Source organism: Anopheles cruzii, chromosome 2 (assembly GCF_943734635.1).
Source record: "Anopheles cruzii chromosome 2, idAnoCruzAS_RS32_06, whole genome shotgun sequence".
Lineage (NCBI taxonomy): Eukaryota > Metazoa > Arthropoda > Insecta > Diptera > Culicidae > Anopheles > Anopheles cruzii.
In genome coordinates this window covers 16,411,229-16,483,317 of record NC_069144.1, presented here as the reverse complement: position 1 = coordinate 16,483,317, position 72,089 = coordinate 16,411,229, and the positions used below count along the sequence as shown (strand labels likewise).

The window sequence follows — 72,089 nt, the reverse complement described above, 5'->3', positions numbered from 1 at the left end:
GCCCTTTCTTTTACTCTTACGGGAGAAACCGAATCTTGAACTTCCTCCGTGTATCAGAAGGTTTTTGGTGAATAATGGCAGCCCTTTCTGGTGGTGCCATTAGTTCGAGTACTGGCCCTGCTTCTGCACATGATGGATCAGCAGCGTTCGGCTGGTTTGAGGTGCACAAACTGTGGTGCGATAATGCTTACAGCTAAGTTGCTGATCCGGTTTCAGTTCTCCTTCCTGGAAACTGAACCCCTTCCAGACGATGATGAGTGAGTGTGGTAGCCATTTTTCCTCAACACATTGTACCGTTTTCGGTGCGGCCATGTTTATTTTTTGTTTGTTCATTGGACCGATTATGAGGGACCAAAGTCATGTACAGACCGCGTGACTAGTCTGAAAGCTTTACGTTTTCCTAGGTGTTGTGTGGAGTTGGACAAGTAGTTGTTGCAAAAGAGTGAAGCCAAAGTAAACTCTGGGAAACCGATTATAAACAATTGTTACCACTGCAAAGAAGAGAGATCCTCGGTCATCTATCATGTCCATCCGTTGCTTTGCAAAAGCTCGTTGTACTTCAATACGGACGTAACTTGATTTTGTGTTTCTTTGTGCATGTCTTTGGTTGTTAATTTAGCAGCAATTTTTCAGATGTTACTCTAGGATTACGTGGGAAACTTCAAGCTAATTTTAAAATCAAGAGACCGCTGAATTCCATTTCTCCTTTCCACGGTTCGGTAAGTATGAAAATAATTTTAATTTTATCAATATTGTTTAACAGTTACGGAAGATTTCTCTTCACCTAATCTAGTGAATATTTTACGTGTGGAAACTCAAATGACACTCAATCCGCGTAACGGCTTGATGCCGGCAACTCCGCATACGAATCGAACATGAAATCACAACTTCTCTCACCAACTTTGAAACAAACGGTTGCCGACGAAACTTTGACAGCAATGGAAACTATATTTCACGTTCAAACTATCCCGGTCGTAATCCAGTGCACAGGGCAGAAGTTCTCATTATCTTACCGTGGAATAATGCATGATTGTTCCGAACAAAGTTTCCCCGATAAATAGGTGCACTTGCCGGTGCGTGTTTCCCACCTTGGCACATTTATTTTTCTACTTCATTTGCCCGGTTGCCGTTGCTTATTTATCCTGCACCGCATTTATCTAAAGAAACGCTTCGTTCGAAAACTCTTAAACTAACGCGAATAATTTATGGCCGTCTGCTGCCGTCTCACCCTCGGGGAAGCTCGAGGAAGGGGCCCGTATCGATGACAAAAAGTTCATTTTCACCTTTCCCAACTCACCGGGTTATAATTGTAGGAACGATACTGCGGTGCTGCGGCCTAGCACTTTTCACCGCGAAGCGCTGCGTCTTTCGATTTGGCGAAGCGTTGCAATTTTCATTAATCATTTCTATGTCGTCTAGTTTGTACGGAAATGACTGTAAGACTAAGCATCGAAATTGAACCAGAGAAAGGCCCCTAATGGAAGGTGCTACTGAATGGGAAACCAATGGATGTGTTTCGAATTCCGGAAACCGAAGAAAGAGCACATTGATTTATTTAACAGTTCATTCGATGCCAGGTGACCCGATTTCCCATCGTTTGGTATTATACAGAAAATCATTAGGTTTGTAAAGTTTCGTTTTTTAAGATAAATTGATGTTAAATAAATAGCTGCGTGATACATTATGGGTGGCTTTATTCTTGGTCCATATACTCTGTTGTAAAAAATCGTCTTCCGGAAATGGTAACGCACATTAATATAAATGGTTTTTGAAATATCTACTATAAATTTCACCAACTGTATCCAATTTCACTGTATTTTAATTTCCAAGCCACTGACGGGTATATCCCAGAGAATGGTACTGTACCTGCACTGTAACAGATCGCTTTTGAAGAAATACCATACTACCATAAACATAAATTGCCCATTCACCTCTAGCGTTACATATATTTGCATGCTCAACGGACTTATGCGTAAAACTTATTCCATTAGGTCCGCCTATTCGGCCACCATTACCCATTCGAAGCATTGGCACCAGGGCCGTTGCAACTGGCGCATAGGCAATCGAGAAAGGTTGGCAGCAGCTACTCTCCAACCGCCCCGAGGGGGTGTCCTGATAAAACTTCAAATCCTGCGCTCCTGTTACTATGCATGGATGGAATTTCAGCACTCCCGTGTGCTCGGTGTGATCAACCGGAATCGATCGATTGACTGATGGATCGGTTGCCGGGTGCGTGCGCGTGAAAGTCGGTCATCCGGAAGCGGAACTTGTCAGGATATGTGGGAACCGTCTCTTATCCAGCACCTTTCCACCCATGGTAGGTTGTAGGACCTATCCACCTAGGGTAGGGCTCGTCCGGAAACTATTGCTCAGTAATTTTATTGGAACTGCGTTGTGTGGCTAGCGTGCAATATTACATAGAAATGGGAAAAGTTTGACAAACATAGCACTCAAGAAAATAATGGCTTCGATACGTCAGCGAGGTGACATTTTATTCATAGGCCCTATTTTATGGCAACCTTCACGACCTGGCTATCGAAACTGTTCTTCTCCGAAATAATTTAAACACCTGCTTTGGTGTGGCCTGCTTTCTAGCGGCAACGGAGCGGAAGCCGAACAGGCGAGGAAATTGATTACTCATGCTCACGATTGTGGCTGTGGTCCGTCAAGCTTCATGTTGTGCTCCAAGGCTCCTCTCCCCGAAGGCGCCAATTTTGGCATTTGGCAGGCGCAATAGAGATTGACGGGGTGAGCACAAACACCACAAGATTAATTTCCGCTAGCAGCTTTCCGATCGATTCACATGCTGGGCTCGTTTTGCTGGTGTAAGGTATTGCTAATTTTAGATAAGATTAGACAAACAAGCGGCCTGCGTAGTGAGCTTACTGTTTTAGGCGTACGGCGGCATGGTTATTGGTTGCGATTCCGTGATCAATAGGATTGAACACTGCCAGGGGCTTTGTCAAACTACGATAAAATTTCATGTGAGCAGTTGAGGTAAATTAAGGCATTGGAATCACATTGAAATAATTCGAACAAAAATTATAACAACTCATGCTTAGCTATTTCGCGGTTTTTGTTGCTTTGGTAGTCCGAAATTGCGATTGATATTGCCCGATACTCATTCTTAAATGAATGGGATTTGTAATTTTAAAACAACATGCAATGTGTTACTTTCACTTGGTGCAATATCTTGCTATTCAACAGGGCACGATAAATTATTATCGGAGATTAAATTTAAAGGCATTTGTATCGGCTACAGTCGCACATCAATAAACAAATGGGGCCAAATGGCTTAACGTCAATACTTTCCATTACGCGCGAAATGTAATAAAGACGCAAAACATTTGCGTCAATCAATCCCAAAATAATTCCAATTCGATTCGATCCGGCCACTCCTCCGCTTTCCTTTTCATTTTGTTCCACGGTTGATAAATGAACCGACATAGCGGGCACTGGAAACCTGGCGACGAGTTGCGTGTTGATGGGAAAATTAGAACCCATTAATTTGCGCGCCCGCCAACTCCCAGCTCGGTCTCGGGAAGCGCGCCAAACGGAAGAATCAATTTTCGTGTAAACCACTGTAATTCATTTCACTAAGCCACCGCGAAGATTGGTTTAATCTTCGGGACAAGCTTCCGGGAACCTCACCTCCGACGTCGGTCGGGGAGATTAAATTAAATTCATATTCAAAAAATATATTAAAACCCGAACCTCGTACCGAATTCCGGGGCTTGGACCGAATTCCGGAACCGTCTATTCGGAAGTGGGGTCACGGCTTGGGAAATTTTATCACGAACGGAAAACTAATCTTATCACCATTGTCTTTTGCGGGCGATGCAAGGCTTGGGGTGCTGCGCGCTCAACACTTTCGGTTTCTGGGGTTATTAATTTCGCTCGGTAAGCCACAAGTCTTCCGTAAAGGATGCCCTTTTGGGAACCCCGCGCCCGGGAAAGGTAGGTGTTACAATGGCGAATGACCGAACGGGAACCGCGTGAGGGTTATCCTTTTATTTTAAATTAATTTCAGTTCGCGGTTCAATACTTCCGGCACCCACGGAGGGCGTCGGTGCCGAAAAGGTCGCGGCGAAATAATATCTATTTCGAAGCGTAATGTCTGCCGCCGAAACGTGTTCTCGGTTCGAGTTTTCGGTTTAATATACTTCTCCGTGACCGTGGTGTCCTTTTGCGATACTGTGGGCACACACGTTCGCCACGTAAGGTCCTGTGACCGCGAACCAACAACCAACGAGCGAGATTGGACCGAACGAATGACATTGTCTTTTCGGGGACGGGTTGTGGTATTCGACCTTTGGTCCTACGGAGGGACCGTGTGAGATGATCCATGACACAGGTTCGCTCAAAGGATCGAAACGTTGTGCCGTACGCTGTGGCAGAGTCCCAAAGTGTGTTAACGCAATATGGTGTACCACAAAAGACCACAATTGAACGTGTTTTAAAATATCTGAAACTTTTGCAAGAGAAAATGGATTGTAGTTTTATTTAGTTGAAGCGTTGTACAAAACAGTGACGTGAGGCTACGAGAACCGTTACATTTCGGTTGGGTTTTGTGTCAACAAATCGTAGCTAAAATAGTTCAAAACACACTTCAATTTCTGTTTCGCTCAAATTCACATTCCACTGCCGGTGCTCACAACAATGTCGCTTTGGGCGGGTTTTTTTTCCAGGTCACAAGTGGCAAACGAACTCCAGAACTGGAGAAGGGCGGGTCCTAGCACGAATCACGTGCCGTGACGTAAAGTAATTTTTTAAATCACTATTTGTTTTCGATTAACATCGAAAACGGGATTGTACTTTTCTGTTCGCTGCTATTATTTCAGTCCCGGTCGTTCCGTTGCCGAACGGGTTTCGTTTGCATACACTTAACGAGCGCATTTCGGTATTCTACATGCTACCCCATTCGATCGGATATGTCTGCGTTCTGTGACACAGAAGTGCGTGATTGTGCTCGCCAATGGTGTTCTGGTTTGCGATTATTATTAAGCTTTTTACATTAGCCTGCTGCCAATCATTCGATTATAAAAGAGTCTCGGTGCACGAAATGTATTTAGTTACTCAACTATAGGGCGTTCCTTCAGTCTACTGCCAGGTATCGGGTTCTGGGTACAGAATTGCTGTTTTATATTTCGTATCGATCAAACAGTTTTCCCAGTTTTAATTTGAAACCGGAACTCGGTCCGCGGGTCCGCGTTTCCAGCTGCAATAAGATGCAACATGAAGCCTGATGAAGCCAATAAAAATCGCGAAACGTAATAAAACATCAAATTAAACCAATTGTTTACACTGCGCTAGCGCGCGAGAGAGACCTTCAAATGAAACAATTGTCTGCGGAGCCAAAAGGTACTTCCGATCGAAAACGAGTTGTAAATTGTAACCGTTAATACTTCCGACCACAAATCGCGACGTGTTTTTTTTTGTAGTGCACGTCCGTTTGAACTGACTGGTCGGCAGAGGAATAAAATAATAATAAAGTGAAAGCAAAAACCAACCGAAGCAGTGGTGCTGCGGAAAACCACCCGAGAACGTGCCATTTTCAACCGTTCCGGCTGCAACGGGAATGCATGAGAGTGTGCGGGCGCGAGAAGGGTGAAGTCTGGAACCTGAGCCGGGGCCGGGTATCATTCAATCATACACACGCATCCCTTGCGTAACTCCTGGCTTGTTGTATTTTTTCCATCAAAGGACAGTGGAAATGGTCCTTGACCGAATGGTTCGACGGGGAAAAAAAGTTCAATTAAATCGTGGAAGTGGAAAATGGAAACTGGTCACTCGGCAAGCGAGGCGAAGAACAAAAATACTTTTGTTGGGCTCCACAAACCCTGCGGCCACGGTTTGTTACACAAGAGGCATCAATCCTTCGGTGGATCTCCGTACAACGGACTAGTAACGGAGCGTTGATTTTTCGTGGGCTGACCAAAGGGCCAAAGGAAGGATAATGATTTTGCTCGGACACGTTACGAGGGCCCGTGCTAGGCTCAGGGGGGATTGTGCATTTTTGATCCACGCGAACCATCATCGCCGGCGACTTTGGGCCGGGTGGCCGTAACGCAGAACGACCGACCGCGTTGATCGAATCGAACTGGCTGAAATGATGCGGTTTTGAGGTTTTGGAGTTGTGCGGAACGGAAAGACGTTTGCGATGCGGCTGGCAAACGATTCGATTCGTCCGAAAAGCCCACCGTTGCAACGGAAGCATTGGTCCGGTCCGGAGGAAAAAAGGTAGTCGGCAAATATTCGCCCAACCCGACAAAAAAAAGGGTGTAGCAAATTTTCAACACATCGCTTTTCGCAGGAGTACACCGTCAGGCCGGGGTTTGGATTCGGGTGGGACCAAATGATTGTTTTATCCTTTGCCACACGGGAAACGGTTTTGCGTTCCGGGAAATTGCCCGCTACCGATCGATAGAATGCAGCATAGGCCCCCAAGTTATAGTCCCAGGCAACGTGGGAACGGTTTTACTCTTCACGTTGCAACTTTTACATGCCGTGTTTGTTGGAACAAAAAGTAGACACGTTTCAGTTCCTGGAGGTAGGTACGTGCGGACCTTTATAAGGGCTGTGCTATGGGCTTTCTTATTTGAGGTCACTTTTCAACCCGTGCTGTTTCCATAATCATAATTTCGATGCTAAACTGGATAGTAAATAATGATTTCCCTCGCTAATCACGTTGCAGGAACCGGCAGAAGCTTTGTCATCGTCAACTTTTGCACTATCGAAAAGTGATTAAATCGACAAATCCGCAACGCGGCCATCGGAGAATTATTGAAATTTATGTTTCAAACCAACACGAAGCCGGCCGCTGGCCTAACATTGCGTTGCGCATTTATTTTTGCTGCTCGTCGAACTCTCGGCTCGAATAAACAAATTATAAAACAAAGCCCACAATATGGCCGAGCCCGGGGGCGTTGAAAAAATCAACATAAAATAGAAACTCAAGTACCGGGGGCTGGAGCGCGACCGACCCGAGCCCAATGTGACCTATTAGCTTTCGACCACAACCGCCATCGATTGTCAAGCGCATCCTTGTTCATTTTGGTTAGACGATTAAGCCGCGCGACTCGATAACGAGGATCGATTGGTTTCACAATCAGTTTTGTTGTTCCCCGTCCCGTTTCACCCATCGTCTATAGTTAACCACAGTGTTCTCTCTCGCTCTCTGTCTTTCTCTGGTGCGATCAGCAATTTGCTAGTGGTGTGTGGCTTTGCGGGTGTGGTAGGATGCAAAAATAATTGATGGATTATGGGCTACACGTGGTACGAACGGAAGGGATGATGATAAGTTGCAGGTTGTTTTTGCATATCCCTCCACAGATTCAACGGCCATCGGCCGAATCGCCATCACCGGCCAGTTACGACCAACTCTTTATGATGTGTTCATTTAATAGCGTCAGCAGTTTGTGGAATCGATTCGATCGATCAATATTTTTTAACGATACCACTCGTTGCTCGGGCGGGCGGAGTCCATCGGGTAGCGGATTGATGTCGCGTTAGGTTGGCGTCCGTGGAACACGGTTAGCGAAAAAAGATCCCAGGGGAAGGTCTAACCAGGTAACATGCAGCAATGATAGCCCATAGTAAAGTACTCAGCAAATGGATGCTGGTCGGGGATTGACGTTTGGCAATCGACGCGGAAATATTGGTATTGCTGTTTCGTTGTAGGTACCCCATCGAGATTACCGTTTAAGCCTTCCGATTCTAATTTGAATATTTTTTTGATTGCTAAGTGGTATTCATATTTTTATTGACCGTGCTCCAATTTGCATACAGTTTCATCCTATTTTCGTTCAATATAGCAAAATCATTCAGCAAAAGGAAATTTTTTGCCATTTCCAGTACCTACGTTCGGACGAATTTTATTGAATGAACTCAACGCTACACGAAAACGGCCTATATTTGGTGCTCGGTAAATAAATAAATAAAAAAAATACATAAAAAAAATAAATAAATAAAACACATTTTCAAATTGTAAGTTATTTCCTGGGCTGATTAATTTGCGAAGCGGACATTGAATTTAACCACTTAGGTGACATAAACTTAACGACCGGAAAAGATACGGCCCGGAAAGACGGCTTCCGACTCGAAATCGGAACGGAGGCCGTCTTCGTCGGGTTCGAAAGCTTCATCCTGTACCCACTGATAGATTGACCGTCAAACCGCACTCGACATTTAATCTTTTCCTCAAAAGATGCCCGTCCATCGTTGCTGCCGCCACCGGAGTAGAGTAGTAATGCGATTATTTGGAAGTTTATCATGGTAATAATAAAAAAAATGATAAAAACCCATCCTTTATCAAGCGAGACAAACAAGGGCGACAATAAATTGTGACCACTTTTCCACATCATTTATCTCCCATTTTTATGCCGTGCCGTGCGGTGAACACACGCGTGCCGGCTTGCGTCGTTCGGCTCCAACATCCAGCGCAGCGTCGTTTCGGGGTTTCCGACGGATTCCTACGGGCCCCGTTCCCAATTTCCCACACGCTGATCCCGAAGTCAGGATCCCTCGATCGGCGAAGGATGGCTGATGATGGTGGAGATGATGAAGGTTTTCTGAAGGCTGTGCATGAAGAAGAACATGATGAACATGACACCATTTATCATGCGACACCGGTTCTACGCAGGCGACCGTTGCCGACAAACTCGGAGACCGGTGTTCCGATTTTCGGAGGCATCTTCGCCCAAACGCGAGGTGTCATTCAATTACGACGCAAAACCGAAAAATGCCCCACTCTCGGCCCAGTAAAGCAGAAACCCTTTCGCTCGCCGCCGACAGGACGACGGAGTCAGTTGGGCAAGCATATGAGCCGGGGCGCGGAACGCCGAAAAGGGCGACGATGACGATGGGCAAACGGCAGGTCCTTCGGCAAGCGAGCATGCCGGATGGGAGACTGACGGATGCCCATCCTGCACCGGAATTCGATAAGTATGCTCCAATTGTAGGCATCATAAAAAAATGATGAAGAATTTATTATGTTTGGATGACAAACACCAAACGCCTGATTGTTCCTGCGATGGTGTTTTCTGTGGTAGCTTTTCAATTTTCCATCATTGTTTCTGCGGGAGGTTACCCCGTTCGCGGGAAACAGAACTGATCCGTACGAGTGATGAATGGATTTCTTCGACAGTGAGAAGGTCGTTTCTGGGAATTGATTGCCATTAGCCGTGCCCTCGAAGGGTGCTAACAGCCGTGAATGTGCTCGAAGATTGCATGTAATGAATCAACATTGTGGCTCGCTCTTTTGACTTTATTCGTTCAAGATTCAAAACTATCGAATCTGTTTCTGGCAATTGTAGATAAAAAAAGGAAACCTGGTTGTTTGAATGCACGTTTGCAATACAGGTATAACTATCAGAAAACATCCAAAACTTTGATCAGAAGTCCGTAGGTAGGATGAATATCAAACTTCAAAGTTTAACATTTTCTCCGACGTTTTTAATTTAATTAAACTTCTACGTAGTGGTCCTAAGTATCAAACTCTCAAGACCAGCATGCCTTCAGCACCGCTCTCTGCTTGCTTCACTTCTGCGTACCTGTGCCCGAACGGGCTTAAAACTCTAAATGGTTCCACTTTACGTAAGCATAACTATTGCGCTTGCTGCTTCTGCTGAAAAGAAAACCCCAACGAGGACAGCATCCGGTACAGATGACGCCAGCGAGACAGGTGGGCCAGCTCTTTGGCGGCCAAGACTTACACCCAATCGTGCGGCTCCCGGATGAGCCGGTAATTAAGAAAAATAATCCCTCCGACAGTCAACTCCAACTCCGGCCGGAAATTGGGCATTTCCGTGCAGTTTTTGCGCACTTCACCGTGGCTTCTGGGAATGGATTCTGGGCCCGCCGGGTGATGCTGGCAGAAACTTTTCCAAGGACTATCAAGCGGGCACCGACGATTCGCAGCAACGAATTTGCCGGTGGCAGCAACTTTCGCGGGAAAAGTGCCGTTTACTGCAGCCCGTGCAGGCCATTTTTGGGACGAGCGAAAAAGTTTAAAGTTATATTAGTGAGGAAACGAAAAAAAGAATGAAAACCATTCTGGTTCGTGACGTTTCGGTCTCCGTGTGAGCTGAAAGCGCCTCCTTTCGTGTCGGGGCGCCCAATGGCCCGATCACGTACTGTATGGAAAATGAAGCAATAACCGTTTGCGGTACGTTAACTCGTGACGATTTCCGGTTTTGAGGTATGCGCCGTTTTTATTGGACGAATGTGACATCGTTCTGACTAAAAAAAAGAGTATTACTGCCAGACTCATATACATTTTACCGCAGCTCGTTTGCGAATTGGGAATTTTTTTAAATGGTCTTACAGCGCAGTACAAGACAATAAGCGGAAGTTTCTGCTTCTTCTTGCCCGACCCATCCCATCATCTTGCGGATGATGGATGGCTTGGAAGTGGGTATTTAAGAAAGTTTCTCCACCATTTTGTGTAAACGACGGCCAGTGCCGGGGGAAGCACGAATCTGATCGGAGCAAATGATCGCTAAACATAATTAAAATATTCATTACCCACGGTATGCCGTACGGCCACCATCCCGTCGGTGCCGTCCCGGGTCGCCGCAATGTAGTGAAGATTATCGTTGTGTTGGTGAAAAGTCAAGCGCAACAAATTAAAAATACTTGAGCTTGAAATTAATTCCACTTCCTTCGCGTGGCAGCTGTTGCCGCGTTGTGTTCGAGCTCAACTACCCACTCAGGCAGTCCCGTGCTGCCTCGCTGAGGCTCCTTCGGACGACCCAACTCCACCGGGCCGCGTCTGGTATGCGGGCCGGTGGGCGGTCGTCTCCGCGCGCTAATCGGAATTAATTAAAAATAGTCAAAAACCGGAGCTCGACTCTCGCGGGCTCGAGGAATGTTTTTATTTCACCACACACACACAAACGGTTTTGTGACTGCCTTCGGCTAACTTACCGGCCTGGGGTCAGGATTTCTTATTTTGGCAAAAGATTCGCAGCGATTCGGAGTTGGCAGAATCTGAGGACGGCGGTTGGTTGCTTCATTTACGGTGCGGTCGAACTTTTGATTCCGTAGCATAGGAAAGCTGAGTGGCAAAAGCACGCCAACGGAACGCGGAAATGTACCGGGGATTTTATGGCCGGAGATACAGGCTTTTCGGTGCTCTGGTAGCTGGTGACGCAAAGATTTACGAAAACGGTTCGTGACAATATTGGAAATAGGCCTTAAACATTTGTTGCTGGCAGGGAAATTCCAGTCAAATCCATGCCGGGGGAATAAGATTGAACGATGTGACTGAAGTTTAGAAATCTAGGGTCTCTAAACTTATTGAAATTATAATTATGCTTTTTATTATGAAAACGGTTCTAGCGGCCGATACGCCTGAAGGTATGCAATAAGAACGTCCTGCTCGTTCAGAATGCAAAAAATGGTAACGGCGTTTTAAAATAAATGAAATAACGCCTCATTTATGGAACGAGTTGCATTCAGAAGTAAGGTATGTGCTTAGGGTTTTGCAAGAGCTCGGTGATTATCGTTTCAGCATAAATAAAGCAATGCTCCCAGACGCAGATGCACATGGTCGCATGCTGTCGGCACCTATCTTTGCACCTTTAGAAGCATTTGAACGGGTCTATGTTTCACCAGATCACTTACAAACCGTCCTGTGGTTGGGCTGCGGTTCAAAGGGCCATCAGGGTTGTGAGTAACCCACCGAAGCCAACGAAATACGAACCGATAGTTTGTGGATAGCCGTGTTTGCTGCAATAGGCGTCCTGCTAGCATTGAGGAATGTTTTCTCAACACTGAGTATCCTCTTTACGACCGGGGACCGAAGGTTATTCGATCAGTAATGAGTGCAAGTCCCGCTTGGAGCAAAGGTTGTCACGGCGATTTACTTACATACCCACCGCGGAGCCAAGAGATGGTTCTTCTACATCGAGCCGCACATCTTGGCTATTCTACCAAAGAATGCCTTTGTTGGGTGGCTACAAGACCGCCGTACCTTGGCAGAAGCTCGGGGCGCACTGTGGCGTTTTGTATCTTAGTTGTAAACTGAGCTTCTTTCGAGGGTCAGGACTAGGGACCGCTGGTTTAGCACTTTCGGAAAAGCATCCATTTCCACTCGAAGGGGCACGATGTAAACGGCATTGCAAATGTGAATAACAATCGTCATAAATTTCGCATCACAGCACACAGGTCTTTGTCCGTCGGCCCGTTTTTTCCTTTCCCAGGAAGCTCTTCCGGATGTAGTTGGTCCGAGCGCAGGAAGAAAAGCCATGTAAAAGCCATTGCCAGGGGCCCAGTTGCTTATCTCCGGAATGGGCACAGGACGCTGCTGGACGGGATTGGCTGGGACGGTGACTCAGAATGGCACCGGAAATGATGGGGTTGTCATCGTGCGTCGTTGTTTGTTGTGGGACCGTTAAAGTGTGGCCGAGCCCTGGAGCGCACTGAAATGGACTCGGATCTAAGCAATTGATCGAACCCCAGTGGTCAGCTTGCAGGACAATGTTCTCCGACTGCCCTCGGGATGAAATATAATGGGACAGAGGCTCTCAGGTTTGATTTATGGAATATTGAAAGAGCTCAGCTTCCGCCGCAGGCGGCTAATAAAACCATAGCCGGCAGGTGTTCGGCGTTAAGTCTAGAGAGCAAGAACACTTTTCCACATTGGAAATGAATGGTGCGTGCTTGCCAGTGGCTTCTCGGAAAGTGCTGGGTAATTGCTGCTGCGATGGTTATGGAATTGTTCCTAATTGCCAACCGAATGGAGTGAATCAATAATTCATGGAAAAATGAGTGGATGCATTGAAAAACCTATCATAACATTGTGGCTGGATGCGACATCAATGCCGAAACAACACAATTCTTTGGTTCAATCAATTTGCCAAATGTCTTGGATTATTTGAAAAATCTCATTACAAGCAATGTATCTGTATTTCATGAAGCATGAATCTGAACTAACAGGTTCAAGGGATGGACATCATATGACAATTCGGTTGGGGGACAGAGTGATATTTTATGTAAATGTAGAACAAATGAAATCAACGTTTCTTCACCTATTGTTCGGATATCCACATGATCACATGATCACATGATGACGGCGGTATAAATTCTCAATTTGGTCACAAATTTTCGCGTTACTGAGCGTAATCGGATTGAAATTCGTTTCATGGCAGCCATGCCCATCATTCTGCCGTCGGAGATATAGTCTGCTGGGTAACGTACGCTACACAACCCACTGCATCGGTTCGTGACGGTACGAGCGCCACTGTTAATTATATCAAGAATTTCGAAAACGAGAACAGCTCGCTACAACCTTAATGAATTTACCAATCTGTAGACGGTACCGGCGACACGGTGTGTTCCATTGTGTTCCCACGGCGAGCACTGGCCATCCACCACATCAAGCCACGTCAAGTTAATGGCGATATGGACAGGAGATATGAGAAAACGGTGTCGAATGTTCGCCACCGCCGCCGTCGAGTTCCCGGAAGTGTCGGAAAGTTTTCGATTAGTTTTTAATATATTCCTAATGAAGTAATTTAAATTCACACTGTTGTGTGCACCGTAGAGGTGGCTCGACCCACCAGCGACAGCTGCTGCGAATGGTGAAACGCAACCGGGGCGTGCCTTTGATGCCCTCCGTGAAATCCTACCACCCCCCCAAAGAGGCTGGATTGGATAAAGCTGGATTTTATTTTGGACACCGGATCGAGATGCTTCGACACTAGCGACAGTTCTGGGCTAGAATCTGCCCGGTACGCCAGAACTGCGCCAACATGGGCCCCAGATTTGGACAACTCGAATCGAATGTTCCAGTTGTGCAGGTGTCGCAATGAGTGCGCATTGTAGGGCCCGTCCACTAGGGCACTTTGAACTGGAGTGAAAATACATTAGCTCCTATCGGATCGTGTCGTGCCACAGATTTCCAAGAAGCAGTAACAATGAGCTTACGACTATGTCGTTGGCTTATTTTTCCCAACCCCGGGAAAAGTTCCTGGCACGCCGGAATGGCACGCTAGTTGGCGAGTTTATCTCGAATCGTGGAGGGCTCGTTGGGGACACAAAGTTGGAACATTTAAATGTAAACGAATCGAACGTATGAGCATGAGCCCCAGGCCCATCATGAATGAAGTGGAATGGCCAATGCCGTGTAATGTTGCAAGTGCTAAATAGTCTCCATCGTTCTTTGCCAGCGTTGTTTATGCTGCTTGTCGAGGGTCGAGTTTCCTTCGGGGGCAACGAATCGGATGTAATCGAAGTGAAAATGCCCGGGAAGTTCAGAAAGAAATTTATCACACCCACCAGCAGCGCACAGCACATCAGTGGTGGTAATTGGTTGCCAGTGTTTTTTGTCCGGGAAGCCATTACGCTATGTTTAGCCACTGGGCAAAGAACTGGGTGCTACAGTTCTGAGAAATGAAACTATTTTGAGATGGTGGTAACTTGATGCAAAACATAACACTCCGCCGGAGTTTATGGGCTTTGCTCGAAATGTTTAAGAAGCACAATGAGCCAGGTATGCTGCGTTTTGTTGGAGTTATTAATTAAAAACCCCAAAGTGCAACGCGCTAGGCACTCGCCCACTCGCCCAGGGATTGGCCATTACTTTTCACGCTAATAAATTAACTTTCTCGGAAGAAGACGCCTGCATCTGCTGAACGTCTGAAGAGCAGCGCAAAAAAAGGAAACCCGAAAAAGGAACTTTCCTGGGAGCCGAGACCGGAGTGCAACAAAATCATCAAACGCCTTTCCTCTCGCCGGAAACAGCCCCCAAAAAGTCGCCACGAGATGGCGCTCGGAGCGGTACGGGGTGAAATTTAATTATCAAACTCATTTGCATCTCGCGCACGGAGATAAACAATATCTCCCGTTCGTGGCAAACCCAAGGACCCGGGGTGGCGCGTTGCTTGCACTTGGTTTTGAAGCTCGGTCCGTACGAGTAGAGAAACATTCCTCCAGTGTTCCCCTGCCATCACTGACCTAACCTCAAAGGGACACTTTCGAATGGTGTGTGCAATGTGTGTGTTTGTGCCGCGTTTCGGTTGTAGTACGCGGGGCCATAACCGCTCAAAGGCTCATTGGCATAGCCGCTGGGAGCTCGCCACCTCTTATCGCACCGTAAATGCGCCTGCAAGGTAGGCAACCATTATCGCAGCCACCATCTTCGCATCGGTGCCAACTCGTTTCATCTTGCAGAGACGCCGTGATGGTCGTCGTAATTAGTTCAAAAGCCCGGCTAAGGAAAGCGCTGCACCGCGTACCACGCTGCACACGGTTTACAGTGGGGCTCGCGATTGTCGGGCTCGAGTTTTGCGGTAAACTTACGCCGTTGGTTTGTCTCCGGATTGGCAAACAGGAAATGGACTTCCTGCAAGCGAGAGAGAGACAGAGAGAACTGCACACTAAACGTTTTAGTTGAATGTTTACTCGGCACACGAGAGGCCAACCGACCAAGTTGTGGATCCAAAGATCGAAGTTTGTGTGTTGGGATAGCGCGTTAAGCAAGCAGATGGTAGCGGTCCAGGTCCTGCCAGTGTTGAATGTCAATAAACACAAGCAAACCGTGCCGTGAGTGGGGCTGGTCAATGAGGAACCGATATGAAGATGTTATTTCACTTCACGAACCGGCTGCAAAGTGGTTCGGCGCCGTTGGTGCTGTTTATTTTCCATCAGCTTGTTGCGGTTGTAAACCATTCGATTGAAGTATCCAAACGGAACGCAAGTGCTCGTGGTGGTCTTGTGATAGGCACTTAGGAGCAACCGATGAAAGGTGCTTTCGACGTTGATCTAAATCCATTACCCGGCTCTTAGCGATCGGCACCAGTTCTATGATACTTCCGTGCTATCTAAAAGTACAATCCTTGCCGAACCGACTTAGAAGTGCCACTGTGAGACCTTGGAGCTTAGTTTGTCCACTAGGTACTTGCGTTCCCGCGGTACTTGAGGAGGGACTCAATTTCGCTATTCTTGGGTGTAATAAAGGGAAACTTAAAGACTAAATCGCAAACTTAATTGGTGTCTGCTCGTACCTCGTGATTCATGTGAAATAACCAGTTAGTTTTGTTCAAAACACCAAATGGCAGAAAGTATTCCCCAAAGGCTTATTTGCAGTGGGGGCCCTTAACTCTTAATAGGTTTTCTCTTAAAACGGTGCCCCGCTCTACATAAATCAGTTTAATGTTGTTTACCTTCTCATTACGACATAATTATTTCATCCATTAATGAAGGGACACACAACCCTCTCTGTCTCTCTCTCTTGGGGAACTTTGCCTTTTCAGCGAAGTCATTTTGTGCCCTCTGGGGCAAGATGCCGTTCCCCGTGCCGAAATCGCAATCGATTGGCACAGTCGCTTAACGTTCGTGCATTTTTGATACCTTGCACTCTATCCAACGTTGCGTGTCGCGCACAGGAATCGGCTCTCAAATCCTAACCTCAAACTCCGGGTTCGGGGGCGGCGGCTCGTGGAAGGAAGATGGTGGCCCCCTTGCCAGTGAGGGCGGTGAAAAGTTGAGTAATTAAACTGATTATCAAAAGTTTTTATCACATTACCGACTGGGGCCGACGGTCGGATCGCACCGTGGATGTCATCGCCGTTTCGCAATATTCGAACGGTATGTTGCAGACTGTAAAGCCTTGCCAGGCTAACTGAGCCCGCTGACGACGATGTTGATAACGAAATGATGATGAAATGGTGCGCTAGTCAGCGTGGTGGTGAGTAATTTTCCCTCACCGCAAAAACGGCCCATACGGCCCGGGATGGGAGTGAAAAGCATCGCCTAAGCGTCAGGTTATCGGGAAAATGGCGGGTGGAAAATCTTTCATGTTTCAGGGAGGAAAGCCGCACCGAGGCACCGGCAGCGTAGTGTATGCAAAACGCAGTTCATTAAATAAATGGATTAACTTTTCCGATCAGCACACTCACCACGGGGACACACTGACACATCAAGCTGGGCCAGAGGCCGTACCCGGTACAGCGTGGCTGCCGGGCGTTTGATGGCTTGCCGGGGGTTTGAGGATTCGCGAGACCCGCCCAAGACCCGGTGTTGATAGAGCATGATTTTTGACGGTGGTGGTAGTTGTAAAATGCAAATTTAGCACCGACGGTTGTTGTATCGCATTTACGGGCGGGCCCGTACCTTGGGAGGGTGTTGAGTTTTGGCTAAGCAGAAGAAGCTGTCGGCCCAGCGAATCATAATCGCATTTCCATGCAAAATTCCTTCCAATCTTCGGCAGCGGCAGCTGCTCGAGCAAAATACTCACCTCAGCGCTTGGGCCCAGGGAAAGTTGTGGAATTTGCGCGAAGACAATTTTGCTGCGGTGCGCGTTCTTCATTGCTTCAAACATCCTTCACATTCGTTTGTGTTCGCACTCCGGGAACCGAGGCAAACCGGCGCCGCCATAACTTTTAAAACTAAATTAATTTGATTTACTTTCGGCCGGCTCGCGCTTTTCCGAAGAATGTTTAGATTATTGTGGCGTCCGTGTGGCATCCTGTTTAGGGGAAAAAAAATCCAACACACGGAAAATGGAGAAATAAAAAGGAACCCGGAAACACACGCCGGCGAATCGTGGTGTGGAGCCTCGAAAAATCGTTTTGCAAATGTAAAAATGTTAGCAATTTCTTCGTCTTCGCATTTCTTCGCACGCCTGAGTTGAGGTGAGTTTCGGCCGGAGAAGATGATGAGATTTTGATTATGGCGTACACCTGGTTCTGGTGCTCCCTCGGCGAGCAGAGCTCACAGTGGGACGCTGGGATTCAAAGGATACGACCAAAAATGTGGTTTTATTCCGATTTTGTGCCGATTTTATTACGATGTTGTCTACGATTCCGATCTATTATTCCGATCCGATAAAAACATCGTTTCTGTAAAAAATATTGTTTTCTACGAAAGTATAAAAATTAATTTTAGTTTGATGCACTGAACAACTTTAAAAGAAGATGTCTGTTTATCAAGAAACACGATTCACGAAACTTACTCTATCTGTATAAAACTGTATAAATCTGTTACCAGTTCCGAGACTAATTTGACCAAAATACTGTAATTCAGACTCTCTATCGTGAATATGAAACCGCCTGTTGGCGTGGCATGTCCGTTGACGACAGGACGACATTTCTAATTACCGAACGTGACGCCACATAATAAGGCCGGAGTCCGGTCGAGTCCATGATTGTGGGCTCGGCCGCACCAAGAATGGAGCCCGGTCCCGGTGCCGTTTGAAGCGCGGTTTTTAATAATAATAATAATAAAGCAATAAATGTACCGCCACTGGCAGCAACGTGAATTAGATACGGTAAACGATTTTGGAAAGCAATTTTATTTCTCTACAAGCGAAGAAAAGCCTATAAAAGCAGAAAAGCGAGTTTCGGTTTTTTTCACTTTTGAGTACACAATTTACAGTCCACTTCCCCCACACACACACACCGCGAAGCCAGTGAAAACAGTACGCAGGATTCTCACTTTTTTGCTCTCGCCGGCCTGTCGAAAACATGCGAAACTTGTGAAAATGCGACCTTAAAGCCCACTCAGATCTGACCGGACCGAGTTCGGCAGTCCACGGCACAATGACACGTTGCTGCGCTGTAGGCTTCATAATTGAATCATAAGCTCGTAGTTCATTCCCCGCCCGGGTCGGCTTGGTCCGGTATGTGAGAGGTTATGGTTTTTACGATCGTCCCCCCTCGCCCAAGGGAGGGGCCAACTGTACCGGAAGGAAGTCGACTGACCGCGGCTGGTTAGCTACGTGGCGTGAGGCGAAAGCATAAAATATGAGATGAAGCCACCGGACCGTTCCCGTTGATGGCCGGATGGGTCGTAAATTTATTTGACAGTTTCACATCGTCGGTTGCGAGGTTAGTGAGGTGAAATCCGGAAATCAAAATGGCGGCCGCCGGTGGGACGATCCCGTTCCGGTCCGGTGACGGTTCTTATCAATTTTACGATTTCGTGCCACTTTTTCACTCCGATGGCCAGATTATCGGTGGTAATAAGTAGCGTTGAGAGTTATAAATACGTTACTACCTCGATCCGAACAATCCTACCGTTACAAAGGCGTACTACTTGCCCCGTTGCATATAGTGCTCAAATATTAACGGGCACTCGACTTTGACGCAACTCTATTACGCGGCATATAAAAAGGGCTTCCGTCGGATCAGCGGATCAAAATAATTGCCTCGACACTCCTGGGGGAAGCTTCTCTTTCAGCTTTCCCTGTTGTTCGGCGTGCTTGACACAGATTCCTAGAGGATTAAAAAAAGAAAAGAAGAAAGTTATTACTACCTTAGTGCCTCGGAGATAACCGTACACTTCCGTACGGTCTGCCGTCTGTTCATCAACCACTCGAGGGCGCACTGTCTTGGAACCAGCGGAAAATAAAACCCGAATCACCCCTGAACCTCCGGCCAGGCCGGGGCACACAAAGCGTGCACCTTCAGGTGTGCTCCTTGATGACGCCCTGTAATCAAATTGGGCTTCCAAGTGCCGTCTCTCCGGTCGACGATTCCGGACAAATGCATGATTTCGTGCTTCTTCTTGTTTGCTTTCGCCTCGTGAGATTTGACAGAATTTCTATTGCACGCCCGCAACGGTGGCTGCATCCTGAGGGCCTACTGTGATGGACGCAACGGAGCTTCTGGGCCTCACGTACGCTTCGAGAATCCAGGAATTGGCGTTATGGTATCGCTATAACGACCTACGTTGTGGTTATGGACGTTGTGGAATGGTCTTTCTTTTTCATCCTTCGCACACGATGGTAGTGCGTGCGTGCGTGCGTGCGTGTTGCAGGGTACAAATCATCGCCCAAATGGCACACAGCGGCATAGCGGCAACAGGGCGGTTAGAGAAAAGCCAGAAGATGTCCAAAATTGCATCAAACGAAAGCAACGTAAGCGACGACGTATGCTGCTTGTTGATGATGAATTTTGTGCCGTGAAAGCGAGGTTTCCGCTTTGCGCCGGCAAGGTAGGCAACGGCACGCAACTGCCGTCTTCGTGTGTCCGTGTGTCCCGAGCGTCTAGCGGCCCGGAATGTGGCACTAAAATATGATATCTCATCATAGGAAGGCGATGCTGTTGAACACACATACGCATCTCCACACGAGCGACATGAGTGACCATGAGATAGAGAGAGACGGAGAGAAAGAGAGACAGAGAGTGAGAGAGTAAGAGGAAGAGAGAGATAGGGAGATATCTTAAAGGTGTTTTTTGTTTTATTTTTTGTCGAGCCCCATTTTACGATGCCATCTTCCGACCACTGACCTATAGACACTGAAGGTGTGACGCACACTGGGAGCTGAAAATGGTCAAAAGTACGCTTTAAACCAGTTTCGGGCCAGCACAAGTGAATAAATAAATAATATTGTTCAATCCATTAAATGTCGTTCTTAATATTCTTTCTTTGAACGATTTTTCTTCCCGGTGGGATGTTACTGAAAGGTGAGAATCGAGCTTGCTTTATCGCGTTTGTTTTGTTTCACCTTTTTCCTATTGTTTCATTGTTTTCGAATGGGCGAACTCTTTCGCCCTTTCGCTGTTGAAGTTTTTCGCTCCCCATCACGGCCAGTGCCTGCAGAGGCGTGAAATTATGCGAGTGTGTAGAATAGAGATAAATTGGAACGGAAAATCGCAATCATCGCAAGTCATCAACCGTATCCTCGGTGTGCTCGCGTGACTGCTCGTGCTTGGCTTGCGCTGAAAAACTGCCTCCGGTGGAGGCGCCTGGTGGACCGCTTTATGCTGGGTGGCTTTTTCTTGCAGCACTCTGATTCTCATCACACGCTCACCTGAGGCCATCATATTTCATGGGCAGCATTAGCGGGCTGCTTTGCCGTGTGAGCCGGCCACATATCTAGCGGAGGTCCCAAATGAGCCCCCATTTGTAACATTCTCTGCCCATGGAGCATGTTCTTGATGCACGTCGGCAGCATCGGTAAATCGTGGCCGATAATTAATGCAAACCAACTGACCACTGATCGTGAAGAGGTTAGCAGACTTCAGATGGATAGTTTGCTTTGCGAGCCTATAATGATTTCAATTAGCCGCGAGGCCTCGGGCAGATAATCTTAAGCATCAATCTTATCTTATTGGTTTTATCCAGCACATAATGAATCTCGTTTGCTACACAATGGGGCCCTTGCTTAACGAAACACGTGTTCAGCATTAATTATTCGTTAACTCGTAGAGCTTTAGATGGGCTTTATTGAAGCAAATTACTATTACAATGTTAAACACGTACTATACCGATACTAGAACCGACTTTTCCGAACTAAAATTGCTTCCTCGTACCCATTTCACATCTGATTGGACTTATAGAACGTGAAATACAGATCCCTGCAGCCTTGGTGAATCAATGGAAGGCTTTTTAATTGGTCTGATACAGTAAAACAATACCAAAACTAAACTAAATATTACAACAATTTGCATATTTTAGTTTTTTTTTAAATACGTATACTCTAGATTGTGACATCGATATGACTTTTTATTAGTATTCCCATACATCTACAGTATGCAACGTGACATATTTCCAAATCTGTCGTAATGGTCACATATTTTGCCATTTTTTCTGGCATCGTCTAAAGAGGAACCAAACTAAACTCCCATTTCGAGGCAAGGCGAGGCTTCCCAGAGACAAGCGCTGCAGACAAAATTTATTTGACCCATTCCGGGGCCGGATGAACATGATCACACGACAGTTGACGGAGCGCCGGGGAAAAGAAATCGTTCAACTTGCTTTATTGCACGGTCGTAAAAGAGCTGATTATGGTACACCAAATCGAACCTGAGGGGCGCATAAAAAATCACATTCCCTCAAAATCGTCCGGTCTTTTTTACTGGGCTACTGGAGCGGACCCAGCGGACTTGCACGAATCTCGTACGATTGATTGAATGTTGGCCGGATCCGAAAATCGATCACTGCAGAGCCGCCCGATTCAACCAGATTTATTTGGCTGAGCCAGAGCAGCGCCGGATCCGGAGCCTTCCAGAAGAGCAACAAATTTTGGCGCCAGATAACGAAAAAAAGGTTTCGCAACACAGCACAAAAATGAAGCGAAATGGAAACTTATACATTTTGATGCGAGTCAATGGAATGGAAGTGCGCATAGCCCCCTAAAAAAGAAGAAAAGTGAAATACTTTCACTACAAAGCACCGGCAGTGGCATGAAATGGGTCCGACCACGTTTCAACCGCTCTAAAACTCGCAATCCTTGCTGGTTGCTGATCTGGAAGCCGGTCCGAAGGGGGTCCGATCGGCGTGTACAATTGTAACACACTGGCCACAGGATAGCCCACAGCCGTCTCGCTCCGAGCATAACCATCTATCGCAGGGTGGCCAACAAATTCCCATTTCTACATCCTTCCTGTCCGGAAGCAATCGAAATGGTGATGGGGGCAATAAGGACGGCGGGACGATCCCTGGTGGTCTGCCAAGCGGTCCGTCCGGCGTTTGTAGGTAGTAGCTGACAGCCATTCACATATTTCACATTTCCTGCCATCATCATCGTACGGTCCGTACTCCGATCCACGCTTCCCTTTTTTTGTTGAAGGATGCAATTTTGATGCCTGCATTCCGGACTCGCGAAACATAACCGGGGATGGCCCGCTCGTTGGGTGGGTTTCACTACGAAATAGGAAAAATGAATTTATTACAGTATGTAATCTGATTTATCGTCCCGCCTCCGTTCGCTTGGGATGGTTCGTGGGCTTTTTCCACCAGGACACACTCTCCTGGGAAGCCGCCGGGTATGGGGCGCCCAGTTTAGCTTGCGACCACAAAATCGCGTTTGGTCGACAAAGATGTTTCGGCGGTTGTACGTTGATCTCCGTGCGTTGGCCAATGGTTGGTGCTTCGGGCGTCAGGTTCCACATCCTGTACATGATGTACGCGCCCAGCGGGACGAGTCGAGTCCGTTTCCGATGCATCCGGAGGCGATGCGTTTTGTACGCTGCACTGATGGACATTTCCTGGCGCGGCTCGATGTTTGTGTTTGTTCTACTTTGTAACCGCCGAAAGGATCTTCACCGTGAAAAATGACATAAAAACCAAACTCCTTTTAGCAACCTCCACGGGCTTTCAGTGCACTAAAAAGTGATAATTTTTTATCACAACATCCGCTTATCCGTTGGCACCTTTCTCTCAGCATTGGGATAGTTTTTTTTCTGCGCCGTTTTAATGGTCACGATGTGAAACTGCTGATGATGGCAAGTGTATGTGATAAAAGTCACCTGCAGCGATTACGAACCGCATCACGAACCTGCGATCACGATAAAGACGATGCTCCGCCACCGTCGAAGGTGGTGGAGTATCGTTGTGTTGCAGAAGGAATCGTTACGGGAATGCTTTGTTGGTTTAGACCACACTCGCATAGCGTTCCGCTGCGCCAGTGTCGGCTATCGCGAGCGCGGATCTTCGGCGACGCCCAGCGCTGGTGTCCTTTTGTCGGTCGATGAGCAATTCTCGGTTAAATCGAGCAGTTTGCCAGGATCATGACTGGGACGAGCATGTTTCATCGAACAGCGGGGCGTCGATTCTGGCGATGGGAATGAATGAAGTAAACATGGCATAACCATGAATTCAGGACCTTCCACTGCTTGCCCGTGCAGCATCGCGGTACATTAGTGATAAGTTACGGACACGAATGGCCGTTTTTCTGGATGAAGTCGAGCGTATGTTGTGTGTACATTCACACGAAAGCGTTCTAAGGAAAAGCAATAGCCATTTTTTAAAGTGACACCAAACGAACCGCTTTGTGTTTAATTATGTGAAAGTCTTTCGACGTGGACTTGGGACGATTACGACAATGCCGTCCGGTAAGATGTTTTTGCAACTAAATCCGTTTCTTACAGGTTTATTATGTCCGTTTACTGTTCTACTTTTCACAATATTACGATTTGCCTTAGACAATTAGCTTTGTGCACTTTGTTTCTTTAGTACAATATCAAATGATGCCGCCTTCAAGCATCGGTTTAAGTTTTTGTTTTCGTGCTCTTCTCAAAGCCAACAGACTGTCCGTCAGACAGTCCGTTGTTGATCTGGATCAAAGTTCTAGACCACCTGTTATCAGACGGCGCACCCAGCCTAACCGAAGCGCGTCGAGCTTATCTCGGCAGAAAAGTTGTGTCACTGCGGAAGTGTGTTTGCTACTGGAACGAAAATAAACCCCGTTGCTGTTTCTTTTTTGACCCGTTGTTGACACTTCGCATTCCGGGAACTTATCTTTCTCGCCGGTGAGTGTCACCCGTTGTCTCGAAGGTGTTTTTCTCAGCACGAAGGCCGACGGCTTCATCACCTCACATCTCGTGCTTATCAGTCCGGCCCAGGCGTGGTCGCCCAGCGAAATTAGTACACCAGCTCTGCGTGCCTGCAATCAAATGCGCACCGTAGCCACCTAGGCAAATAAATAAGCGAAATTGCACCAGATTGTTTATGTTTTTTATTTACCTTCGCGTGACGGGAGGAATTTGTATGGTAAACAAAATAAAAATGGAAGTAGGACAGAACCCTAGCCAGATATGAGGTCAATAAAAATTCCCGCGATGGAATGCAAAATCCCCGAAGCAAAATCCCCAAAGCAAAATCCCCCCCCTTAAAAGTGTCGTATTTCGCTTATCATTCTTCGGGTGGCCCAATCAGCTGTTCCGTAAAGATTCCCATCAGGTTGTTAATCATTATTTGGAGGGTGCAGTTCGTTGGCAACATTCCCCGAAAACGGCTTATCAGCCATCCAGACCAACCGACGCTGCATATGCCTCTTCCAGTGGCCGGAGACTGTGTCGCACACGGTCGCAGGCTCGAACGTTAAAGCCGCAAGATGAAAGATAAGAAATGCTCAAGATAGGCCAGACGAGAGTGCACCCTGTCGGGTGAACTAAGTGCAATGGAATGCGTTGTTTACAACTCGCATGATTTACCGTTGCACTACACTAACGCGAAACCCATGGTCTGTATTTCGGTCACGAAACAGTAGAGAACAATCATTTTTAATTATTTGACGCATTACTTGTCTCACGAAATTATGACAAATGGCCGCTCTGATGAGTACTGAAAATAAGCGTTATTCTCGGGCGTAAAACAATTTCATTTGCGAGCAAGCCAATTAATGAATCATGTACTGATTATAGGCGCGCCCCACGATAGATATTCTGATTTGAATGGCTTCGGCAAAAGAGCGTCGTTCCTGCCCGGGTGCACGTCATTAGTGAACGGCGGCTGGCACGGGCGAAGCGTGCGATGATTATTAAATAAATAATGACCACCGACCCACCAACAACGACGTACGGCCATTCGAATAATTAACGCAGCGACCGGAGCGTTGTTCCGGGAGCACGGATTTGGCGGCGTGATATGGCGTTCTGTCAAAATTCAAGCCCATCCAAACCGCGGATTTGTGTTTATTAATCAAATTGTAGCAAGCTGTCAAACTTGTCACCTAATTATGGCGCGCCCGGCTATTGAGTGCGCTTCAGGTGCCAGGCTCGGGCATTAGCGAGACACATTTCGGTTCGATGAACCGCGTTGCCTAATGCGATGCAACTTTCTCGGGTTCCGGCTAATTGCGATACCGATACATCTTCGGTCGGTGAGGAAGATGACGATAAATTATTCTGTCCAACTGGAGCGGTGTCCAGGGCCTTAAAGTCGGTCGGCCCACTCCGCTTCATTTGGGATTAAGCTAGCCCACCGGAAGGCCAACAAAGTAACCGGCCGCGGTCTGGTTTCGCGAACCATTCACCATTCGCTAAAACAGTGCACTGCTAATTGGTTTCCGGTCGGCGGCTGATCGGATGGCTCCGGATGGGATCGCGTCAAGGCTGATTTTATTGATTTATGATGTATGGTTAAGAGTTAACGGAATTGCATTCCCGGCCCTACGGCCACAGTGTACGGTCTTGCACAGCTGTCATTATGCTCTTAATGAGAAGCTCAAGTCCTCGTGGGCCAGGATTCACGATGGCCGCAAGCAACATAACCTTAATCAGTAGTGCACACACGCGCATACATAGAGTGCGTTTATCGCAGTTCACTTGGCCCCTGGTGCTGCTGCCGCTTATCGGTGGCTGTCAGAATTAGATACTTGATTCATGTACATCTTTCGACCTCCCCCTGGGTGGCGGCTCATGGTACCATTTACTCGCAATTATAATGTTTCCCCCGTTGCTTCCGGGGAAAATCATCGAAGACGTTCGAAGGGCCCGCCCGGCCCGCTCTGCTGTGCTGTATGGTGCTGTAAAACTGGACCACTGGACACTTGTCTAAAACATTAAACGGTCCACAGGTTTCACAGCCTCCGGGCCCTGTCCGGGGCTGAGATTGTGCGGAGGTGTTTGGGATGTTTCTTGATTTCGATTAAGTGGACAACGGCAACGGGACGTGCAGACCGTCCGAGGGATGTGACCGGGTGCGGTTTGCGGCGTATGTTTATCGGACAGAATGGATTCATCAGAGTTCAGCAGGCGCAAAATGCTCGGCCCCTTTGCCCGGCAACGTTTGTCATCATCGTCATTCGGTTCGGTAATTGTGAACGATAATCGAACACAGACCGAATGCAGACGTGAAGTCCGTCCGTATGTGGGCAGTGCTGAGAGCATTGTTCCCGATGGCAGGTGACGAAGGCTGTGGCCTCAACTGGGTCATGCGTCCGTAGCCCGTATGTTTTGCATTCGAAATTCGCTAAATGAAATCGTAATAAGCCACTCGGATAGCTGGCTAGCTAGCTAGCGATTGATAGGAACGAGTCAGTGCGTCACGTAGACACGGGGCCGTGTTTGCGTGGACGGGAAGAAGGACAACAAAAAGCACTCAGGGAGCAAGGACTGTCTTCTGCTGGCGTGTACTGTCTTGTCCAGGCAGCTTGTAGCTGCAGCTGATGTGGTACAACGAAAGTTCATGCTTGCTGATCTTGGTAAACGCAGGTTGCCTGCAGAGGATGCCGGTGCCGGTCTTGATGTCGTTGCGATGCTCATTTGTTCACTCAACTTATATGCCAATAGCAGGAAGAGCTGGCGCTATTGACGCTAACTCTTTCATGTCGGGCAACATCGATGTACATAATGCTATTGCAACAATCGAAGGAAATAATCTTACCTGCCGCGGTGTCAAATTTTGTTCGATTAATCATAGGTGTGCTAAATATATAGGGTCAGGACCTTCTTTTCGTATGTCATTTCATCGTAGGACTAAACGGAGCTACATGCAATAAGGAAATGATATTGCAACGTCCTCTGTCACTGGATTGCTTCGCAACCATCTTCATCATCGTTTAACTTGCGGCAACGCAGCAGAATAAAATGATCAGTCTGCTCGAGTCCCAAGCGACCCAGCGGCTGACAAGTGTGATAGACGGACCAGTTTCTCGAGGAGGCTGTACCGCTGATCACTCCTGCAAACAAACCGCGTGTCGGCCATTTTACCACTTTCATATCCACATCGTTTTTGAACTTCTCGCTGCTCATAAACCCGACAAGCCGGTTCACTCTCACGGACAGCCAAGTATTCGAAGCTGTGCACGCCACGTTGTTTGCATTTGCATTGTTGGCCTGCACCATGGTCTTCTCGCTCCAGAGTGCTTCCGGTGCAAGATAGTAATGTGCCGGGGTGTGCTTAAGGAGCCGGCAAAACGGCCCGGCCTAACTTGCCAGGCCCCGCGACGACCCGGCAGCATAACCCGGCAAATGCGATAGAAATGCTATGCTTTTCGCGCACTGCGCTGCGTTCGATGGAGATGAAGAATGGCACCCCGCGGCTCTGCTGTCGGTGTCCTAGTGCGGGAGGCTGGTGCTTGAAAAATCCAACCAATGTTGCATTTTCTTCTTTCGATAGCGGCACCACTCGAGGTGGACGGACAGCCTGGGCCCTGCGTGGGCTAAAGTTACGCAAAAACTTTCAACAACCATTTCAATTCCCTCATCGTCACCCTCATCGGGTTTCGTGTGCGAATGCTTTCCTCCGGACGGGCGCGTCTCTGACCAGGCATTTGCTGAGGCAATACTGCATCGAAGGAAGCCTCCGCCAACGCTTGTGCCCCCTCGTTGGCAGTCAAAAGTGATAGAAATTACAAAACAACAATCGGAAACATTCTGCATAGCGCGAAGCTCTTTGTTGGGGGTTTCTGTTCTGAGAAGTTGAGAGGAGCGTACATTCTTGGCGCTCGGATCGTTGGTAGGTGTCGGTCAGTGAAGGCGAACCGAAGGATCGATTTGAGATATTACTATCCATTTTGAACGGTGGTCCGGTGGTAATTTCGAGTCATTTTTCAAGCACCATCACAGAGTGTGAACTATTTTGCGATGTGCTCGAAACCACTGCTCCATTTTGGTTGTTTGCGTGGATTGGCTCCAATGATTGGACGTATAAAAACATAGCTGTATCAAACCCGCGCCGAGAGGTTCGCCATCTCTGCGCTTTACCGATGAAGGAATGGCAGTGCCGGGCTTGGTGTGCATGCCTTTCCCACTTATTACTTTAACTTCGGTCAGTAGTGACGGTACGCCGGAGTCTTTTGGTTTTCATTACCCACGGGCCGAGCGTCCGTCCGTGAGTAACCGGGGCTTCAAGTGGCCCTAAGCACAGTACGGCTCCAGTCTTATCGTACCCATATTTAGTTGTGGCCAATTCCATTCCTCCTCCCAGGACGGGGCTTTCAGAACTTACATTTCGATATTGTTTTCGGTTCCACGAAGGGCTCTCGAATGGCAAGTGAGCCCCGGCGAGGAAGTGGTTGACTTCTTGCCTTCGTCAGTGAGCTGTCAGTGGGCATTTTGTGGGCAACTGAAAGCCCGAAACGCGGCGTTGGGATCGGGCTCCCGTTTCCGGATGCCGCTCTCGCGCTCCCTCTCCCTCTTTCTCTCTTTCTCTCTCTCTCCGGTTGGAGTGTTGTTATCGTAACGGATGGGTACGTGTTTTTCCGTTGCGTCCTGCCGCTGGTGTTGTTGGGTGAACGCGGTGAAAGCGTCCAAGGGCCGCCGTCTTTCGTGCTCCATCAAACGAGCGGCCGCCAACGGAATGAAGTGAAACATTTTTAAACGAAACGAGACCCAAACCGCCCCCCGAGAAAAACATTCCAAAAACTGTCCATTCTGTGGCTTTTTTGGTTTATCCTTTTTTGCCCCGCAAAAACCTCGTGTCGGAGCGTTCGGGATGCGTTCGGACAAGGCGAATGCAGCAATTTTATGCTAATGATGGTTACGTGCTAGTGCGCGGAAGATAATTTTATTTCACGACTACTTTCCAATCGCGCTTTCGGAGCAGAAACGAGTTGTACTTTGTTGCCAAATGGAAAGGAAAAAGAAAAAACCAGATGGCATTTGGTGCAAAAATGCTGAAATGTAGCAAACCGCACATTTTTCGGGTTCACCGGGGCACTTGAGACCGCACCGCGCGAAAGACACGCCAACGTTATGGTACACGGAACGAGATGGTCGTCTGTCCATTTTTATGTTTCCAGCCTTCAGCCGGCACAATTCTCCCGGCATTGTGGGCATGCCAGGCATGCAGGGTGGAAAATTAAAATAAAAAAAACGCGTGTCGGCGGTACGTGCCCGAAGCTCTCCGGTGGTCGATGTGTTGTTAGTCGCAACGAGTGCTTAGTTGTAGAAAACGTTTGGGTAGTTTGTTATGAAAGTTTGACCATCGAAATTGTTACACGCCAACCCGCCGTTCGGTCGGAGTACTCGAAGTTGTTTGGTGTAATTTACGGTTTGCTATTTATTAGGACAAAGTGGCGGTTATATTTTGATTTATGAATCGAAACAGTTTGCAGTTTTTGATCGTTAATTTAAAACTTCCGAAGTAGTGGTTTGGCTGCAACAATTTATTTTTGCTATGCTACGTTCGCTTATTGTTTTTGATTTCAATGAGTTCCTTGTACACGGTTCTGTGAAATTGTTAAAACATTCAATGTCAAACCAACACGAGCATGGAAAAAGTTCGCTTATTTTATACGTTCGAAACGGCTTACAGAAGAATCAGGCTTGCTCGGTGTGAGCCAACCGATATTATCATGAATTTCATGGGGCTTCCACTTTTCGGACAACCGATCAGATTGTCGGCACCGTGGTCCAGTGGTGAGTGGCGAGATGGCAAACTTTGTCCAGACGAAGACGATGAGTAAATACGATGTTTTGTATGCCTTTAACCCTTTCTTACGAACGGCCTTGAGGCATATTCTTTTCTCTTGGTGGACGGCAAGAATGGACGCTGGTGCTTTTCCTTGCATCGGCGATAAGACCTGTTTACCTATCATTTGCCCCGAACTGCTTTGATGTGAGTGTGTTTGTGCTTAAGATACTCTCCGATCCGGCGAACGGCTTGATGGGCCGTTTCTCGGTATGGCGCACAAATCTGGTCCCTGTGTTGCAAGAAGCGAGACTTGAAGCGCCGATCTTAATGTTCCTGATTTCATCTTGGGTTGATTTATTTTTATTACATCGTACCCGGCGGCGACGAACATCAGAGGTAATTTTCTTTTGATCTAAAACTCCAGGATTCAGGAAATTTGCGTACAGAGCAGCAAGTCAACATGAGGCTCAGCAAAACAAAGTTTACCTCGGTTTCCATATTTAGATTCTAAACTTAGATTTGTAAGCTAACTGCTTGGAACTTATCTCGCAATTTGCTTGCGGTTCGTTTCACAGCGGGAAAAAGGATTCGCTCTTCGAGCGCTCTACGAACGTCACTTGTTCGTCAAAAGCGTTTTAAAATAATCCTCCCTAATGAATGCCCGATAATGCCTATTGCCCAGCGATGGACTGGATAAATAAATTAAATTTCAGTAAGTGACTTGAACGAAATGAGAACCTCACGGTCTCACGGTGTCAGAGGAGCAATTGCAGGCAAACTTTCCAATTAGCAATCCTGGCGAACGCTGGCTGTAGTTGAGTTCGCAAAACCGCCGATGATCGCCGCTAACGCCTGGCAATAAAATCAAATTAAAAACGATCGACTCGCTGGCATCGTTTCGCGCAAACGATAATGGCCATTGAACGTGATCAACTTTCAACCCTGTCCACCATTGGCTTCCGGTTTCTACACCTTAGACAACCTAAAGGTTCGTCCCGAGCCTTCCGGATGGTGGACCTGCCGTTTGGTTGCGCTTCTAAGTCTGCAGCGTGAACCTGGCCTGCACTAGCAATTGAATTAAATTGCAACGGAATGGAATAGCATGGTTACGATTACAAATGGAGCGATTCCGTCAGCGGCCGCGCCCAACGCCCCGTTAAGGCCGTTAAGTCATTTGCGAGCCTTTCAGAGACTCTGGCCGGTTCCCGGACGACGGACCCGGATTCCATGACGACGACTACCGCCACTAACATTACTGAAGGTACCTAATGGACTGACATGATTCGAATGCTGACCACAACAGCGAGCTATTTGGCGAGTTGTTCGCGAACATCCAGCGGGATTCCGACTTCCTCGGGCAACAGGTCCCTGCTCGCTGGCCGTACTGGTCTGTATCGAGGGTTTGAGTCAGGCTTCAGGGCTGGAAATTACTATATCCCCATAATAACAGAGGATTGCAACGGACAGCCCATCATCATATGGGCTCGCTTGGCACGTAATGGTACCACCACTCGGAAGCAGTAGGACCGCTGACGTGCAGTTGATGTGAATGAACAGAAAATTACTTTCATTCTACGTTTTTCAATATCAGCCATGATGAAAGCGAACTGCGAAGAGTAACTTTAAACACACCAGAGAAGGTAGAACGCACACACACACACACACACCGGAGTATGTTTTCAACACTGATTGATCGTGTGGAATGTACGGAAAAGGCCGTACGGTGTAGAAAAGGAATGATTTTCCCATTTGAAAAGCACTTGCCGATCCGTTGGCGAGCCGTCGAGGCAGCAAGATACATCTCACGTGGCTCAGGACCTCTCGAGCGCGGTACGGTACGGTGTTTCTTCAAAGTGAATAATTTTCTCGTTGAAAAATACACGTGCCTGGACAGCTTCCGGTAGGGTGATTTTGAGGCGTAAAAAACGATCGAACAGAAACAGGAGCTAGCAAAAAGTTCACGGGAAAAGTTTTGCCACTGTAGGCCCAAACTGTTAATGGATCTGCGAGAGCAGCAGAAACTGGACCGCTAGGCGGCTACGGATGGCCCCAAGCTGAAGAACGTCCAGTTTCCGTGTTTTCTGTGGCCGCCATTCTCTTTTTTTGTTGTTTTTCGGGCTGACCTTTGTACACGTCTCTATTGAGAAATGCTCGTCTTTCGCTGTTCAGCGATCAGCATCCGAAGCGGCTGCATCCGGTTCGAGAAACGCTTGACCGTCTTTCGGTTCCGAAAAACCCTTTTTGGCACTTTATTACGGTGGCTTTACCTCTTTCTTTGCCTTCTGGGCTAAGCCAGCGCACGACTGGTCAAGTAGCAGTAGACGACGCCCGAGAACGGGCGTGAATGATGTTCGAGAGGCGTAAAGTTTCATTTGCATTAAAGGTCGTCACCGGCGCGTGACCGGCGTCCTCCCGGGAGGGGCGTTGATTTGTGTATTGGTCCCAAGTAGCAAAACGAGAGTGGAAAAAATGGTGAACGTTGGCCCTCAAGAAAGCCGACGTCCATTTTCCGACGTGTCATGATTTCACGGCCAAGTGCCGATGGTAATCAGCACGAAAGATCCGTGGCCAACCGTCGGCCCGCACCGAGTCTCGCCGGGCAGCTGGTGAGTAGCTTCGGAAGGGATGCGGGAAGACTCGCAAAAAAAGAGGCGCAAAAATAAGGACGGAACTTCGGAAAACATTCCCACGAAGCGTAATGCATTAAAACGGACCGGACCGGATGCGGAGATCTTGAAGCAAAGCGGACCCCACACAGCAAAGTACGAAATGGGTTAATCCTTTTTAGAATGCAGCGTGAGAGTGACGTGTGTTTTCGCCGGATGATTTGCGGTTTCATTATAATGCTTTTGCCAAGGGAAGCTTTTCGAAAAAATTAACCTTGTACACGGCCATCCTGAACCGTGTACAGGGTTTATGTATTGGGGACGATTTTTTTAAAATCTGTATTTATAAAAGAAAGTGATGTTGGTAACACTATTTATAGCTCAAGAACGACTGAAAATTGGTGTGCAGGTAGCTTAGGAACAGGATACAGACATAGAATACTTTTTATCCCGTCCGACCGTGTTCCCGTGAAGTCACTATAAAATGTGATATAACAAAAACACATCTGACATTAATTAACAGTGTACAGATAACTGATCCCCACAATTTGGTCCCACGACAATTGATCCCAGTAACCCAGTGCGTCGATTGATCAGCTGGCGGCGCCGATCCTGATACGTACAGCTTCTCAACTAACCTGCACTGCACCGCGCTGCTGGCCTCGCCTGGAGCATGATCGGCTGGAAGCAGCCGGCGCTCTCCTCGGAGGACATCATCACGCAGGGCAAGTGCCTACGCGGCCAGTACATCTGCTGCCGGCTGAAGCGGTCTGGCGTGTTGAACGGAAAGCTGGGCTTTCAGCGGATCCGCAGCATCGTCGGAACGCCATCGATACACGTCGTCCGGGAGGTGTTTCATTTCAGTTTCATTTCGAAGCGAAAGACATTAGTTTGAACCCTGACAAAACATCAACTTGCATGCAAAATTTTAAGTTACAAATATTAATTATTTAATATAACAATATTCGAAAGGGCATCCGAGAGTTCACTTTTAAATCTCAAATCTGAAATCTCTGTAATTTAAGATTAAGCTGTGTCTTCGAAAGGTTGTGTGCGAGTGAATAAATAAATTCGGTTTGGAAATAAACGAGTTTATTAGAGAAACGACTTAAATAAGCCGGTAGCGTAAGCCCGTTTGAGATGTTTTTATTAGAAACACCCAATCCATGCAGCACACCCATCTTGTTTGTGGTACGCTTTCTCCATAAAAGTGACTTTATTAATTTTAATTCCTCCATCAATCATCCGCCGAACGTCGAGCCAATCTCAACGTATCCCTGCCAGAGTCGAGCGCTTGATTGCGAGGGCCACCCTAGCGTAGGATCTTCTCCTCGTTGAAAGTGTACAACTCCTTTCGGGGCCGACATCCCCGTATGTCCTTTCAACGCAGGCGCACTCACTCTCTCTATCTCTCTCTCTCTCTCTCTCAGCCTTTTTCTCTCTCTGTCTCTGCTCCCAATGGCCGTGCACATGCAACAAATGAGCTCCACTTCCAGTGCACCTCGTGGGGAAATGGCACTCCCGCCCGATCGTAGTACTAGCCGAAAGTTTCTTCGGTCACTCACGAAACGCTTGCGCTACTCACGGGGAAAATTCGGGAAAAACGGTTCCACTACGATGGAGGGACGGTTTGCAGGAATCAAAATATTTATCAACCGCCGACGACGTCCCTAAAGTCAGTTATGTAAAGCGTGCCGTTGCGTGCGGATCGTGCTCCTGTTCGTGGTCCGTGTGCTGGGCGTTTGTGATCGAATTTCGTGCCCGCGTGTGGCCCGTGTCCCGTGCGCTCGGTTTCCGCTAGCCAGCTTTCCCTCACTCATCGTCCCGCCAGTGGCTGTGTGTGTTTGTGAATGCGCGAAATTTTGCGTGTGTGTGGCCGCGCTAAGACGTGTTTTGTCGCCGCAACATTCCGGAGGCCAACGGGATCTGTGTTTGAAGTCGTGCAAAGTTGAAAGTTGTTTGAAGGAGGTTCCGTTTCCATTTCTTTTCTGCGTTCGCGAAAAGGTGTAAAGCTTCGCTGCTCAGACGCATCGCAAGGTGAAAACGGAAAATGTAATTCAATTGTTCACACATCTTTTCACTTAAGTTGAAATTAAACATCGACGTACGTGGAAGTTGCGCAAATCAGCGACAGAGCGCCAGAATCGGTGATTCAGGTGAACCAGTTTAACTTTTATGATAAAGTGGAAATCTGTGGGGCGAACGTACGACTCACCGGTCTGCATCGAAACACGTCTGGTCAGCTTAAAAGAAAGCCTCACGTAGGTTTTGTGGACCTGACCCCCAAAGGTCCTATAGGAAAACCCGGGAAAAAGGTAAAATATCAGAACAAAATAATGCCCAAAAGAGTTGGCAAGTTGCTTTCCACCCACTGTCCAAACAACGACGACGTGCCCTTCTTCGAAGGAGTTGCATAGCTTTTAGTACACAGTAGCATAGGACCCTGCGCCGTCCGCCGTAAGTCAACAGCAAAACGAAAAGCCAAAGGACCCGTTACGTTGACCGCAGTCCCGTTGAGGGTGAGATTTGTTTTATGTTTGAGCATATAAACGGGCTACACACAGTGAGCGAGACGGGACGAGCTTGCTTGCTACAGATGCCACGGTGCAACGGTGCAAGTGTTAGTTAGTCCCGCAGTGCCGCAGTCCGGCTCCGGCACGGTTGCCGAGGCTACATTGTCTCTTGCAATTAATGTAGAAGCCTCTCTCGGGCGTCGGGCAGGCTTTAAGTCCTTTTCTAACTGTCCCCGTCTGGTGTTTCGTTTTTTTCTTGTTCTTTGCCGTCTGCTGGTGGAAAAGATGAAAGGCCAGCTGTCTGGGTCTTAAGTGAAGCACGGCTACAATAGGAACGCGCGGGTTGAGACCTCCCTCTTTTATGAGCGGTTTCCTTATTATGTTGGAGTAGTTCCGCGATGCCTAATTATTCTAATAAGTTTGTGGTTTATTAAAAGAACCGACAGGAAGGGAGCTTGATAAGTGAAAGCTTCTTGAATAGTTATATTTTTGTTTGAAATTTATTTACATAACTTTAAATGAGTGAATTTAGCTGATTTCCTGTAGGAGATTTTAATTGATATTACCTGGAGTGTTTAAGTTTGATTTTAAATGGGTTTTTACGGAAACTTAAGAGTTCCAACACTCTAATCCGTTCATCCTTCGGTTTGTTTTGTGATCTCCATAGACTCGAGGATCATGCGCCTCCTACTGTGCGGTCAACTTCAATCAATCTTTGGCGAGGCTTAAATAAATGATGTTGAACGAACGGATTGACATTAATCTCCTACAACACCATTAATTCACCTTCCAACGAATGGATCCACGAGCCTACTGTGTAGTTCTAATTGGTTGACGTTAGCGCACCGAGTAAATAGCTTGAAATGGAATGGCACTTCGATGAAAAACAACCATCCACGCAACTAATGTCTGCAAAAAGGATACTTAAACCTAATGAACCGTGAAACCTGACTAATGTACTGACGGGTAATAATCAGAAGGCGCACTCTCTGTGATGTGATGGGCAGCCGCTTTACACTTGCTCGCCGGTCCCCCCTGAAGGATACTTTGAGGTTTGCCATGTCTCAGGTTTGCCGTGTGATCAACCTGTGATTTCCATCTCCAGTTAGACACGTCTTTAATCCTACCGGAGTGAATTGCTTTGGCCCCAGCATGCATGTTGAAGGATCGTGTCAGACTTGATGGAAGCTTCGCCGATTCTCAACACCGTGGCCTACTGCAAACAACGGCCGGTGCCCGAAATGCGTAAGAAGTGGTCCTTCTCCGAGTCGAGCCGGACGTGTTTGTCTTGTGCCCAGGTGTACGGGACCGGGGACAACCAGGGTCGGATCATGCCCACGTCGCCTGCACCGTTTTTGCTGAGCTAATGGAAAACCATACTCAAGCCGGATCCCTCAGGACCACGTTGGCGCTTCGAAGTGATGACGGTGGTCACTGGAGTACGTGCGAAATTTGTGCGCAGCAGTGTCCTGGGTGTGTGTGTGGAGTGATTATTGCCAAGAGTAGGGCAAAAGTTTGACGTTAAGTTCGGCCAAAATGCGAGTTCTTAGAAAGCGGGGCCAAGGTGTACGCCACTTAGTATTGGCCGTTGGCCGTTTGTTTGTTGAGCAAGCAAGTGAAATAGAGAGAGATTGAGAGAGATGGGGAGAAAGAGAGTAATTAAATGGAATCGGGCGAAGGGGGTTCTGTATTTCGCCGCACACCCAATCTCAGGACCTGTGACCCTGCACGTGCCGGCGAGCAGATGGCGCTATGCGGCGCAATGTGAAATCAAATCGTCTCTCGCAGTGTGAGCGTGTAAGCAATCGGAGAAGACTTTGTTCTACGAGTTCCACCGCCATACGGGATGCATTCGTCGAACGTCCTAATCGAATGAGGACCGGGAGCTCGAAAGCATCGAAATGGGTTACAATTTAGTTATCGCTCTGATGGACTTTGGCAAGTCCATCCTGACGAATCAGACGTCGTTAACTCAATTTGGTAGGGTTCCCGGGTCGCGCGCTGTCGGCCAGAAAAAATCCAATTGGCACCAGCCACAATTACCACCCTTGGGCCTTGGGCACCCTATTGCTTCACTCGACAAATGTCAATGTAGGGTGGAAAACTTTTGGCCACCCGGGGACCCAACAAATGCGCCCGGGCGTGGGTCGATCTACGTTAAGGCCACCTACCGCCACACCTTGGATAGTAATTCCGATTGCTTAGCGGCGATTAAGTACCGCCCGGTACTCCAAAGCCGCGCTCGGTGACGTTCGTTTGTTGCTAATCCTTTTAATTATATCCCCGTGCCGAGCTCATCCATCGCCTACAGCCAACTCAGAAAGGGTCTCAAAATTCGCAACGTGCCACATCCTCCGTGCTGACAGTGTTAGCACCGTTACTAGCGCGACACGACTAAGTTTAGTACGTGTATTGGCTTCGAATGAAAGCTTCCCTTTCACGGCGCTATGCTCCGACCGGTGCAGTGTACGGACGTTTAGTTCCGTGAGAATCTTTGCCGCGGAAGCTCCGATAAAAGTTTTCGCCGGAAGTGTGTTGTGCGGAACCAATACGGCGCGACCCGTCTCAAAGACAACCGATGTAACACTGAACGGATTAGCACTTTGCTCTGTTTCGTGGAAGCTGGTGGTGGGTTGTTGTGCTGGAAATTGGCTACGAGAAACAATTCCACCTCCAACCAAGACGTTTAGAGTTAATTAATTAATTTGTTGTACGCTGCAGAAGACGTTTAATAATTCGTGGGTGGATTCTCGGATTCCGTTTGTCTCCTAAAACTATAAATAACACACAACAGAGAGTTCTATTTTTGGACCATCAAAAAGGACATCGTTCGGTGTGTCCCAGGATGCAGCATTGGATAGTTATGCTTCAGCGAACTGAGCGAACTGAGGAACCGGCCACCAAAGGATGCGTCACGCCGATGAGCTCATCAAATAATAAAGCTTTGGAGTCGGAACAAATTGGAAATGTTGCCTTTGCCAGGCCCGGTGAGGCGCCAGGTTCGTGATCGGGCCGACTGGGCTTTGGAGCCGTTCGGTCCGGAGCTCGAGTGGAGCTTGTTATCCCGTACCACAGCACTAATTTTAGCCTCAGCGAGAGCAGTGGCAACAGCACGAGATGAAGGATATAAGAAGCCTTTTCCGGGTCATGTGGCGCTTGTCGCTCATCCATCATCCGGGACGACCGGAACGAGGATGGATTGGGTTTTGATTGACGATGGTGGAATGGACGAAGCGGATATGCTGTTGAGTAGCCGAGATTTTGCGCTGCCGAGTTCTGTCACCTTAAATGGCTTTGCGAGCGGACGGCTGTTGCACTCGATGGCAGTTGAAACACGAGCCCCCGTATTGATTAAATTATTTTTGTAACGTGACACCGTGCTGACTGTCTTGTGTTACCTTTACCCAGCTACCGTCCATTTTCCCAACCAAAAATATTGCTACGAAGCGCATCAGAAAACACGCTTCTGAACATAGAAACAGAAGAAGTTGGGAAACAAAAAGGAAAATAAATAACTTTATTATAAAGCAAACAACAACACGTGGCAAAAGAACACACGGCCATCATCCATCAGTTTAAGCTTTTTTTTTGTGAACCGCAAAAGACGTATCTGGTTTCATTTTTTAACTATGCCGGAGGGCTCCGAAAGCTGTTGTCGATATCTCAGGAGCGTTCGCGCATGAATCAGGCTTTCAGAGCCCGATAAGGCAGACGGCTACACCATACTCATTTCACAATTCGTGTTTCCGTTCTCCTGCGCGTGGCACGTGCTTTTCAGTTTCCGCTCACATGCGGCGCGTGCTGAGAGAAGCCAATCCATGCGGTGGTACCGTCTGGCCTGCGATGTAGAAGGAATGTTCCTGGCGGGCGCCCTGCTTTCCTGCTTGATGAGGTTCTTATCATGTTTGACTGTTTTTCACCCTTGGAATTTGTTGAACGCCCTTGAATTCATTCGATGCTGTGTTGTGCTGTCGAGCCTTCTTCTAAACACCAATATGTTGAAAGGGACCAAAGTTTAACAGTTATGAAGTTACGCCCAGACGTGGAGAAGAAAACTCATCAGAAGATGATTTGTTCGGGATCGAAAGTTTCCACCAATCAAAATACGGCTCGTTGGGACACACTCTGTGTGTGTGTGTGTGTATGTGTGTGCGTGTGTGTGTGGTCGTAAGGAAACGCCACCGTGGCACAAATAGGAGATTGATAACATTATTGGAAAATTGTACATCTTCTGTGTATCGGATCGAACGGGCGTTTCTGATTTATTCGTTACGAAGAAAACAATCTAATTTTCTACATTAAATCAATAGGATAGAAAGTGTTGAAGCAAAAGCAAGCTCTACAGCTTTTGCTCACCCTAATGCCGTCTGCCGGATCTGTACACGTGTTTATCACAAAGTTTTGCGCTCTCACCTGAGACTGACAGCGGGGCAAGAGTCGGTGAAGTCTGCACGTGAAACCCAAATTTCGGTAGCATTTCGGGGCCGTCTACGTATCTCGCTAGGTGGGTCTACCTGGAGGGTGTACGGCTCTGAAAAGGCGGGCAGCAAAAGTGGATTATGTCGGAGGATTATGGGGGTTTGTTTCCGGCTCGCGGGTCTTACGATTTTCACTAAATCATCATCAGCCATCGAATTTGCCATCGCCACCGTTTCGGTGGTGGTTTCGAACTCCCACAGCTGTTTCGGGCTGCTTTCCCGTGCCGTGAGTGTTGTAATTTGGTTACCCGTCCCAAATATTGACACCGATCCGCAGGCTAATCCGGTTTTGAGGAAATGGGAAAACAAAATTCGTGCTAACTAGCATGGAGGAATTTTAGTCACTGTGCTTTCCATTAAATTAGCCCATACCCAGAAAGGGGTTTTTAAACATTAAATAGACGTTACGGAATAATGGAAAAGAACCAAGTTGTGAAGTTAGTATATTCCCGTTAGTAATTGTACAGATTTAACAGTAGCTTCAAATTGTGTGGTACGATTAACGCCACCTTTTCTTGTTTAGAAACAATAAACTAGAATATGTTTTGTGTATTTCATAGTAAGTGCTTATTGATTGCGTACATTGAAAGTATACGAAATAGGGGACTGTTTGAAGGTATATTTAAGCGTTAAATTCTCGGTCTGGCTTCAACATTTCCTCTCAACACAAAAGTCAAGGTATCAAAACTTAGATTAAGCTAAGAACAATAGTAAATTTTCACCTAGTCTTGAAATTTGTACCCAACAAATGAATATCTGTCGTAGTGTTTGGAGATATTCTTTGAAGACTTGTGAAACCCAAAAATATGGATTTAGCGGTATCGCTATCGTGCATATGCTTGGGCTGGAAACTATTGACCGACGTGTAGCGTTGCCGGCGATTAGAATATTCATGGCATGGGTTTTATGCTGTCGCTTTTGCTCGCGGAATACACAACACGAATTCCGCTAAACAGTTGGTTGTTTGAATGTCCTTTTTTGCATTTTTCTACAAAACATGATCAACAACCGTACTGATTAACTCTCCCCCGGGGGCTTGTCTGACAGTACGTTAAAACAAATTCACTTCGATTCGTTCGTTAGTTTTCTCTTCGTGTGTTACGCGAACTGGCAAGAAAATCGATAACAATTTGTGTTGAATGTCAGTTTCCGGCTCGTTCACCATAGCGTACGACAGTCAGCGATGAGCGTAGTTTTTCATGCATACCTGGGTGGGCTTATAAAATGTTTCTACGCCGGTCAGTGAATTAGTAGCAAACGGATTTAAAGGGTGGTTTAGAATCCATCCGTCGAAACGTGTCTCAAATTTACAACACGGTTTAATTCATGCTGACTTTTAGCCGACACCCATTTAGCGGACAGACATCACTCAGTGACCATTTCCATTACCGTACTGACCTTCCGTAATCCAACTGATTGTTGCGAAGGTACCGGAACCGAAAAAATGTTCATTTTAAAAGGTCAGCGATGCGCCAAACAGCAAGGCCCTTTTGTGCCGGCCAATTATGCGACAAAATTGTAATCCTGACAGCAACGACACAGCTCCCAGGCACTCAACAAGTAGCAAACACGAACGGAGTGGCCGAAATGGGGAAATCATCCTCATCTTGGCCTGGCGTTATAATTTTGCGCGACATTTTATTTCACGTTTCGCGTAACATCACCGGCCCGGTCCGGTGGCCCTTACCGTTTGTTTTATTTACATTTAATCCTCCCCGTCCTCGCCCTTCCGGCGTTCGGTTCGGGTCGCAGAAAGCATAAATTTTAATCCCCAGCTTAGTCGATGTTTGGTCACACCTTCTTTCGGCCGCCTGTTTCCAGCCGGACAAAAGGGACTTCTTCTGCAACGCGCTGCGGGTCACTAGCAGCAGTTGGTTGAGATTTTTCACCCCGAACTCCGATAAGATTTTCTTCACTTTTCCAGATCCCGCCTCGCGTTGCAGGCAGCTGAGCAAAGCGAGAAACAGCATCGCCAAGGGGCCTCTTCATTTAAATTTTGCGCTCCACTGACCCACACTGGCCGTTGGGTGCTGCATCGAAACGCTGGAGGCGGCTTTGCAGATGTCATTTTCTCGGGTTTTGCAGTAATTCCAGATAGGCAAAGGAATCGTTGGAAAGCAGAAAAAGCAGGACCATTGACACTCCTCCTCATTGACTTGTAAAGAAGGAACGTTCTGAGGAGAAAAACCTGCGATGAGGAAAAAACTTTCCTTGGCCACCAATCCGTGGCCGACGTTGGCGGACGTTTACTTTCATATAGTTTTTTGCCAGCTTTTTTGCACTATGCCGAGGGCTGCTGTGCTACATTCTTGGGCTCACTTCAGGTAGAAGCATCAAACGCCGGCGTGAGTTTAGCGTGAAGTGTAGGCCGGTCTTAGTGAAGCACTTTGCTCCGCTCAAAGGTGTGTCACTTAATTAATATTCCGTTGCCAAGTCACCCGACACGCGGCTGAGAACTTTTCCCAGGTTGAATTTTGTTCGTCATCCGTCGCCGGGACATTGCAGTGTTGTGACACCGCTGGTCCCTAAACCGGCAACGGAAGCTAAGTCTTATGAAGACTCCGAAAATAGAGGCAACATGGGCCGCACGGAATTCATTAGAAATCCCGACGATGACACGTGCCAACACGTGGCTCGTCGGGCAGGCTGAGCGTGTTCGTAATTACTTAGAGCCCGGAGGATAAGGTCCTCGAAGTTGTGCTCGATCATCGTGCCTGATGATGGGTGCGAACACCGAATGGGTGGTTTCGAGTTACATACACTCGCCCATTCGACGAGGTCCTTTTTCTGGTGAAGGGTAGAATCGCGTGACGAAGGCCATCGAATCGTTACCCCAATTTACACCGTCACGGGTTGAGGCTTTGGAACATTTGAATCCATCGACGGAACGTTGATCAATTCGCATAAACATTGCCGCCCAAAAAATACGGCCTTCGAAAAGCAATAACGTTATTGACAATTTATCAAAAACTTTACCAATTTTCCGAATCGAACCGGCGACCGGTGAAGGATGCTAGCGTCCAATCAACGAATTTATCACAAACGCGTGTCCAAGTTCCTGGACTCATCCATCTTATCGCAAAGGAAGGTAGGGCGAAGAAAAAGGCACAAAAAAGGCAACTCCGTCCCCGTTCAGCATCTTTTTCAAATAGACCAAACCAAAGGTCAGCGACAGCGAAACGAAAAATGGGACCAAAAGTTAACTCCGCCGAAGGGCCGTATCCTTTTCTCGTAGCACGCGGCGCCGTAGCAAATTCGATTGGGACTCAAAATTGATCCCAAAAGTTAGTGTCTCCGTGGCGAAGGCTACGGAATGCGCCTCCGAGTAGCGGAATGTTTTTTCCACTGGCTCAGAATTCGCTTCACGTACCGGGAAACCTGCCTCAACGGGTTCACGCTTGGTTCTTTCGGCTGGTGACCGGAAGCCTCCTGTTGCCCGTGTCTTCGCACAGCAGATGGTTTGGAAATTTCTGCGAAAACAAAGAAATGCCGAAATATCTACCATTCGGTGAAGGGTTTCACTTCCTCCGTTGAGGGAGATTATAGACATGGATTATTGAACTATCAATTCGGAATGGCCTCGCTTGTCTATTTGATAAGGATTATTTTTTAACGATAACTTTCAACGCCATAATGTTCGTAGAACCATTCGAATAACGATTGAAGCAGATTCTTTTCTAAACTAACAAAAATAACTACAACAACTTTTCAATCGAAATCCCTTCAACGCTCTGACGAAAGTGGGTGTGAACCGAATCCCTTCCGGTTGAAATTTCCACAAGCACTTTAATTTGAAAAGGGACGAAAAATCGATTCCGACTGTAGCGATAGAAAAGTAAAACAAAATTAGGGCACAGTATTCGCCACATCATCACAATTTCTCCGAAACGCCTGTGTTTCCCACACGCCGCGACCGCTCCGGTCGGCTCGGTCCCGAAAGTAGACAATAGATGACAAATGATGAGGATGGAAACCTTTCGAGTTTTTCCTTTCACGTCCAAATCCTTACGTTTCCTGAGCGCTTGGCGGCGAGTGTCGAAATTTGTTCGAGATCCATGAAAAAGGATGACAGCAACGGGCGCTCCTTCGGTTTCGATGGGATCGGGCCGTCCAATAAGTGTGGAAATTGATCGCTTAGTGAAATGTGAAACGAACGGCAGCTTTTGGGTGTGGTGGTGATAGTAAAAGGAATGAACTTTCGTCCTGGTTCGACCTCACGATAGTTTTCTGGTCCGCTCATGGTTGGCCCATGTAAGATCTTTTTACACGCGTACGGCAAAGGTAACTCTAGCTTGCTCGTGGTCGGCCCGAGAGCGACCGAGCGGACGGAAGCAATCAATTTGTTTCCCATTTGTAGATCTGGGTGAGCTTTCAACGGACACTTCGACGTCATCGAAGGCCACCGCTGACTGTCGGAATTGCGCCGAGACCACAAAACGAACGATTGGATGGAATTGGAAAGAAGATATCTTCACTAACGGCAGCGAAGCTCGCAAGACAATAAGACGGAGCGTTGCAAGCCAGTAGTGGTAGAGTGCCAACTTCAGCCTTCATAAAATGGATCAATTTCTGCTATTTGATATCCTTGCGTAGAGCTTGCTCCCAATAATACCTATTACTTGAATGTCATGTGTTTAAGTTTTATGCAAACGATTTATTTTACATAAGCACAGGAGCTATACGCAGTGAAATTCATTATGCAACGCTGGTGGAACGCCTAAATCAAAATTCATAACTGGTTGGTGGTAATTATCAATCTGTGTCACGCTGGCTCCACTCTGACTCGGTCTGACCCACGACTAAGTGATTGTTTTAATCGCCTTCGCTCTGTAATTCTTTTTGGCTTTCTTTCAATGAAACCATTATCATCCCCCGGCACCAGTCAGCCTGCCTACGGCGGCCTGGGTTGTGATTTAAGTGAAGCCACTTACCGGCAAAGGGGTGGAAAATTTGTAAACATTGTCAGCCCAAGAGGAGCACCAGGCGCCTCCATCGGCTCGGCATGAATAAATCAACGCCAATCCGAGCCCCCGCTGGAGGTGGACATATTTTAATCTCAGCTTTAATTATCCTTGTCTCTAGGGGATGGGACCGTTTTTTCGCTCTTTCTCTCTCTTTTTCTCTCTCTCTCTCTTTCTTTGTCCTTCTGGGCAGACACACTTGTACCGTAATTATCGCCACGCGCCCGCTACTGCCGATGGCTTATGATAAATAGTCCCCCACTCTATGGCTGGTTGGTGGTTGATGTCACGCAAGCTTTACGGCCAGTAAAAACTGGACCAGAAGCAGATACTCCGCTGATGCTGCTGCTGTTGCTGGTTCTGCTGAGGACACCGCCTGCTTGAGGGCAAAATAATAAAAAAAATCAATATCATTAAAACGCCAGTTGGCCGGCGGCGGGCGTGATGACGCCCTCGAGCCACTCGCATCATCGCAATTTTTCACAGCAACCAATTCCAATGGTGAGAGAAGCCTCGCCGCCTGCTACTTCGAGTGCTTCTGCCAGTTGACTATGCTTGCAGCCCAGCCGTTGGATGCTGCGTTCGAAAATTGGCCACATTAAGCATAATTTATAATCGTCCATTCAAGCAGTTTTGCCGCTACCGGTAGGACAGTTGCGTCGTTCACCTTCCGGGATTTGCGCTTTTTCTCCCCCGGGATGAAGATGGCCTGTAATCCGATAAGGACGACTTGCGGCTTACGCATTCCCTTTTTTGGACGAAGAGACAGCTTCCAAATGATAATGCCAACGAAGTCGTTAGTCGAGTAGTAACACGAAACTTGGCCCCAGTGGAAAGCGGATTTCCGGTGGTGCCAGAAAATGGCTTTCACAGCCTGGATTTTGCCACCGCGTAACGGAATGAACGCAAAAAGGTGGTGCGTGAGTTCCGCCACCACTCGGTAATGCGCATTTTTGAGGAAACACACAAACCCTGTCCTCCACGGGCGCCGCTTTTCTGTAAGCAAACGGCAGATTGTGTCTTTAAACTCGTAGGGTTTCTCATATTACGAGCGAACGGTGTTGGCATTCGGCCCCGGCAGTGTCGGTTTTCGTGGAAGGTTCTTAAATTCTTCCGTCGCGCCCTCGAGTCAAGACGGTACTTTTACGGGTCAACGGACGCGGCGCGTTCCGATAAGGAAATTGGCCAAAAGATTCGCGTGAAGATTATGTTGTCTCGCGCGAAGCATACTTCCTAGTCGCTGTAGGGCATGGAAAAGCCTCACCTTCATCGGTGGAAGGTATGAAATATTTAGGGCAATCAAACACGGGCTTGAAATGGCACTTTCCGGGATCGCCTCCAGGAGGGCTGACTTAGCGTAAGAGGCAGAAAAGTAGCGGACCAATACAAATAAACTCCCGGCGGAACTTCTGCTTCGGTCGGTTGTTGGTTGGCCCCTTTCGTACCCATCTCTTTTCCCTGGTTAGCTACTGGCCTGACGTGCACCCCTAGAAAGCTAACACCTGCGGTGGAAAAACACCCAATTGGAAAAACATTGTAAACTGCCCGGAACTCACGTGGCAGGGCCCGTGTTTTGGGCAGCCCAACAAACCAATTTGGAGGAAATAAAACGTTATTTAAACGCCAACTCGTTTCTTATTCATAAACGCTGGCTCTACGTTCGCCCAGTCGGCCCAGCTGGGTTGGGGACAAATGGGAAGAAAAGGATTCTGGAAGGCTTCTCAAGAGCCAGCCAGTCGTCCTGACCCCATCTCCTTTAATGGTGGTTTTATGTAAGCCCTACAGCGCGTTCCTTCGAGGAACTCGACCCAAAGAGGTCGCGCTCTTGTAGTGGCGTAGATTGGCGTTTGACAGGAGCCGACTTTAGCGTCAAGGGTCGACCCGGTTGTGGCGCAATTAAAGATTAAAACCGTTTCTTGAAATTATGCAAACTCTGCACACTACGCCTCGGAATTTTTTTTCGTGAAATGGCCAACATGTACGCGTAGTATTATGTGCGTCATTGCCGATCTATTTTTGTATGATTTCATTCCAATGGTGCCAAGGCTGCTAAATGTATCATTAGCACCATAAGGCCTTTCGATTTTTTCTTGATGCACATAATTTTAAGGGTTGTTTCCATTCTATCAAACGTTTTAATCGTTCGACTTTAATTGAATTTATAGATGGGAGATATTTGTTGATCGAAAGTGACCATTAAAGTGAATTTAATAAGCATAGACCACATCAAATCAAAACGGGTATCCTTTGAAGTAACTGAGTCATTTTACTGGCCTCACAAAACAATACAAAATTTAACCATCACTCGGTTGGTTGGTCAATTAGCGAATTGCAGCACAATCGGTACCCGAACAATTGCCACTGACTCAATGTTTTCGCTGCAGACAGGCGTGTTAAGTCCGTTAATAAACCGACAACGGGGCGCAACATTGTGCATATCGCCATCGGCAGTATCTCCGTCGAAAGTAATTGTTTGTCGGAGACTTTGCTACAATGTTGCCAGAGCTTGAGGATTACGTTTTACACTCTCCTCTGTTATGCTACTTAATACCACGTATCAACCACGGGCGCTCGTGCGTGATATCCACACGTGGCCACAACCCGTTTGGCAGGCGGATGAATAAAAGCTGATTTTCTGGTGTGTCAATCAGCAACACTGTTTGCGGCTTATGTTATGGGCGTTTTTTCAATGCTCGAAATTATTGCGATGAATGAAAACCGCCCCATCGCGGAGTGTAAAATTGAGTCAAACGCATCCCAAACGGTCGGTATCCGCCGCTGCAGCTTTTGCGGTTGATACAATGTGTATGGCGAACCCGGTGAACAATCACTGCCGATGACGGTTTCGAGGATGAGAGTTTTTCTGATTCGGAAATCAAAAGCCACATCAGGGGTGGCCCTCAATGTAACACTCCGGTTCGCTTTAATGCTTCGCCGAGTGCCCTCACACTAATGCGTATTTTGTGTTTGCGTATCTCCCAACAGGTCCCATCGAACCCTACCGGAATGCTTAAAGTGCTGCATCATCGATTTTCCTGCACGTAACGGTTCCAAACCCTCAAACCCGGTGTTAACCGTTTAAAGGACAGTCAAGCTTAAGCGCGACGAACGATTACTGTGACACTCGAATTACATCTGCCGTACCGTGGAGCGTGGAGCAAAAATCTCAAACACGGTGGTCCGTTAAAATTGTGGCCCACAATCGTCACCGACCGTGTTGTAAATTACGATTTTATGCACCACAGACAGTTCGTTTGGAGCGCCCACCGATCCCACCGACCCACAGCAGAACGCCTGTCATCGTGCTTCTTGGGCGTCCTGTTTTTTTGGTTTTATTTCTCTTCGGCTTTTCGGCCGGAAGCGAGGCTTTGACAGGGCTCAAAGTGGTCGGTCTGGGCTGCGTGGAAACGACGCAATAACAAAAAAAATCAGTAAAACAAAATAAATCTCGACGGTAATTTACGCGCCTTTCAGCGATGCGCTTGAGTGGCGGGCCCAAGGCGCGAATATTCATTTGTCGTCTTCCGGCAGAGAGCTTTTCACGCACCTAAACGGTCTGCTCTGGGGGATGTTTGCAGTCCTTTGCGAGGAGCCGAGCGATGGTGGAACTGCTGAGGAACTCGGTCGGTTGGCGCCTAAAATTTTAAATAGCGAACGTGCGCATTTTTTTCCGCTTTTATTTATCGTTTCCGGTGTTCGTATCTGCGCATAGGATTAGTGAACCATTGCTGCTGCTGTTGCTACTTTTGGCGCTTAGTTAACAAAATTTGTTGCTTAAAATAAGCAAAATAAATAAATTGTAAGTTTCCATTTTCATTTCCGTTCAGTGAATCGCCCAAGTACGTAATTTAGAGTGCGGAAAGTCTCTGTGTGTCGCCCGGTGTTTGAGTGTGTTTCTAGGAGGGGTTTTAACGAAAGTCCAACAAAAACAAGGTGAAGCCTGGCAAGCGAACCACCGCCAGCGCCCCGTGCAGACCAACCTTCCCACGAAGGACATGCCATGAATCGATGGGCGAGAAAATGGGAAAAGTTCTAGCGGCCATCCTGGCGCTCAACGGCAGCATATCGACGATAAATTTCAGCATTAAGCTGCTCATCTACTGTCTGATGGTGCTGAATGTGAAAACTTTCGGCCTGAAGTGTGTCTGCAACCCGGACGAGTGTGACATCATACGCCCGGAGGACTGCCCCGGGAAGGGCTACATCGTGTGGGACCCTTGCAAGTGAGTATCCTTTCGTACCGTTTTTGTTCTCTCCCTTTCACACTACGGCAGTCTGACGCCCTCTCGATTTGGCCAATTTTGTCCTCCTCCCGGGAATCGTTCCCGGGATTGCTTCCCACTTTTAATGGTTCCCGTTACAGAGGCAGCAAAAAACGGGCAAATGTTGCCACTTTTTTCGTACGTTCTGTACCAGATGTTGTACGCTGTCCATACCTTCCGGATCAAGTAAAAAAAACTCAAGGTCAAAAATCTTTCTCTCATTTTTTAAACTAAAATAGTGGATTCAACTAGTCGGTCACTGCCGATTTGGCCTGACCTCTATTGTCATAAAACACCCAAACACTTACCGGAAGAGTACTTCATTAGAATTCCAGTTTATTATCACCTCTCGCCAGCAGCAAAAAGAGTCCGGTTGAACTGCTTCGGGATCGCCGGGCAGCATATCCGGGCCATTGAAACTAATTGGAACGGGCTCGCCCAAGAGCTCCAAAATTTGAATGAGAATGGCAGCACCCGAGCACCCGAAAAAAGTTGCAACAAGTTTTTCGAGCCCCAATTTTCAAAACATTCTAATGTGTTTGGCTTTTCAGGGAAATGGGATCATGGGTGTGCTCCGAGGCGGGATTACCATTTTACATGATGATGACGCACGACGATTTCTGGATCCGCACGGCGGTGAGCTAGAGCGCCCTGGGTACAGCGCGAAGGGCATAATTTGGTGAGCCGAGGACGGTGTAGAACCTTTTTCGGGAACCTTTTAATCTACAACGCTGTAACTCCGTTGTTGAAAGAGAATACATGATCAAACGCGTGGCGCTGCTCGGGCCGGGTGTTTGTCTTGGTAGAGTTTTGCTTTTTCAATATCATAAAAGAGTGCGACGACTTTGGAACGACTTTTGGAGAGTCTGTTTTATTAATCATTAATTAATACAGGATTGGGTTTGGAGTTTTGCGCCGTTCGACAAATAGGCGCACAATATAAACAAACCGTCGGCCGCCAGCATTTGTGGATAAATAAAAGCGAATCGAAACTATTTCGCTTTCGGCACTCGGGTGAAGTTGTGCTGCTTGCTGGAATTGGTTCAGAACCGTGGGCATAGAAAGCTAATATTTGTGGAAAAATATAAGATGGAATGCGGGCAGCAAAAGTAAACTCGGTGCCCCAATCCATGAAGGGCCACTACGGTCAGCAGGTCACCGGCCATGTTGGTTCCCGGGGCATGATTTCTTCAACCACCAGCCGAATCGTCCTGCGCTCGAGCACAACAAAGTTCGACGCGTACCACGCGAAAACCGAATCGCTTCGGGCGCCAAAGCTGATAATGCTAATGGTGTTCAGCATTCGAGCGGCTTTGGTGCCGGGAGGTGCTTACAAGTTCGGTCGATTGCGGCACATTTGGCAGCCCGAAAGTTGTGTAGGCCACGCTAAGCCCCGGCGGGATATACGAGTACCGATTTCATTTTTATTTCCCTTTCTTGCTTGGCGCAGGATTGTGACTTTCTGCCCCCTCTGGGCAGCTCCGGTAGTTTCTTATCGTACTTCGCCGATGGGCTCCGTTCCGTTCCTTCCACCACACTGCAAAATCTTTGGTGCCCAAAGTTTACCCAAAACAAGATTTACATACCAAAGAAACACACGTAGCCCAACTTTCTCTTATCCACCGTTTGTGTTCGTGTGGCTTCTTTGGCTGCTGTTAAGGGCGAAAGATTTCGGTGATATGACAAAATATTGTGAAACATTCATGTATTGATGAAAGTTTTGAATATGTTTTGGGGTTTTCGACTGAGCTCTGCTGCCCGTTGGATGCAAGTTGAGCTGTGTGATTGGAGAGCAATCGATCAGTATTCGATTGGAGTTCTCTTGTGAACGGTACTCGAAACTCTGTCTATTTATGTATTGAAATTTGTTACTTTAAACATAAGAAACTGCTTTTTGTTGTATTTGTAATTCCAATTTGAAATCGCTAATTCTAAATTTCATAATTTTAATGCTCACTTAAATCCATGTTAAACAAAAATAAATGAACTACAGTAAGCTTTGTTCATGATATAATGAGTGAGTCTTTTAAATAATTTGAAAAAGGCTGAACATCCATCAAGTTATAGAACTTGAAGAAAGATTTGAAATAAATTTGTCGAGACTCGAATCAACAATGATACGCTCTTAATTGTAATGACTGTAACTAGCCAATGATTAATGGTACTTAACTAAAACATGTTCACTAACGCTAGGGTGAGAAAAAAGGCAAATCGGGTCGATTGTTTCAAATTTTCTCATCCACAAGAAAACACCATCGAAGCAATAGAGGCAATCGTTACGCCCACCAGCACTCATAAATGTCGCTCGCAATGCCAGCACCGGTATCGATGTGAACTACAAGCCATAAATTAGCTACTTTATCGTCCACCACCGGCAGGTGGCTGGCATAGGCGCGCCAGTGGATTCCTTCGGGCCGAAATACGGTTAGCCGTAGCGGGAAAACCGGTTGCTTCGGCTTCTGCCTTATATCTGGCAAATAGTGCAATTAACACCCCGCTTTACCAAACCACCAACCAGGGCCATCGCCGCCCGAACGGAAGTACTTGCCACGGACGGAGCCCGCTGGGTCCGCTGGGCTACCGACCGCTTGGGCCTTGAACGCCTAATTTATGGTGGCTTCGTGTGAAGCGACCGTTTCGGGAAATCGGGAACGAAAACTTCTCAAATCCCGAGCAGCGGATAAAGTTTCCACCAACTCACGGATGGGAAGGTGGCCGGCGAAAGTGGGCCGAGAAGGCGCACAACCTGTACCATCCCCCCAATTGGCTACCGATCGATTTCTTCGCACTGACGCTTCGTACGCTAATTACCGTCACCTTTCGGTTCGGCCCGGCGGGTAGCGCTACACTCGGATACACTTTTTATTCAGTTTCTGCACGAAAATGGCCAACCTGCCGTATGACGAAGAGGTAGAAAAACGAGAGAGAACATTAGGAGAGTAAGGAAATAAGGGTAGTTGAGTGAAAGGATTAAAATTTGTGCAAAGCACAAGAAAGAAAGCGACATATGAACAGAAAATAGTAAGCGAGCAAGACGCCACCTGAGGAAAGCTCACTCATCGAGCAAAAACGAGCAGAACCGAAAAAAGTAGAACACAGCGACCGTTCATCTTCTTCCTCGGCTGCCAAATGGGCCGTCCAGCACGTAATGGTATAGGTGGCTCTAAGACCGACACATTATGCCCATATTTTTTCATTCTGTCTGTCACCGTTGAGCCTGAAAATCCTTTTCGCATGGCATTTAAGAAGGATTAGTTGAAATGCCAGAGCTCGCTCGAAGCTTTCGGGCAGTTTCGAGTTGATTCAGTAATATTCAGTGAAAGACTTATCGGTAATATGAAATTAACTTTACTTTGGATTTACTCCAAGTACTCTTTACTCACTTATGGCCTATAATTTAATCAGCATTTGCTACATTCTAAGGCATTTACTAAAATTGGTGAAACTTCTCAGAGCTGTTTGAATGTGAAATTTAATTGACAGCAAATGCCAGAGTGTCTCTCTATTGTCCGTCGGGAGCAAGGCCCAAATAAACTCCAGACTCAGAGAGCAATCCTTAAGTTCATTTCATTTGCATGCCACGAGCAGCAGGAGTTCAAAGCAGGAGAGGCTGGTTCAAATGTTTCAGCTTCTAGTTTTTACACCCCTCGAAAGTTGGCTGGTTTTTTCTTTCTTCGATATCACTCTTCAACACCTTCTCAAGGTCCAAACTCCCGGAACCTACTCCTGCTGGTGGACTCCGTTTTTTTAGTCGACCCATTCCATAGGCAGCCCTCTGGACATTGAGGCTCGAATCCCTCCACTCATTCGATTCGAGTTTTTTTTTTCGTGGTTCACGTGGTTCACAAGGAGAAGTTTTCCCGGGAAACTCGTGCCACTTCATTTTCGCCATGTGAGCGACTGCATCGGACCGGCCTGGAGCAGGATAGTGGGCCGAAATGGAGCGAAATCACGACGGACGATGAATATTCAACGGAATGAAAGCCGGTCGCAGCAAACCCCAATCCTGTGCCACGGGGGTTCCGGAGGTTCTATGAATTTTAGTTTTTTTTTTGCTTTTTTCACGCAGGAACGCTTGTGGGCCGAGTGTTATGGTGGGGAGACGTTGGGTGGAGAAGAAGAAAATCCCTAAACATCGACACCGGTTGGTGCGGCCGGACCCAAGAAAGTGTACTGATTATTTGCTGATAGTAAAACTCCGTTCGCCGAGCTCACGGGCAGTGTTGGTGTGTGAACTGTGCCGCCGAGAAGCAAGGGAAAAACTTTTTACCGTTCAATTTTTAGTATTAGTAGAAGAGGGGAACGGAAGAGCTGACCCCCAAGGGCCGGGGACCTTAGACCTTTTCCCGAACGATGTGGCCCCACGTCCATACCATGATCATCATCATAGGGATATTCTCCGCACGAAAGACCTTTTGCATTACTCTGGGCCTTAATTTTTTATTTCATGAGGCCGACATCCAGAGTAAAAGCGACCCGGTTTTATAGATAGCGTGGGTCGAAAAGTTCACCGTTTTTGGTTATTTAACACTACCGTTGGTCATTTGTCCGCCTCCGCTGAATTGTTTCCCGGCTGGGGGTAGAAAACTACGAAGTCTATCGAGGAAAGGCCGTATTCACGGAACAACTAGTGATGAAGTTGTTAAAAGGAAGAGAGAGAGAGTGAATTTAGACAATTTGTTTTCCATTCGAATTGTTTTCAATATTTTATCACAAACTAGCCGATCCGACATAAGTCCGCACATCCAAACGGAATATTGTCTGATCGAGAATTGTTGCAATAAAGAAAAGTAAAAACAAAAATCATGACTTACTCAAAAAATCGTAGAAAACTATTTATGCAGGTTATAAATAAGTAATGCTAATATTCAAAGCTTTATTTGAAATGTCGTCGTAGTTAACCACATGTTTCACCGTCGTAACAGATACACGAAAGTGTTACCGAACTGCTCGACTTTACACTTTTGGCGCACTGTAAATAAGTGGAAAAAGTTTCAAAAGGGAAGAGCTTTGTATAGAGAAGGTTCTGCCACATCGCCCACAGAAAGCAAATTATCATTGACTGCAGATAATAAGTCTTAATAGTTGCCGACAAGAGCTATTCAAGGAAGAAATTTTACACATTTACAGTTAGCTGCACGGAGAAGCGGCACAACAGAACATAAATCAACCTTACTTGCCTTTCTGTATCAGTGTTTTGAAACGGCTCGCCATACAAAAATACAGTTCGACCACGGTTAGTGGTTCAACTTCCAACCATAAAAACAAATGGAGGCGCATGGTGGCTGTCGAAAAATAAAAACTAAACTTTTCTCATCGCAATAAACTTTCCACCCACTTCTCTCACACACGAGCAAGCATCATTAAGCCATCAGACTGGTGCTGGTGGTCCGGTAAGCCACCGAACTAACCGAAAACCCGAATGTTCGAAATACGATTCCGGTTGAGTAACGAAGGTAAAAAGAACAGTTGCCAGTTTGGCGGGGAGCCGGTTGAACACGAAAGTTATTTCACTGAATATTTGCTGGGTCGCCCCGTATTTTTTGGCACCCACCACAAACCGCCACACGTTTCGAGCCTTCGCCTTCTTACATTTCAAAATAACCATAAAACCCGGACCAACCGACCGACCGACGGGCACCCATTAGCCATTTTCGACAGTGGCAGCAGCAGCAGGTTGATTGTTAAATTTTATAGCCTTTCGAGCGTAATCTCCACTCGACAGGTTCCAACACACCGGTTTCCGTGGAGCGATGAATTATTTTGCCACACGGCGCACAGTCAATTTTCCTCCTCCCCCAGGGAGGCTAACAATGCTCATTGATTCGTGCTTCGGTTCAGTGTGGCTCCCGGCCCATTTCCGGCGCTTTTTTGTCGGGTTGGTGATGTTGGTGTACTATGCTCTGACGGGCTCTCTAATTTCTGAATCGTAACATTTCTAGTTTTTAACCGCAGTTTTTTGCCCCTCATTTATGCTATTTTATGCTCTTTCTCTTTCCCTCTCGGCAGGTGCTGCAAGGTGTGTGCCAGGACGCTTGGCGAGGCTTGCGGTGGTCCGGGTGGCTTTTCCGGCGCTTGCGAACCGCCACTTAGCTGCGTTTCGAAACCACCGGTCGGCGGTTCTGGCGTGTGCATGGGTAAGTTTATTCGTTCGGCAATCACCATTATTAAGCCCCAGGTTGGATGGTTTTGTGCAAATTTTTGTAGCCCCCTTAGCACTGTTAGGGAGTTTCAAACAGTGAACTGGCCACGGTACGGTGGAATGGCTGCTGTAGCGGTGACTTCCTGTTAGACGAGACGGACGGCAAAACAAATTGATGTCCGCTAATGAGGCCCTGATTACATGCCCTTAATCCTGCCATCGGGACGTCATAAATTGTTGACAGCAAGTGGGTGATGAGAGGCTTTCATTACACGATGATAATGGATGTGTGGAGATAAAAAAAGCGACAATAATCAATGAGTGTGGCCTTTGTAAGCACACCATTTCATTAGTGTTTGTTATTTATACAGTGGTCCATTATTATTTGATTCGTTTTGTTCATTCTTTGTCCGGTGTGCAAGCAAATCGGATTGAAATTAACGTTAAAACACTTCAAACAATGATGATTCACGTCGTATTGATTTCAATAAAGTATTTATAGTAAATGGTTTGGAAGTAAACAAGTTGACGATGCAATAGCTTTGATACATCCAAAGTCATGGAAACCGATACGGTTGTACAGCGTAATGCGCGTTTATAAAGACTTTCCACTGAACCAGTGAATGTTCCTGGCTTAACGACCACTCTAACGACATTAAACGTTCCTTAAGTAGTGCCCTTGGCCTTTATTTTGCCTCAAATAAGCGAACGGCGAGGAACACAAAACTGAAACTGGAACGGGAGGAAAACTTTAGCGCCAAAACGGAACCGAAACGAACGAGTGCCTTAGTTAGATTATATAAAACGACTCCCTAGAGGTCCTCCCGAGAGATGGTAGAGCAAACACGATTACCATGGCTAATCCTCGGGCTGGCCAAGATGGTGCCCATCAGTCGGAGCATTTATACAGTTTGTTTGCAGAATAAATATATCCTCATTTAAAAATTGACCAAGAACTTTTACGCGCCCTGCTGGAACAGCGTCTTGTTCGAAACGACCCGCCACATACTACCAGTTCGTATCCTTGCAGAGCTGTCAGAGAGTCGTGTCATTGATCGTGCTAATGTGCCTGGTTTTCAAGGGATATAACTTCTTTACGTTTCGGTAAATTCAAATGAAACTGAAATTTTTCTGCTCACTCGGTTTTTGTTGTTGAACTATTCCTACATTAGCACCAAACATTTCCAGAAAACCCATCGTTGAGTGTTGTTAAAGTAGCGTTTAATCTGTCAGCGTTCAAGACATGGTGCATTCCGAAAAGTAGAGTTTAACAAGATCAACAAGAAGAGCGCAAAGGAGAAGAGCGCAACAAATGCCAGACAGGCGGACAAACATCAGCGGACGAAGTAAATATTAGCTTCACCGCGTGCGTTGTAGAGCTTCACTTCTTCAAACGTAGACCATCTTCTGTCGTCGACAGAGGATGGTCTGCGCTCGGCGAGGACGGCCAGAGTGCCGCGCCGAGAGGAGATTTAATTAAAAAGAAATTAAATCTGTTCGAAAAGTAATTCCCTACCGTTCTGTCGTTGGCATCTAGAACCACGGTCCAACCATTGGTGGACTCCGGACGGGTGACATTGTTTTGAGTCGAGCAACCCGCAGAGATCGAGGGAGGAAGTTTATCAATGATCAGATCTGGTCTGGTTTGGTCCGGAGATGCGATCGTGCAGACGAGCCGAGAATGAGGCAAATAATTCGCGATCCTAATCTGGACCGGCACCTGGTGACAGTAATTCGATTGAAACCGAAGGACGTACCGGTGCATTATTCGCTGTCAGTGATGCGGTAGAGTGAAACGGTTTACGATGTGACCCAGTGAGCGCTCACGGAAGTGTCAGTAATCAGTGCCAGCCGGAGATCGGCGGCTTGCCTGATTGTTTGATGTTACGGTCTCTTTATTATGACAGCAATAAATTACCGCACAGCCTGGCTGCCTCTCGATTGGCCGTGGGTCAAAGTGGCATTACTTGCTGCTTCCAAACATTCCCACTGCCGGTACTTCCTGTTTTTATTCCTTGTGCTCAGTGTGGCCGTGCTGTTGGTAATGTTCCTCTTCCGGGTATTTGTTCCGGAGTTATTTTTCTTTTAACATCGGAGAGAGTGAGAAAGAGAGATCCCGCAGGCACAGAGTAATGGAATGTAAACAAATCACAAACCTTGGCACACTAGAAACTCGCCTCTTGTGGAGCCAACTGACAGCATGAGTCAGTAGAGAAAGACAGAAAGAGAGAGAAAGAGTGAGAACGAGAGAGAAAGATAGCACGACTTATATAAATCGTGCAGGAATCGCTGCGGATACGGATGACTCTGTTGCAAATTATCTTCTCAGTTTACACTCCACACTCGAACGCTGAAGCCGGTGGTTCTGTCGTCTACTGTCCCATGCGACAGTGCACCACTTCCCGCTGCAAGTTAGTAGTTCCCGTTGCCTTCCCGGGAGTAAAAGCTTTAATTTATTACAAACCACTTTTCCGGGAACCCAGCCCGAGCTAGCAACCACGACCTCCGGTGCCAATGTTGTCATTGAGGTGAACCCAAAATGGGAACCGGCAACGTGGGGAGCTCCGGGTGGTTTCACCTTTCCGGATAGATTAACCCATTTGGTGGATGTTCCTGTGTGGTTGCCCCATTCATCTCATTGTTTGCCATTGGTTGGAGAAGCATGGCCCAGTAAAAAAGGATCGACCGGAGAACCGAGCTCACGGATGGAATTCCTCTGCCGCAAGAATGAGGTGTACTGGAGGATCTAAATTACGTACCCTATATCTTCCTGTGGGATAGAACTGAGACACTCGGCCAGACATGCACCCTCGACATGTGTGTGGTGAATTGTGGTTGCATGTGACCGATACGTTAGCGATGCTGCCTGTTTGAAGCGGAGTGCCTGGTCCCGAAGGTCTCCCGGAATCAGTCTCTATAGTTCATAAATTGGTAGTACGTATTCGGCTGTGGAATCGTTCGACTCCAGATGGAACACCCTTTACGCCCGTCCTTGGGGATGTTGATTATGGTGAAGCAGAACAGGAGGACTTTTTGTGTCTACTGCATACACATTCTGGGTTGTTCCGTAGATGGTTCTTTTCGTTTTTCGTAGGTCCACAGTGGCCGCCCGTATCACGGAAGGGAGTGCCTTTTTTACAGCGCGATGAAATCGAGGCCAAGTGGATTCGTATGCGCTCGAGCGCGCACGAACTCAGATTCATGTTCCCGGAGAGGCATCGGTGAATGCACGACACCTCCGAGGTATCGCAATCTCGGGTGAAAGTTGCCTGACGCTGAAGTTGATCGCTTTTTATTACCAGGACTGCCCCGCAAGGAGAGCAAGAGAGAGAAAGAGAGTTTGAAGGAAGGAAAAGAAGGGTCACAATAGTCAAAAACGAATGCTGTAGTCAACGGTAGTGGAAATTGGATCTCTGTGGTCTCACTCATAGGTCCGAGGGCCCGTGATGCATACATAGGTCGAAGTGAAAATATAGTCTAACGAAAAGCCAATTTACAATCGGTTCGCCAAGAGTGTACCGGTCCGGCACAATTTGAGGTACCTCAAAGCGGAAGCGTAAGTCTTACCTGAAACGAGGTTTGAACGACAAAAAGAATTAGGGTTTATTGAAATTAGGTTTCAAAGAAAAATACAATACTGCACGCTGTCCAATCCGAAACAGAGGAACCGAATGCATGGTTAGGAAGGTAAACGAAAAACCTTCGCAAAACTGGTGTCAAATGTATCCCGGTAAAGAAATACCTCTGTCACATGTCATTGTTACACAGACAGACAGCTGCGCCGGCTCGTCCGGGCACGATCTTAATGAGGGAAAGGTCAACCTTTTTTACATAAGCTCTCAACGCGCCAGCATGTGCGCGCAGCCTAAAAGCCCTGGTTGTGTGATGATCCTACGGAGAATTCAGAAATGTCACCGGCATCTGTTGAAAATAATTTGTCACCCAAATTAAAAGAAAGATGCCGGCCGAGGTCCTGACAGGTGCTGGATGCTTGCAGGTATCATGCCACCGACTGCGTCTGACAGGTTTTAGCTGGAACGATAGTCTTTTCACAAAAATCATCGCTTTTAAAACGTGATCTTGTTCCATTTTTGTTATTCTTCAAGAATAACCTTACACGTTGTTAAACTAAAGCTCAACTAAAAATGTGTTAACTAATGTTTAATAAAGAATCACGGCAAACAAAGCCATTTTTGGTGACGCTGATATTGTTCAGTCACTGCACAACGAATGAATTGAATTTCCATACATCTGATAGAGCCGAAGGAATTGAAGGCACCCAAAATTGATTTGCTGAGCTGGCTGTTGCCGGAATCGCTCTCCAGGGACCTGCGGAGCGACAGCGCCTTCCAATGTGACAGTCTCCCCCGTTGAATACCTGACTAGAAAAGATGAAGAGTCACATTATCTGTCATATTTCGCTTTCCATGAAACAGTGGCGGTCCCATCCACGGAATGACCTTTAAGGATGACTTCGGCGGGAGTTAGCTTTAACTCATGAATAATTCGTACAAAATCTCACAATTTATGCGTCTTCCAGAATGTTTGGCAGCGAAAACAAACGGAGCAACTGGCGGTCGGGCGGTTCGGTTGAGAAAAGAAAATGAAGTGTTTTATATGCTAATGCGCAGTCGCTCCGTCGAGGGAAGCTGCATTCAAGCGCCTAAAACTTTCTATGATTGTTCTCCGCCGAAACCCCGCTGTGCATTTATGCAGCGCTTCACGTACCGAATCGACCAGTTGCTGGAGTGTGTCCTGCGCCAGGCAGGATTATGCAGCAAAACAGCCACATTGATGCGTTTTTTTTTTGTTTATGAACAGTCCAAATGCCGAATTCAAGGGTTCATCGGTTCTTGATAGAGCCTGCTATCTCCTACGTGTGGATTGATCCACGATTTTCATTTCAAAGCTTTCTTTGTAGGTTATATGAATCTGCCACAATTTGAAAAAAGAAACATTTTCGGTAACTCATCCAAGAGATTATTAACTAATAATTTGAATATTGTTTCTTTAAAGTGTCGAAATCACGTTCTTATCTGTTGCCTTTTGTGACAAAAATACAACAACCCCGTTCCCGTAACATAGCGAGACCATTAGTCGCCTTCAGTCGATGCAAAGTGAAGTGCCACAAAAAGGCATCGATCATGTTGACAGATTTTACCACACACTTCTCTTCGCGGTATGAGCTCTCTCGAAAGTTGTCAATCATGGATAGGTTACAGAAAAAAAACAGGTGAAAAATCAAAAGCCTCTGACGTATGTGTTCCGCGTCAGTAGCTGTAGGACGACTCCTGATGGCTCCGTCTTGGTGGCAAACCTTCAACACACTTTCCGGCTCTTCGGTAACGAAGTGGAAACTCGATACGCAGGCTTTACTGCTTTGTTTATTCTGTTGCTTAAGTTGCTTAAGGGATTGCCTTTGGCCCCCTCGTCATTCACCGAAGGCTAAAGCCTGTCCCACGTCAAATCGGGAACAATTGCATTAGCTCTATCTCGGGGTTGGTTTGTCTTAGGAAACATGTAAAGGTGTCAAAATGAAGGTATTTTATTGTACTTTAAGAGAAAAATCTTATAAATTTATTTTGTTGCTCGTCGGATGAAATCACGAACTTTCTTTGGAATGCGCGCCATCATTTTTTGCACAGTCTTCTGGTCCACCTCAGCGGCTAATTTATTCCAATTTCTCGCCATTTCTGCAGCATCTCGCATCACCTTTCCACTTTTCTTCATCTTCCTTTTAATTATTGCCCAATAGTTTTCGATTGGGCGGAGTTCAGGGCAATTTGGTGGGTTGATATCTTTCGTGATAAAATCCACCTTATTGTCATGGTACCACTGAACTACCTCCCTGCTGTAGTGGCAGCTTGCTAAATCAGGCCAAAACTTAACCGGACCTTTGTGTGACCTAATAAATGGTATAACTCGCTTTTTGAGGCACTCTTCCTTATACAGTGTTGAAGTCATCGTCTTGTTTGTGATGAAAACCTTGGTTTTCCGACCACAGGTGCAAATTCCTTGCCAGATCATCAGTTTCCGTGCAAATTTATTGGCGAATACAAATTTAAATTTGGAGGGGACATCTCCCCGTGCCGTGGCAAGATAATATTTGGGTCCAGGAAGCTGTCCAAAATCCATTTTCACGTATGTTTCGTCGTCCATAAGCAAGCATCCATTGTACTTCGTCAGCACCTTCTCGTACAACTTTCTAGCGCGTGTTTTAGCGACTAGATTTTGCTTCAGTGTCCTGTTTGGATGCTTAGATGCAAGGAAAGAACAGTAGCCACTTCGTAGACAGATCCTGTGGACAGTACTTTTGCTGGTACCATGTTTTTTCGCAATATCCCGAAACGAAAGTCCAGGATTTGCCTTGATTGATCTTAAAACCTTCCACTTCAGCTGCCGGTCCTTTGTTTCACTATGACGTTTACTCCGAATCTTTCGGTCTATGGTATTGCGTTCCCAGAAGCGGTGGAGCACAGCATATACAGTTGATTTTGCGAATTTTAGTGTTTTTGCGATTTTTAACGCAGACCACGTGGGGTTCTCGACGTGAGTGTGCAGAATTATTTTTCTTCTTTCGAGTTCCATTTAGCATAACTTTTTATAAACTCCACGTACCAAGATGAAACTTTCAGCACTGAAAGTCGAATGTTTACTAAAGACATAGCTGTCAAAACATTCGAAATCCGACCACCAGAGGCGCTGCTAGTAGACATACAACTTTTCCCGATTTGACGTGGGACAGGCTTTACCACCAAACTGTCGCTCATTATTCTGGGAATTCGTTGCTCTTGGTTCCAGTTCCGACGAAGTGTCACTGTTCTGTGTGGTTTCATTCTTTAATGGATTTGATATTCGCAGCGCAAGGGGAAAAGCTTTCTGCTGACTTCTCCAAAAATAAAGCCGCCTTTCGCCACACATTAGGATCGTGTCACCGATAAAGCCATTTGCCGGGCGCTCTGAATGATGATCTTAATCCCTCGCCATCGGGGCCCGACTTAGCAACTACTGCCTGGTTTATCAAAATTCTACTTCCACCCTGGCAATGTGCTGCTTTTTGGGCGAACTTTTCTTTTCGCTCCGCTCCGCTCAGTCCCGACATTCGATTCCGCGCTTAAAAGCATTCCAGTCCGGTGGCCTTGGCCACATGCTATTCTTTTTCCTTTGTGGAAAGCGTGGGGATGGAAAAATATTGGCCGAGTGGGTGCTGAAAATAAATGCTTATGGCAGGAAAGTCCGCGTTGCGATGTTGCAGCAACATTTGTTTAGTCGACGTGTCGTTACGAGTCCAACCTTCCCGGAGGATGTTGCTGACATTTGCCGTACGGTTTCGGGCGATTATGTTCGGGAAAATCTTCATCACCTCCCGCCAGCCTCAACGATGGGTCACAATTTTCCCATTATCCTCGCGTCCGACCTGGAATTCGTTCGCTCAATTCGTTCACCCAAAACCTTCGACGCCCCTTAATAGTCGCAACGTAGCCTCGCTTTCGCTCCGAGCGGCATTTATTAGATTCCGGAATAAATTTATTCCATTCAACGACGACGAACGGTGGTGGCTTTTTTGCAGGTCTTTCGCCCGGGGGGGTTCTCGGGCCCTGCGATGAAAGCCAAGAAAATCGAGTCCGCGAGTCGTCGTTGGTCGTTTTGCGTTTCTGGTGCCGATTGGTTCCCGGTGCCAGCTGGCTTAGGAGTTGACCTTGTTTTATAACTCACCACCGGGAAAATCTTCACCGGGGGAAACAAATTGACTTTCCCGATTTGGAAGCTGCTTTGCTTGTTACACTTCGTTTTTGGCACACCAGAAACAATGGCGTTCACCACACACTGCTGGCTTACACGTGCTTTATGGTTATGCTTATGATTATGGCCTCGCTTCATTGCACTCCAGGTGAAGGACAGTGGCTGATCGAGTGGCGCAGAAATAGACGGCACGTGTTACGGTCGAATAATGATGCCTTGGACGGGCGACACATTGGCGAATGGTTTAATGTGAAATGTGATGTGATGTGTGCTCGTGGGACCATCAACTTGCGGACGCTTTTTTAAGGCCAAATACTAGTTGTCCATTTTACAAAAAATGTATTGTTATACGTGACGAGATCCCCTTATGCTTACAAATGAAATAATTGGTCCATTAATTAGTTGAATTATGCAAAAAACTAATTACATTTTTGTAACAAAAACCCGACGAACCTGATATTGAAATTAAATTTACACTCGAAGGGTGATAAACAAATTTAATCACAAATGGACAGACAATGACCATTCGGATGGCAGTCCGACAGTTGCAACAAACATCCGGACCCCCGGTTTTTGGCAGACCGTGCACCGCCACGGGTACGTGATTTTCATTATAATGTATCCAATTGGTGGAATATAATCGGAGACCAATATGAATCAATTAGTCATATCAAAGCCCCACGTTTTCGATGGCATTCCATTTCACGCCCCAGTGTCACGATAATGAAATTTCCACCACCAAATGAAATCAAACTCTGGACGTCGATGATCCCACAGACACCCTCGACTACGAAACAGCTCGCATGGTTGTCGCTGGACCGTCCAGGGGCTAAAGACCCAATTTGCGCATTTTGATCCCGGTTTCCGGGTAGCCGGATCGGTACAAGCCTTATTAAATGTTCATCCGCTCACAATCAAATCAGAGCTCAGAGGCCCCGCTCTCCGAAGTCCAGTGATCTGGCCTACCAAATCGTCATCCGCATGGAAACGACCACGGGAAACGGCAAACGATGGTGACATAAATATGTAAAATGTAGCAAACATGTCTCGTTTGGATGGGAGTGGATGGGCGCCTTTTCTGGGTCAAACGGTGGTGGGCCGAGTAAAAACCGGATCCAACACGGCCGGTGATGGCAAAATAATGGAATGGCACGTGATGAAGGTGCTGCCCGTGAGCCGGCCGACCGTGCAGAATGGTCTGGCCTGTTGGTTTTGTCAGATTAAAAATGGGGCCAAAATGTTATTTCGAATTAATTACACGGCCACGTGCACGGCACGCAAACGCAAGTTTGCTTTTGAGTGGCATGTGTGGCCCATGGAATTTCTATGAATTGCTGCCACAAACATGCTGTTTCAAACGAAGCCAAACCAGGCGGCGAGGTGTACATCAATGCTGGAAGAGGGTAAAGCCGGGCCAACATCAGACGACGGGATTACAGAGAGATACAGTTGGTCTGGGTTTTCGCATGAAAGCTCCTAATGCTCAGGGCTCATGACGTTCGTTTGGATGTTCGCAAGAAGATGGAACTTTTGCGCAAATCTCGAGCCTTGAATCGAATAACGTTTCGTCCAGAAAAAAGGCACTGACTGGGGAATGACATACTGTCAGCCCACATCGTCACGCGAGCTAATATTTTGGATTCCCAACGTTCCAAAAAAGTGCTTTTCCTTCAGTGTGTTGTTGAAATGATCGATCGGGCTCACGAAAGGGTGTAGATGATGATGATAATAATGTTAAGGTAATTTCCCGAAAGGTCGGCCCTTGACCGCCATAAGAGGCCCGACCGAAGGATTTCGATGGAGGCGCCTGGTCGCTAATGATTTGCGAGTAATGTTTACGCATAATTTTATTATTTTTTTGCGAGTCGTCTGGGGTGATTTGAAGCATTCAATCAAATGACCCTCAACTCGTGCCAAAGAAAAACTACAAAAAAACAGTGACTGCTTGTCCCTCGGAACCCGATTTTCTTTCGACCCTAGCTCTTTGTGCATTATTATTATTATTATTCCCTGGTGAGGCGTACCCCGGGAGTGATTGGGTGATTTTCCATCATCGTTTACATATTTTGCCTTCACCAAAGCACCGTCGTGCGGGCCGTAGCGCGACCATTTGCAAAATATTTTTTTTGGTTCCGCAGCAGAAAAAAACGGCGATCCTTGGCGAAGGACACCGAGCGGTCGTCTTAAGCCGGCGGAACGCCGGTGCACAAGGCTTGAGTCGGCGCAGGTGAGTTTGGGCTCACAGAAAAAAAACACGAACAGCAATAGATAGCAAACGATCCGTAACCCGAAAGGCAATCCGGCCAAAAAGATGAAAGCCACCCAGGAAAAACCCCAACCTCACAAGGAACGCAAAAGAGGTGAAGTGAAAAAGGGGACAATAAATTTGCATTAGATCGAAACCGTTTTAACCCTGTGGCTTCTCGGTGCCCGGGAGTCTTTCGAGGTCTTTCCGAAGGCCCATCCTTTCCTATCCATCTCTGCATTCTTCCTGCGAAGCTAGCTCTCCGCATAAAATCACGGAGAACGGCTGCCTACGCCAATTTTCAATTGGTACCATTTGGGCTAGATGTTGTTTGGATTGTGCGTGTACTTTGGCAGTTTGCTTTTCTTATTTTATCTTCCAAAATGGACCGCCGACGGCGCTGGAGGACGTTTTCCTTTTTCCCCTCCCCCTCGGTTTCGCCCTCGAAAGCGACACAAATTTCCAAGAAACTTCTCGTTTGTCAAATTTGGTTGTTGGGATTGCCATTTTTGCGTTCCTTTTTTGTGTGCAGGATGATTGGGCGAACTCGAACCTATGATGGATCGCGCTGGCGGAGATTCGATTCCGAGAGACAGAGATGAAGTTTCCTTTTCATTACAGAAAAGCTTGAGGATGTTATCGCTCTCTCTCTGTCTCTGTCTCTTTCTCTCTCTCTCTGTCTTTCAACCTTTCTCATTTGAAAAGAAAGCCCAATTCCCAGGCGTACAAACACGCCGTTTGGCGGCATTTAGCGGGGTGCCTGGTCGAGGTAGGTCTCTGTGACGTTCTTTGCCCAGGCTTCCAGTAGTGACCCCAGGGAAGTAACGCCTATGGCCCGAGCGGAAAAGGGCCCCGGTACCGCCTGTTTGCGGAGACAATCTGGGCTTCGATCGGAGTGTTTGGCTTCGGGGTTCCCGTCATTCGTTTATTTGCCAAAGAGAAATTGCCAAACGTACCCAAAGCCCGGACCGGCCGGAGTCTCTCGATCAAATTGGATGATCCTTTTTGTTTTGTGATTTTTTTTCCGTACCACGCCGGCCCTAAGATATGGGAAAGGAAAATTGGAAAAAGTGGTTTATTTGAACAGAGGTTTGAAAAATATTTGTCCCCTGCTCGATGTACTATTTACCGTCTTCGGCCGGGGTGACGTGCGTTCCGTGCAAGGCACGTAGAAGGACACGAATAGACTGGAAGTATGTGTGTATGTGGGTGTGTGTGTGTGTATGGGTGCGCATGGCGCGTCGTCTTGATTTGTCTGCGTTCGGGACAACGGCACAAAGTATGCTAGACGTCGTTGTCGCAAAATATCAATCAACCCAATCGGGCGGCGGAACTCGCTGGCGGAATGTCGAACCCTCCTAATTGACGTCGCTGGGACCAATCAATGGCTCTTGGCTCTGGGGGTTTTATTGAGTTACCGGTTTTTATGGGGCTTAGGTAAACAAAGCAGAATCCAAATTAAATATGGACGCCGGAATTCCACAATAAATCTCCGATAAAATCAACCACTGTCGTCGTCTGTTTATCTTTAAGTCGAGTGCGCACATTGTCCTTTTCGCTATTTGCATAATGTGTTTGAAATGCATTTTTTGCCTTAAAACTCCGTCGGTAGTCGACACTATGGGCCGCTTCTGGGGAACAAACTTTTCCGAGAAACTCAACTCGCACCAATCACTAGTTGGGCCAATTTTCATTTTGTCTTAAAATTCACTTCTCATCGAGGATCGACATCGGAACACAGAAGACAAAGTGAGACAGTAAGGTGCCGACAAACACCTTTGGGGCCCAATTAAGTTGGAAAAGCAGTTCCGGCGCCGGAACCAACAGTGGGTGCAGTCGATATTATTCATTCTGACCGTGTTTCGTGTTTTTACTTTTAGAAAATGCCTTCGTTTCTGATTGTCATGTGCCTTCCGTTTCCTCAGACGTTCCACAGAGCACCAGTCAGGGTGGCGATCGACCGGGAGGGGCCAATTGTCCGGATACGGTGCTGATCGAACCGGGCTGCGAGATTGTCAACCGGAAGTGCAAATGCTGGGACCGGATACGGCTGTGCCGGAGTAAAGCGATCAGCAAGTGGGATTTCAAAAACATGGAGGTAAGCCGCCGTTCTCGGTTCTTGCTTTTGTTTCCGGGTCTGTTTTGTATGCCAGAGTTGAGTGTAGCGAACTGTTGTTTTTCACCTTTCTTTCGTTTCCCAGGAGTGTCAGCTCAATATAGAGAATCTAGTGAAAACGGAGCTAGAGTTTGACGAAGACTACACGGCACCACCGAGGATTAGCTTTGGTAAGTTTTCTGCTGTGTGTTGAAGAGTAAATTTTATGTTCAAAAGGTGCTTCAAAGCTGCCCGAGAAAGGCAGAGACATACATATTATTCGAATACTAGAGAGTTTAGTTTTCTCGGTAGCGACTAACTGTACTTTACGCAAATAGGAAGACATCATTGGCTGACCAATTAAGATAAAGAAAGGCAATAAAAATATCAAAAAACCCATCCCTAGTTATGAGAAAAACCATAAAACAACCTCAGGAGACACCCACCGCGCAGCGGTCGCAGGCCACAAACGCTTTTACGACCAAATGCCAGCGTTTAATTAAAAGCGAACTAGCTTCACTTATTCCCAGGTGGGTGTTTCGTGCCCCGAAGGTTCTTCGGAAACATCGGATGGTACCATCGTGGATGCTGCCTGGCCTGTGTAACGAGATAATAAAACGATTTCGTGGTCACTGACCGTGGCCACAGGTAGCAGCCAGTAGGACGGTCATCACAGAGGACGTTGCTGTGAACAGATTTCACCTCAGCATGTTGAAAAGTAGACATAATTGTTATGCTGCGGACAATTTTTCGAGTGGATGAAATAATTTGTTTGTATTTTCGTCAGCATTTTCTCCTTCAAAAAGGTGTTTAAGAGTGTTAAACCCATTTTGATAAATCGCAGATAACAAACTATGCTCACTAGTTTCATGGTACCAATTAAGCTTTCAGAAGAACGTTTGAGACCTTCTACCATGGGCGACTTGGCCATCGGCAAATTGTTTTAGAACACCATTAATCGCCTCAATACTCATTGTGAAATTGTGCCAACAATTAGCCACGCTCCGGTGACACTTTGCCGGAACTCCGTGCAGATTGCCACAAGCGGATTTCCGGCGCCAAGCCGTTGCAGATAATCAACGCACCGCCTCACATCGGAAGCCCCATCAAAAGTTCACTCATCCGAAACGCTCACGATAAGCTCTCACGGCGCTTCACAATGAGCTGAGCCAGCAAACCGGACCGCCCGTCCGCCGTTTGTTAGTGTTTTGCAACTTCATTAAACACTAGAGAGCAAGTGTTTAATGCATTTTGTTACACTTCGTTCGATCCGGCCAGTGGCTTCAACGCCGGCCAGCCACGGTACACACTTTTCAACGGTTTCCCCCTCCGCTTTTTTCTCTTCGATTTTCCAGAATCTGTTATCACCCACCGGGGCAGGAGGAGAAAAAAGCTTTTCCAGGTAAGTGAAATGACCGCCCTGTCGCTCTCTAGATAGAGAAGCCGAGTGCCATAAAATGGTGATGGTGGGAAAGATAATGAATTTCGTTGAATCGTCTACTTTTATGGGTATCGATAGTGCGTTTAATGTCCTTTTTTTCTCGAACCGGATGTTGATGGCCGAAGAGAGAGAGAGTTAATCAAACAATTTAGTCCTACGTGTTCTACGAGCCCAGGAGTGCTTGGTAATTTAAGCGTACTGGAGTAGATCGTTGAGAGCGACGATTCGGAACTAAGGAACGGTGATGAGTATCGGTGCTGTAAAAACACTTTTATCGTCCGGATAGTAAACACACCTCAGCTCCCGGTACTTTGTAAACCATTGATTACAGCACAGTGTGTACGGTACTCCAATTACTCGGCATCCGTGTCCCCGCATACCCGAGCATCGTTAGGTCCAGTTTGGCCTCTCGAAGTAAGACACTTGCATCGATGTACCGTCACTTTGGTCATCATCAAAGTGGTCACGATGGTTTCAGAAGCAAATGGGGGTCATTTGTTGGGAAACTATTAAGCTAGATCGGATAAAAATAAATAAAGTCTTGTGACGTGTTGCGCCGTTACACGAAACCATTCAGTCGTCGTCAGTTTTAACCTATTAAGTGAATGCCATAACCATGTAGCTTAGCGCAAAAGTATGCCTAAGCAGATAATTTACAGGATCTTTATATGAGCTGCAATTGAAATAGGACAACTGCGTAGCTATATTTTCGTTCGGTAATCGGGTACGATGTTTTTCGAGTGCTTTCAAAACAATTGTCGGTCCAGAGCCATACCCGAGAGCCCGAGCAGTATGATGAGGCCACTGATGGAAGTGCAATTTCCGGTGAACGTTCGAAACGATTGTCGGCGAACGGTTGGCCGGCCAAACAATTTACTTACTTCGTTTTCACTTTCTCCCTCTGCGTGTCAACAGTGCTAAGCGATGAAAGAAGCCAAAATTCATTAATATTCTCCTTGGTTTCGTGGTGGTATGGGCACCAGCGCCAGCCGGAGCCCATGCCACTGCAACATTCACGATTGCACTCCCCCGTAGCAACGCGACCGACGATCAGATTTTGCATCGTACTTGGTCCACTGCGCTGGCAGTCTGCTAGTCTACGCCAAAAAGTGCAGAAATTCGTTGAACGGCAACAGCACAAGTGCTACGGCATAACACATAAAACTCTCCTGTTCATTGTAGCCCGCTAGGCTATTACTTACACCCGAGAGTTGCACCCATCGGACCATGGGTATACACTGGTGGTCTGCGGAATGCTTTCATTGGCTCAATTTCGCTTTAGCAGGAAAAAGGAGAAAGAATAAGGAAAATGTTGCTTTTACTTTTGGTTCAACATTCCACACTACGAGTCGGACTTCGGGTAGGGAGCCGTCGCAAGCCGTGGTGCAAGCAGTATTTGATAAAATCAAAACACCGTCCTCGGGCTGGCTACCAGCGATCAAAGTTCTTCATAGTTCATCAAGATGTGAGCGAGTGCGCAAGTGGCCGGCCGGTGGTTTCTTTCCTCGTCAACGTAGCGACTTGCAAAGGCGGCCCAGCAGAGCTCCGGCTCCATTAGGAGCCGCTGCTCCTCAGGCAACCCGCACTAGCGCTCCGTAAGTTTCCATGAGTTTCTGCAGTTTCGCAGCTGTGCGATGTTAAAAATCGAAGCTCTGGAACCGAGCAAGCCAGAGAATTGCAATATTAGAGTCCAGTCCAACGTTTTAATAACAAAAGTTCTGTCCTTCTAGAGCGCGCCTTGGTTCCAAACTCTGGACAAATCTCTACAAGAAGTGAAGGTACGTTTTCTCAGAGGACACGTGCCGCAGTAGTCAGTCAACCGGATGTACGATGGCGGGGTCCCTGAAGTTGGGTGCCCAACAATGGACAACAATGTGAAGCCGGCCGATCGGTCGAGTGGAGAATGCAGAAGGAAAGCGAAATTTATGGAAGACATTTTTCGTGGCGGCGTGGCAGGGAAGTGTAGTAGTAAAGTAAATTCCTTACGCTCGGCCACGCTTTCGGTCCGGATTTTGAGAGCCCTCGGTGCGCGGTCCACGAAGACAAGTGCTACCATCATCATCGTTACGAAGTCCACTTTTCCTGGAGGTTAGTCCTTTCCGTGGCCGTCGTCGTCGTCGTCGTCGAGAGGTAGCCCGCACCATTGATTTACTATCGAGATTAATTTCGTGCTGGCGTATCGGTGGGTTGGTTACTCCGGAAGCTGGGCGCATCGTCTTGGGCTGGACTAACTCGCTTCGTGCGCTGAAGTGTGCACGGCTTGAGGTTAGGAAAATTGAAATAAGTTGAAAGATTACGCTCCACCATCCTCCGGTCGGCAGCTGTAGCACGCTGGTCGGGCACGGGTGTGTGTGTGGGTAAGAACTTTGCCAAGAAGTTCTCCGGAGTACGCTCTACACTGGCGAGAGCCGAGCACCGGAAAAGGCCACGGCGACCATCGATTAAGCGAGATCTGATCGATTATGGGGAAGATTTATGGTTTTTTAGACTCCGCACCCGGGGGGGGGTTCGGTTGGTAATCGTCGTTATCTCAAGATGTCGGCTTGTGGCTCGCCTGGTGACGCTCGGGGACTACCGATCGAAGCGACGTCGCTCGAGCACAAGCGTCATCATCGTCGTCGTCGTCGGCGGCGGCGACGCTCCTGGCCGAGAGTTAGTCCCACTTCGGCGGAGCTTAGCAAAGATGAGTTTGAGCTTCATAGCCAAATCCCTCCGAGCACTCGGGAGCCAATCAAGGGATTTAATTTGAAGTTCGGTGCGTGTGTTATCGCCACTGGCCATTGGTAGAAGAAGACGACCGTCGTCGTCGTCGTCGGCGTCGGTGACGTTGTTTATCTGGGGAGTAGAACGGAGTAGATCATTAGTCCGGGCGGTCGGCTATCGCTGCAGGCCATCGCAGACCATCGGAGAGCAAAGCGGGCTTGAGTTTTTGGGGATGGATTTGGGGAAAATGCTTTCAGTCGTACATCTCCCAAAGCAATTAGCCATTAGCGGTCGCTGTCCGGTGGCCGACGGAGAAGAATAATTGCTTTATTCAATAATTTAATGAGCCCATTGCTTGGGATGATATCTGCGCGGATCGTGATACCATTATGTACCCCCGGGGGGACGGGTTCTTAATGATCGTGCCACACCGGTGCCTTTTCGTAAGCTTTCATCTTCAACTCAACTTATTCATGGTAGAAAAGTAATATGAAATAATTCATATTGCATTTGGATTTGCATAAAACGGCAGGAGAACATATCAAGTAATAATTTAAGGCACAAAATCATAAATTGGTGGACTGGAGTTTGAAGAACTCATTTGCATCTGCATTATTGTACATTTAGGAATACGTAAATTTGCACTAAAAGTTACGGTAGATGTAGAAAGTGTGCAATCCAGTAGTTTGGGAATCTCTCTTTCACTCTTACAGCTTTTGAAATTAAATTTCATTACGATGAAACTTTTGGCGATTTCATTGTTACATGATGGCGCAATATTATGATGACTTAAATTGTTCAAAGTTTAAGGACCTAATGATTTATTTTCGTAACGCCATCGAAACGCTGCAGCTCTAGTGTTCCGAAGCT

At 47.1% G+C, this 72,089-nt stretch overlaps 1 protein-coding gene across 1 annotated transcript; it reads left to right on the top strand.

Moving 5' to 3' along the window:
* Nucleotides 1–48,608: 48,608 nt before the first annotated feature.
* Nucleotides 48,609–69,706, top strand: LOC128278546 (cysteine-rich motor neuron 1 protein). Its single transcript, XM_053017275.1, has 5 exons — nucleotides 48,609–48,811; nucleotides 54,860–54,987; nucleotides 66,906–67,078; nucleotides 67,182–67,266; nucleotides 69,699–69,706. The coding sequence occupies exons 1-5, from the start codon at nucleotides 48,609–48,611 to the stop codon at nucleotides 69,704–69,706; spliced, it is 597 nt and encodes a 198-aa protein (XP_052873235.1).
* Nucleotides 69,707–72,089: the final 2,383 nt, after the last annotated feature.

Bases quoted from the DNA above. Each gene is read 5' to 3' on its own strand.
- LOC128278546 (XM_053017275.1), top strand. From the start codon at position 48,609: ATGGGAAAAGTTCTAGCGGCCATCCTGGCGCTCAACGGCAGCATATCG. The intron at 48,812-54,859 runs GTGAGTATCCTT...CCCTCTCGGCAG, and splicing joins ATCGTGTGGGACCCTTGCAA to GTGCTGCAAGGTGTGTGCCA. The intron at 54,988-66,905 runs GTAAGTTTATTC...CCGTTTCCTCAG, and splicing joins CGGTTCTGGCGTGTGCATGG to ACGTTCCACAGAGCACCAGT.